This window comes from Lontra canadensis, unplaced genomic scaffold, assembly GCF_010015895.1.
Source record: "Lontra canadensis isolate GAN:19392208 unplaced genomic scaffold, GSC_riverotter_1.0 scaffold78, whole genome shotgun sequence".
Taxonomy (NCBI): domain Eukaryota; kingdom Metazoa; phylum Chordata; class Mammalia; order Carnivora; family Mustelidae; genus Lontra; species Lontra canadensis.
Window position 1 is genome coordinate 5,776,513 of NW_022631072.1, and position 70,342 is coordinate 5,846,854.

A 70,342-nucleotide genomic window follows, 5' to 3' on the forward strand; every position below is an offset into this window, starting at 1 on the left:
TTCCTCCTTTCCTTCCTTTTCTCATTGACCATTAGTGATTGAACTGGATCTCCTCCCCAGTCCCTGTCTTCTCCCTGGAGATCTGGGTCGGACTGAAAGTTCCAAACCTCTAATCTCTTGGTTGTTTCTTCTGACTCCCAGCCTCCATCCTTAGGTGGGATCCCAAAGTCACTTCATTAACATATAAAGACATCTTTATTGCTCTTACCACGTAAGAAATTACAAGGGGTTTAGAAGCCCAGAGCCAGGAACCATGGAAAGATCAAATATATAAGAAATATATTTCTTTTTATAATTATTTGAGAATAATTGACATACAGGGTTACATTAGTTTCAGGTGTACAACATATATATAATAGCTAATACATGATGCTGTGTTCACCATCTATCACCATATGACATTACTGCAATATCATTAACCATATTCCCTATGCTGTGTCTTTCATTCCTGTGACTTATTTATTCAATAACTGGAAGCCTGTAACTCCAACTCCCCTTCACCCATTTTGCCCAACCCCCACCTCCTCCCATGTGGCAACCATCAGTTTGTTCTCTGTGTTTATAGGTCTGATTGTGCTTTCTGTTTGTTTATTCATTTTTTGTTGCTGTTTTAGATTCCACTTGTGCGTGAAATCATATGTATTTGTCTTTGACTTGTTTTACTTAGCATAATAGCTTCTAGGTCTATCCATGTTGTCTCAAATGCATGATCTCATCCCTTTTTTGTGGTTGCATAATATTCTATCGTGTGTATATACCGCATTTTCCTTATCCACTTGTCTATCAATAGACAGTTTGCTTCCATATCTTGGCTATTGTAAATAATGTTGCAAGGAACATAGGGCTGCCTATATCTTTTTGAATTGGTGTTTTTGTTTTCTTTCAATAAATACCCAATAACAGAATAACTGGATCAATGTATTCCTATTTTTAATTTCTTGAGAAACGTCCATACTGTTTTCCACAGTGGCTGTACCAATTTACATTCCCAATGGTGCACAGGACTTCCTTTTTCTCCACATCCTCACCAACACTTGTTATTTTTTTTCTTTTTGAGTCTAGTCATTCTAACAGGCATAATGTGACGTCTCATCGTGGTTTTGGTTTGCATTTCCCTCATGGCTATTGATGCGGAGCATCTATTCATATGTCTGTTGGCCAACTGTAGGTCTTCTTTGAAAAAATGTCTACATGGGTCCTCTGCCTATGTTTTAATTGGATTCTTTATTTATTTAATTTTTTTGGTGTTCAGTTGTAGAAGTTCTTTATATATTTTGGATATTAACCCCTTATCAGATATATCAGATATACATACCATTCAGTAGGTTGTCTTTTTGTTTTTTTGATGCATTACATGTGCTTGTAAATTGTAGGTTTCTTTTTTTTTTTTCTTTACACAGAGAGAGAGAAATCACAAATAGGCAGAGAGGCAGGCAGATATATATATATATATATATATATATATATATATATACATACATACACACACAATATGTATACAATATATATACTATATATATACAATATAACTGTAAAATAAGGAGACAAAAAAGTGACAGGTATACTAGAATCTTAGAGTAACAAGTTTACAATATATCATTTTGTTGGTATAATAACAAGTTAGTATTTATTGAATGTTAATATTAAGTGTGGGTAACTTTTATGAAACTTTCACTGGCACCATCTCAATTAATACTCAGAGCAAGTAGTTGACAAAGAAAGCCCTGTGTGGGCCAAAGCCAGCCCACCATGATTGTATAGAGTTCTACTGAGACACAGCAACAGTCCATTCACTTATGCATCAACTATGGCTACTTTCATGCTGGAGAACAAGCAGTTTCAACAGAGACTATATGGACTGCTGAAGGAATTTATAATCTGGTCCTTCACAGACCAGGTTAGCTGATTCTTGCAAAACAATCCTGTGAAGGAAGTCCTATTATCCCCATTTGTCCCCAAGGTCCCATACTGGTATTGTCATTGTGGCACGTCAAATCCAGGTCTGTCTTAATGTTAAGTCTATAGTCTTTTTAGATATTTCTATAGCAAAGAACACAGGTCCTAGAGCCAGACTGTTTGGGTTCAAATGAGACTCCACCACTTAGAAGCCACTTATTAGACATTTTGTTTAATTGCCCTGTGTCTTAGATTTTTTTCCACAACACTTCAGGTCGTTAATAGATGTCACTGGTCATCATTGACATCAGCACAGCCCTTGAATCCCAGCATGTTTGTCCCAGGACCGATACCTCTGGACCCCTCATGCTCTGGAATGCCTTCCTCAACATTTTCAAAGTTCCCTTTAGGTACCTGGGAATAACTGGGATGACTGTATTATCCAGGCAAGATCTTAGGATCTTTGTGAATTCTGATCCCCATTTCTCCCTTTTGGCATGTTCTTTGATCTTTACTCCCCACACACCATGTGGAATCAACCAGATGCCCCAAAGAGCTCCAGGACTCCTATCTATAAGATCATTCTGGGGCCCCTGGCCTGGCCCTGATTCCAAGAGGGTGGCCTGACAAGCAATTGCTACCAGGATAACCCAGTTTTTCTTCATTGAGATTTCATAAGATTGAGCTACCATACAAGTGCAGACACACTGATTTTGATGACTCTTAGGTAGGAGACACAAGTTCAGGGCTCTGGGATACCTGTGGCACACTGCCAACCCTTGGACAGCCACATGTTGGGTCCATGTGTCAGCTCTCACCCCTCCATGTTCCTATATATGGCAGCCTCTGGTCTATAGCACCCCAGGACAGTAGATGGGAAAGCTTACATCCTTTATCCTGCTTACCTCTCATCACAGGCACAGGATGGTCAAACCCTTCCTTGAGTGGTCCTCCAGAGGTGGCTCTGTCATTCTCTTCTGACAGCTTTCAAGCTATTGCTCTGCAATGGCAGCAGAACCTTCTCTATGAGCCAATCGATGTGTTGACAAGGAAATCCAGTTTAAGCCATTTTGGTGAGACACAGACATTCCTTGCACCAATGGGACCATGGTTCCTTGTCTACTCACAGCCCCTTCCCTCCCCTTCCCCCCAACTGGAGGTGGAAAGCAGAGGTGCTGTCAGCATTGAAAGAAATCACATTCTAGGAATTCAGTGAATACCCAAAAGAGTTCAAGAGAAGATAAGGTAGAAAAATGCATGCTGTTCTATGTTTTTTCCATACAGTTTCAAACAGCGAATTTCACCTGATGACAAAGTAAATTAACATTCCTGTTTCCCTTCATATTCTGGGTGAGACCACCAGGGTATAGTCCTCACCCACGAAGCCAGAAGGAACTGTTGAGAGTTTCTGGAAACTGGGATTCATGGGTGGCAGGATGGATGGGGTGCCCTGAGTGTGGGTTGATCAGCATGAAATAAAGGGGATGAAGGAAATGCAGAAGCACGAAGACCTAGGCTGTTTCAATGCATACATAGTCTGAAGAACCATGGTGTGTACAATGACAATGTCATTACCCTTTCCTCGGGGAGGGGGGAAGGTGAAATGCGCATATTTAATGATAAAGAACACAAATAGACACTTCTGGTATCCACATGGAAAGCGCAGGTGCTCAGGCGCTGTGAGTACTCTCCACACACGCTGATGGGACAAGAAGCAAATATTCATAATAAGCTACCCATTATCCTGAATCTCCAGTGATAAATCCTTATGCCTCACAAAGATCCATCAATTTGTCAATACTTTTTTTTAATTAAAGATTTTTATTTATTTATTTGACAGACAGAGATCACAAGTAGGCAAAAAGGCAGGCAGAGAGAGAGGAAGGGAAGCAAGCTCCCCACTGAGCAGAGCCTGATGCGGGGCTCTATCCCAGGACCCTGGATCATGACCTGAGCCGAAGGCAGAGGCTTTAACCCACTGAGCCACCCAGGCGCCCCCAATTTGTCAGTACTTTAAAAATCAAATTGTTGGCATAGACAAGAGCCCCCCCCCCCCACACAAAAAAAATTGCCGGGGGCACACAGTCTAGGGACAGTCCTGCTTGGTGTCACCTTATTTTCTTTCCAATGAAGTCACTTTTGATTTTCATTTGTAGTTTCTCCTACATCTTTTGTGTTCCCCTGTATGTTTTCTGCTCATTTCGGTTGCTCTTTCTTGTCTCCCTTGCAAAAATCAACTTGGGCTTTGTAATATTACATATCCTTTGACTTCTTTGCAAGCAGTTTGCCATCCTTTCTCAGTGTCTCTTTGATCATCTGCCTTAGCCTGTCAGCCATTCTCTCTCTCTCTCTCTGTCACACATGCACACACTCACACACACTCTACCCGTACACACCACGTCATGTGGGCACACATAATGAATGAACATAGGGCTTTGATGTGTAGGCAACATGTTTCTGTGGGATTTGTTCTTGCTTTCAGAACTATCAGACTCATTAAATAAAGGGCTTCTATTTGATACAGGGAAGAGAGTCCAGGGCTATGATCCCTCATTCTCGGGTCTAGCATTAGGACAGTGAGGTCATATGTAGCATGCCAAGAATGCCAAGATGTCAGGATGGCACAAGTGGGAATTATTTCTGATACCCTGTTGTGTGCTCCAGTCTGTGGTAAGAGCTCAGCTCTGTAAATCTTTACTTGCCTGTGGATCAAGTGTCCTGTGACTTGTGACAGCTGCAGCGTTGGGGGAGATAAGGGGTGTTATGTGTAATTCATAGCTGTGTGTCTACCTTTTCATGATAGAAAGCTATTGAACTAAAATCACATTTCATGGCACTTAAAAATACTTGGATAGCCCAAGATCCAATTTTTGCTTTCTACCAGGAGACAATACGATAAATTTTAACATGTTGTTTCTCTTTGTTGCTATAATTTTTTTGTCTTTATTATACATTAATATAATATATTTTATTTATTATATGTTACTATATTAATATTATTTATATTTATTATATGTTACTATAATTTATATGTCTTTATTCCTGGCACTATCTGATTGTCCTAGAAACAGCCGATGCCACCAATTAGGAAATAAAATCAGTTGCTGCTGTCTCCCTGTCCTGTTATGTGTTCATGCATCAGCAGGGAAGGGCACTTGAAATGCATTTGCTTTAGCAGATTTCGATAATGTATGGTAAAGGTGACAGCTTTTTTTTTTCTTTTTTGTCAACTTGCACATTAGTGTCTCTTAAGTGGCAGATTAAAAATTTCATAAAGCACTAACGCTGATTAAAAAGGTTTGTTTAGGCTTGTTCAGGACTGTAAGTGCCCACAGGCTCCAAATCACATTCTTACCCTTTTTTAAACCAACACCATTTTAAAAGCTTGCTGTAATGGTTCTGTCTTCTTGTAGCAAACAATAATAAATTTCTGTAGGGCTATATTCTTTTATAAGGTAGATAACAAAAACGTGTAAATATGGAAAAACAATCCAGTTCCGTGGAAACACTTACATTATATATATTCTTTTAAAAGTCTCAGTCCTGTTAGTCGGTATCTCCTTTTAATACATTAGAGACACACATCATACCTTGTTCTCTTTTTATCAAAAACTATTTTTCAGAATTTATGGCATGGCTCTCATCTAGCTAAGGCTCCTGAAAAGTCTGAACTTAATGTGGATTTTACATCTTGTGGACTAATAAAAAAAATTCTTTGGCAAGCATGAATTTTTGTTGTCTACTTATCTATTTACTCCTTCTTTCATCTTTTCCTTCATGGAACCACAACTCCCGCGCCTGACTGGGGGTCGGGTGTGAGGACGGTGTCATCCATTTACGAAGAAGGACTCAGCTGTAAAACAATGGAAAACTTGCAGAAAGAGTCTACGCAAAGTGTGATGGGCCTCAGGGAGAGAGCAGTCTCCTGGACACGACCTGGTTCCTGCTTGACTTTCTAAGAGAGGGAAGGAAGATGAGGCTTCTCTATAATCATAAGGAGACCCCAGACCCATTTATCCCAACAAAAGCTAGGAAGGAAAGAGAAGTGATCTAAATTTTAAGAAAGTTGAACTCTGGGGCGCCTGGGTGGCTCAGTGGGTTAAAGCCTCTGCCTTCGGCTCAGGTCATAATCCCAGAGTCCTGGGATCGAGCCACACATCGGGCTCTCTGCTCAGCAGGGAGCCTGCTTCCTCCTCTCTCTCTCTGCCTGCCTCTCTGCCTACTTGTAATCTCTGTCTGTCAAATAAAATAAATAAAATCTTAAAAAAAAAAAAGAAAGTTGAACTCTATAAATTTATTTATTTATTTATTTATTTGAGAGAGAAAGAGCGTGCACACATGAGCAGAGGGAGGGGCAGGGAAAGAAGTGCCAGCAGACCCCACCCTGAGCACAGAGCCTGACAAGGGGTTCGATCTTGTGACTCTGAGAGCATGACCTGAGCTGAAACCAAAAGTTAGATGCTTAACTGACTGAATCATCCAGGTGTCCCGAGAAAATTGAACTTTAAAGGAAGAAGTCCTGACTGAGGAAGCCACCCGGAAGCAAGGATGTTTATGTTCTAAACCTAACCCTTAGCAGCATAGATCCAATTTTTACCCCCTTGGATATTTGGATTAAGGTGTTGTGAAGGGGGGGGTGGTGGTAAGCATTAGACTTTGATTTGCATAATTTGTTCACAAATCTATGCTTTTTTATGTTCAGGTTCTGCCACTAATATAGTGAGTTCATGGAGGGCCTTATATGCCTGCTTAGGAGTTTGGGTTCTGTGTGGTAAGAAGGAGTCTCTGAGGGTTGTTAACTTAGAACTTCAGGGTTTAGATATTCATTTGGAGAAGTCTAAAAGATTTGTTTAATATTAAAAAATATTTTGAAAACTCATCACCAGCAAAATAACACAAAACCATTAGCAGGGAAATAGTTAGGAGCTGTTGCTCTAACAGAAGCAAGGGATGACGAGGAACTGAACAAAGTTAGTGGCCGGAAGAATGGCAAAAAGAGGTTGGACATGAGAAATAGGAAGGAGTCAACACCCACATTCTTGTCTTGAGCAGCTGGATAGCTGGTTGTCTCATTTCCTAGGGTGGGAGAAGGCGCCATATTGTTGGTGATGGTGAGCTCGGTTTGGAAGACAGTAAATTCAGGGCTCCTGTAGGACAAACAAGTGGAGGTGTGCAGTGTTCAGTTGGGTATTCAGGTATGAAGCCCAAGAGGTGAGTCTGGGCAGGAGATGCAGATCTGGGAGTCATCAGGAAGTAGCTGGGAGCTGAAGCTATGCCCCAAACAGAGGGATAAAGGGAAGCATAAGGACGGCCCCAGGGCGAACAGTGTTATTGATCTATCACAGCCACTAAATCAGGGATGGAATGGTGAGCCCTGGGTGGCCCTGGTAGGGATGCCTACTCCTCCTGGGGAATCCTAAGGGGGCTGGACAAAGCAGAAGCACAGCTCCTGGCTGGACCCACCAATGCTGTTGCCAAACAACTCAGATAAACTTGTTGCAAGAGAAGCCAATAATGCAAGAGATGAAGGTCTGGAGCAGAGAAAGGGAGAGATTTATTTCAGGTGCCAGCAACCATGGGAGGTGGTAGGTGCAACATCTAACCACTGACCTCTCCCCCCACAAGATGGACGCTAGAGTTTTACAGGAGAGGTTCAGGGGGGTAATGGCAATAGAGCAGGTTGAGACCACTCGGCGGGGGAGGTGGGGGTGTCAAGAGATGTTCAACTAATGATCTCGAGCAGACAAAGGGACATGTGGAGTGTGGGTTTCTAGGCATTCTGTCACTATTGGGGCTTTTCTATCGGGTCAGAATGTTCCAGTCATTGTGTCAATGTCTCAACACAGTGCAATAACAAACAAGCACCCTGGATTTTAGAGCATAAGCAGTCTTGTCTATTTCTGGTTTTGACCGTTGAGATCTGTAGTGGAGCAAGAGGGCTGGCTCTGACAACAGAGCAGGTTGAGGAAGAGGGACCAGAAAGGATCCAGAAAGGAGTGGAGGGAGAAGGGGAGAGAACAAGCAGGGGAGCAGTTGAGTCAAATGCTGTAGAGAAGGAAGGAAGGTGGGATAGGAAACAGCCATGACTTTAGGAACAGAGATCACTGGTGACGATGTTGAGGCAGCTTGGGTGGAGCGTGGTGGTAGAAACCAAAGGACAGTGGCTTCACTGAACTTGAGGTGAGGAATGGGGTCAAGGGTGCAAACTACCCTCTTGAGGCTGTGGGAAGAGATCACAGTTTCAAGGCAGTGTTGTTTGGTTTTCAGAGTGAGAACTGGGCACGCTCTCCATCTCGTGTTCTCCAGTGGTCAATGACATGGATGAGCTATTTCAGCCATGGGAGGTCATAGGCAGACCCAGGACCACTTCTCCCATCATCAGATGGAAGGCTTTTTGCTGTTTAGATCTTTTCAACTCACTGGGCTCAACTCCTAAGTTCCCTGTCCTGGCTTGGCTCCCCATTCCCTGTTACAGGTGAAGGGTTTGAAGGGTGTGTCACCACATGGCAGTCAGGGCTCACCTGGCACCATGTTTGATATCCCTCAAGGGTCACCTTTCTCTTTCATCTGCTTGTGCCACACACAGGTCCCAGGTCTTGGAGTCAAATGAAGAGCTCAGGGGGTGGTCCCATAGTCAGAGGAGCCAGGGAGATGATAAGTTCTCTGGGTTGGGACTTCCCACAGTGCCACTGTTGGGTCTCCAGGCATTAACAGGGTGCTGAGGCATTGAACCCGCAGCACCTGTGGTAGTAGGTGGGGCCTGCCTCAGTTGTAATAGTCTTTTCATTCCCCAGGGTGTCCTTCCAATGGTTTCGTTTCCTTTGTGCACCATGTTGTGGGAAGCACTGGAAGCACAAGGGGCTCCACCTCCAGCACTCAGTCTGGCTCTTTGGCAGTCAGCTTCCTGGGGGGTATCTACAATGTCCTCACAGCACCCCTGGGTTTCCGTGAGCTCTCTGGCCTCTTCCTAGATTTGCCCTCTGCAGACGGGGAAGGCCTATTTGCATTTGCTTGCATTTGTGTGGGACAGAACATGTCTTAGGCAAAGAGCTACTGAAGGATATGTCCCTAACAACAACGAGGGCCCCTCCAAGGTCTTCTTTGCTTCCCTTCTGTTGTTATCAGGATGACAGGGATAATCTGGCCCCTGTCCACATCAAACACTGTCTGGTGCTGGAAACAAGCCTCAAAATGTGTTTTAAATCCTTTATTTCTCTCCATCTCCCCCAAATCTGCCCACCAAGCACACACTTGACATCCATCTCACAGCAACACTCAATTGGGAGTGACAGTGACCCTCCTGAAGGTAGCCACCGTGGCCCCCATGGGCCGAGGCATCACACCTGGGCCTGATTAGACACTGTGTTACCCGTCTACACATGTGGCACTTGAAAGCAGCTTTCTCTCGTGCACTTATAGGGGGACGCTTTCTGGAAATCGTAACACAGGACTAAAATTTTGCTCCTGCTGATTCTCCTGCCTGGAATGTTCTCCCTTTGTTCAACACCAGCCAGAGCACCACTGAATCAGGGTAAAATCCTCATCTCACAGTGGAAACTGAGGTCCAGGGAGATGGGATCATGCTTGGCCTTACCCTTTCAAAGAAGCCCTTTTGAAGGGAGTTTAAAATCTTTGTTAACTCTCCATTGGGCTACTTGGACCACCACAACAAATGCCACACACAGGTGGCTTACACAGCAGGGATTCATTTTCTTACTGTTCTGGAGACTGAAAGTCCAAGATCAGGGTGCCTATTTTCTCTGAATGCCTCTCTCCTTGCCTTGCAGATGACTCCCTCTTGAATCTTCACATGATTTTTGCCCTATGTATGTGGGTGGAGAAACGTGTGGGGGGTGGGGGGTGGAGATCTTTCTCTCCTCCTCTCCTTGTAAATCCACCAATCCTAACAGGCTGGGGCCCACCCTATGGCCTCATTTAACCTTAAATATCTCTGAAAGGCCCTATTTCTAAAATGCAGCCACGTGGGGATTAAGCCTTCAGCATATGCATTTAGGGGGAAACCCAGTTCCATCCACGGCATGCTCTGTGCTTTAATATACCCCATTGTCCTGTCTTCTGCCCAGTGCATGGGTTATTACATTCACTGCCTATGCTGCTCTAACAAATTACTATCACCTTGGTGGCTTACACAACGGAGACTTATTCTCTCACAGTTCTAAAGACTGGAGGTCTGAAACCAGTATCCCTGGGCTGAAGTCAAGCTGTTGACAGGATCACCCTCGCTCTGGAAGCTCAAGGCTCTAAGGCAGCATCTGTTCCTTGCTTCTTCCAGCTCTGCCCACCAGTATTCCTTGACCCGTGGCCACATCACCCCAGTCTCTCCCTCTGTAGTCACATTGTTTCCTCCTCTTCTGTGTGTTACATTTTCATCCCCTCTTGTAAGGACAATTGTGATTGGATTTAGGGACCACCTGGATGATCCAGGATAGCTCCCCCTCTTAAGGCCCTTAATTTCATCATATGGGTAAAGATCCCTTTTCCAGATAAGGTAACATTTTCAGGTTCTAGGGATGAGGACCCGATATCTTCGTGGGCCATTATTCAGCCTACCTCATGTATACTGTTCATATACTATCATTTGTTGTTTTCAGAGGAGAGTCAGTCTATGAGAGGAACCCTTGCTGGAAAAGCAAGAAACCCACACATGTCTTTCTTGGGCATGTCTAGGTGAAATCACTCCCTGCAAAGCATCCTCCAGACCATTGGCTCTGCTCTCCCATGGCCTTCTCATGATCTAAAAGGAGGGCTGGGCACTAAGGGCTGGGCGGGGGGTCTCCCTGGAGAGGAAACCCTCAGATGATCAGGGGTAGGAAGGAAAGAAGGAAAGCGTCATCTTTGCAACCCCATTTCACCGCTGCTTAGAACAGGGGGCTATTTCACTTGTATTCTTTTACTTCTGGTTCAAGCAATCTCTGAGACTGGGGTCTCCACGAGGAAGATCCTGATTCCCCTCCTCTCTGTTCTATCAGGACACAATTTCCCCTCTCCGTTACCGAAAACACCTGATCAATTTTCAATGTGCTTATGAAGTCTGGAGAGCCAACTGTGTTGAAAATTGGCCATTTTAATAACAGTGAAGCCACCACTTTTTTTTCTTTTAAATGGGGTTACTGTGGAGCGAATCTTCACAAACAGTGTTTTATTTGGTCACAGGACCCACGGTCTGCTACCAGGGCGGGAGAACTTTATTGGTTGCAATCTAATATCTAAGCTTGTGTTTGTCTGCTCTCCCTACTGGCCATTTATGGTAAAAAAAAAAAAAATCGGAGGCCAGAACACTGTAAATGTTTTCCTTCTTGTGTCTAGTCCCATCCCAATTTCATCTTCATACAGTGAGAGTAGGGGTTAGAAGATAGTTAGCAATTTTCTTGTCCTGCTTTCAACAACGCCTCTGCTTACTTTACAAAGAGATGTTTGGACGTTACTGCTTACTCTGATAAATGCAGAGTATCATTTTAAATATTGTTTCAGGCTTTGCAAAGTTTCGTGTGTTTTGGAGAATTGCGAATGGTTTACCTCAGAATGCAGGAAAAGTATTGTAAAGGAGACTCTAGGAGAAAACCATAATCTCCTTAAAGAAGCCCTATCACTAAGATGTCATTGTTTAGGGTCAAGAGGGGGAAAGGTAGAGAGAAGATCCGACAGTGATTCAGAAATATCAACGGTTGGCATGAAGGCATGAATACCCTGTATCCTGTAGGGTCAGGGGAACCACGCCCATCGCTGAGAGCTTCCCTTTAGTCTCTTCCTGTGTTATCTGACTGGTGTTGATTCAAAATTAGATTTAACTGCAGTGGTTGCACAAGGGAGACCAGCCAACTATAACCCTTATTATCTCTTCTGGTGAAGGCTACCCTTGGTGACAGGTAAATATCGTGGAAAAGCCTGTCTCCCCACCCCCCTTTTATTGGGTTCCAGGCAAAGTTCTGCATTAAGTGAACTCACTCTTCACGCTTTTCCTGGTGTCTCTTAACTCTGTGTGTCCCTTGCCCCAGTCCATTTGCTAGACAGCTTGTGTTCCTAGAGTAGATGTCTGATAAACAAGTTCACATCCCATTGCTAAAGGCTTTAAGATGTTGATACTCCGGGAGTATTCTAAGGGGACTCCTTGCCTAGCATGCCTCACCCAAAAGAACCATCTCCAATGGTGGGTTTTCTGGCCCTGGGAATAGCTACATAAAGGAGAAATTGTTTTGAGTGGGATTGTCTTTTTGGGGTCACTCAAGTTCTGCCTATTTCACTTACAAACAACTCTGGTCATGGGTGAGGGGACAACACATCCTTTGGGGGTTTGAATCCACATTTCTTGTGACTCAAAGCTGGAATTTTTTCCATGGAAACAGTACCTCAAGGGCGCCTTTGTTCAAGACCCCAATGTAATGGAAAGATCTTCCCATTTCTTTTTTTATTTTTTTTATTTTTTAGATCTTCCCATTTCTCACTGGTGTTTATTTGTGTTGTAAATGTGGGGGACTTTGTGCTGTACTGAGATTGTGGTTTCCTGATGTACCTTGTAGGGGAAGGGCTAATCCAGTGGGTGAATGTGGTCTTCCTTGAGGGGTGGGCAGCCCAGAACTCACTGCTGAGAAGAGGCAAGTACTGACAGGCATCCTGAGTCTGGACATCCAGGACTTCTGCCTCTTTCCGGGACTTCGTTCTGTGACTGTGAACTTCAAGGCATTGGCGAGAATGCCAGGGGCTGTTTGTTTCTACTCCATTGGGCTGGTTTTCCTCTCAGCTGAGACTTTTCAACAACATTAAAATTTTTTTATTTCTTGAAGAGTTTTATTCCTTAATCTTGCAGGAATTGCAACCCAACTGGGAAAAGATGGTTGAGAGGGAGCTTGAAGAAGCAACCTGGAGTTTCTGTTGGCGGGACAATGGCCCAACTAGGTTCAGTTCAGGGACTGCAATAATAACTTTCATCTTGTGCTGTTTCAGGAGATACTTTGTCCCTCTTGCTTCTTCCATCATCATGAAGGACTTTCCCTGAACGCTCACTGGCCTCACAGTTGAGGTGTCCTCAGGTTGGCCTTTGGGTCATAGTGTAGGCACTGTTAACTAGACATGCTCTTGTCTAGTTTAGTTTCATGTAATGTGCTTATTGCACATAAATTTCTAACCTTGGGAGCTACCTGTCCAGCAATATCAGATTCCAGAGTCTTCTTACTCCACCGGGAGACCCTTCGCAGGCATGGGCCCAACTCTTCCAGGCTTGAACCTGAGCATTTTCTACTTTGATCCCTGTTCTTGGACTGTCTGGAGTATAAAGCCTTCTAGGATGCAGTGTATCCTTTTGTTTGCTCATAAGCTTCTTCCTCCTGAATATTCTCCCTCTCCTGAAAAACAAATCTCACTATTTGGGTCCTCCTCTCCCATGAAGCCATCCAGGACTTTCCCTCCCCAGAACTCAAAGGTCTTTTTTCCCCCTAATGATCTTTTGGCAACAAATCACACATGTCTTATGACTCACTCCAATAATTGTTTTATGGCAAGCATAACACCCACTTTACAAGTTCAGCCTCCCTAATTCTGATGTATGGCAGGCATCTCTGCACAAGGAGATTCTGGGACATTAACTATATTTGGCAAAGTGACCCTGAATTGGGCAGATGTTGTTACCTATCTATACCCAGTGCTGATGATCTGTTGGAAATTTGCCTGAACTTCAAAGAGTAAGGATTACTGACCTCCCTTGGAAGCCAATGGAAGTGAATTCACTATAGATTTTTTCTTTTTAAGTACAAATGGAGGACAATTAAATGGTATATTACAGTTGGTCCCCCCCCTTATCCACAGGGGATATGTTTCAAGACCCCCAGAGGACACCTAAAACCACAGATAGTACCAAATCCTATGTATACAATGTTCTCCTATACATCCATAAAGTTTACTTTCTAAATTAAGCCCAGTAAGATTAACAATAACTAATAATAAAACAATTATAACAATCTATTGTAATAAAAGTTATGTGAATGTGGTCAGTCTCTCTCAAAATATCTGATTGTAGTCACCTTTCTTGTGATGTTTGATGATCAAATGCTGGCAGAATGAGATGACATAAGGCGAGCAGGCATCATGACATAGCGTTAGGCTACTGCTGACCTTTTGGCCATTGGTCAGGGGGATCATCTACTTCTAGGAGTTGATGGCCACGAATAACATTACTCAAGTAAGAAATGTTTAGGCCGACTTCTTAATCACGTGCCCTAAGAATAAGAAGAATTCAATATTCTCAGATGGAAGACAGGCTGGATGAAATCTTGTGCTATCTATCCCAACCAAGCATGCACCTCTCCAGGTTACCATCAGATGAAACAAACATGGCCATCAAGCAACCAACCAGGGACAGCATCTTCTTTAGAAAATAACTGTATTGCTTAGTCACACATTAAGTTAATGTGGGAATATCATTTTGGGTATTGTGACATTCTCAAGCCTTATACAGCCAAATAAACCAGAAGGCGACCTACCTGTCTGGGTCAATGCCAGCTTATCATTTAGCATCTGGAAACTTCTCTTATGTTGCTGGATCTGGTCGGAAAGTATGGGTAGTGACACAGGGGGGCAGCCAGTAACCTAATTCTGTATGTGGCTTATTGTCTTGTCAAAAAAAAAAAAAAAATAGGGTGCCTGGGTGGCTCAGTGAGTTTAAGCCTCTGCCTTCGGCTCAGGTCATGATCTCAGGGTCCTGTGATCCAGGCCTGCATCGGGCTCTCTGCTCAGTTGGGGGCCTGCTTCCCCCGCTCTCTCTCTGCCTGCCTCTCTGCCTACTTGTGATCTCTGTCAAATAAATAAATAAAATCTTAAAAAAAATAAGTCGATCATTCATTTTAGTTTGGTAGACTCATTCTAAAGTCTGAGGACGTTATTAGAACTGCTAAATTAGGGAATAGGTTGGTAAGTTTCCAAAAAAGAAACTCTTATTGGAGAGAAACCATCACGCCAACTTGCTTTATTGTATGTTTCACAACAAAATGATTCAGTCTCACCAGGCTTCATATTAGGAAGAGCAAAGCCACCAGGGAATGTATACTTTTCTTTTGTCTGTTTAAAAACATTTATCAAGTTAATGGATTCATGACTTCCTCCATTCCATGACTTCAAGCATTTTTGTGCAGAGACTTAAAAAACTCTAAGTATGAATAACATAAAGGAGACCATGACTCTGGAGACCTGGGTTTCTGTTCAACCAGTTTAGTCTTCTGCATTTGTTGCCAGGGGCCTGACTCAATGAAATGTGTTAAGTTATGGCTTTATATATGGGAAGAGCTAAGTACCCTGATGTTTTGATTTTTTTTTTTAAAGCAAATAATTTGAGGCAGAAATAATAGAGCATATCCTCTGTTAGTTCTCATTGCCCAAGGGAAAGATCACCTCCAAGAACCTTGCCTACAACACAGAGTCTCTATTTCACACAAATTGCATGGTGTCTTTTCTGGTTGTTGGGTTACAGGTGGCTCATCATTCTGAGTTTGCAAATAACGTGCATCTTGATACATTAGGTTTAAAGTGGGAGGATGTTCACAGATGGAGAACATCAATTCAGCTCTCAGCAGGTGCCAAGTTCAAAGTGCCTTTTTGCAGAAAGCTACCACCAGCTCTGCACCTGCTCCTTGGAGAAAGAACCAGGTATTAGAAGGGCTGCCACGGAGAAATGACTTAACAAAATCATAAGCAGGATGTGGCTCTGTTTCCTCTGTGACAGGGGCATGTTTGTGCCCTCTCAATTATACCGAACTTAATGGGAGCCTGTCTGTGAGAGGGGCCAGAGAAAGTCTAATAGCTAAATACCAGCGAGGATGCATTATTACTTAGATTCTATCAAACAAACCCAAGCAGAGGAAATACGCAAACATTACTGTTTCACCTAGTAGTTTATCTTTTCCTTGAGGTCATGCTGCAGATGAAGAGTAAAATGAGAATAAATGTGACTGTGAATGGAGATGGGGAGTGTTCAAAGGCTCTGGTTGAACAGAAAAAGAATGCTAGAAAATCGTGGGATAGAGATGCAGCTGGGAAGTTAAGGCAGGTACTCTGTGCTCCAGGGAAACTGGTTTCCTGTTCTAGTTGGTGAGTTGTCTTGTGTGTTCCTGCTAAGTTCAGAGGTTGTTTCAGGCCATCAGATGTTAGAACTGCAACAACTCCAAACCAGGTGGGACAATCATTGACGTATTTGAGAGAGGAAGTCATGTCAGGGATATAGTTCTAGGAGAAATGAAAGTTATTATGTGCAAGTGTTGGACTTTGAAGGGAGGAGAAGGGTGGTTGACAGCAGGGCAGGAACTGTGTACATTTCCTCTTCCTGTTTCCTTAACTGACGTCCTCAGGCATCTCTCCTTATGGGGGGAGGATGTTCTCTACTGCCTTCTTTTTAGCCTCCTTAATCTTGTTTATATGGCACCTGCAGCAAGGAAACATCTGTCCAACAGGGATGGGACTGGGGTTATAAGAGTTTGCTACAAAGTGTGTTAATGTAAGGTTAGGAGATTCACAGAAATGAGTCCTGAAAGGCTGGCATAAGTGTTGACTTAAAAATTCTGATCTCACATGTTCATTTTTCCTAAAACTGAAGGGCCCTTGTTTCTGGAATCTCAAACCTTTGGGCAAAAAATCAAAACTGCAGAGTGGATGAAAATCGCCTCTTATTTTAAAGGCTCACATACACTTTAGAGAAGCCATTTTTCTAGCCTTGTTATTACTATAAACAAGCAATTTCATTTTAACATTTACTCTTTATTGTGTCGCATGAAGTACCTACGTAATGCAAGTATGTACTGTACTAAAATACCTATATTTCCAAATAACATTATATGGTGTAGCCCACAGTCTTGGCAGAAGCATCATGAGTAACCTATGCCTTTAAACTTAACAATCCATTGTTGGATGCTGTGAAAAGTATGCTAACAGATGAAGAGAAAGAAATAAAGCTAAGTATGAATACACTTTTCCAAACATATACATACGCAGCTTACAATGGAACCCCAATGGACATAAGTCAAATGACAACATCTGATGTAGGAGCTATAAAATGTAGACTCTGCAATAAAAAGCCAAAGGCACATAAAAATATATTTTAACTTTAAAAATAACTTAGTTACAGTAATACTTCGCTTGTGTCTTACCAACATGTAGCTGACGGTCAAAATTGCGCGATATAGATATAATATATCGGGATATATAAGAGCTACGAGAAAATCCCCCAAACCCATAGATTTCAAATGTGAAAACAGAGTACAGTTTTAACACTGAAGAATTCGCTATGGTGAGCCCAAATAAGGTAATATAGAAAAGAGTCTAGAAAAAAAGGCTTAGGTATTAAATTTTGACTTCTTCTTGTTCAGAAAATGCTGGAGTATTGTCAAGTTCTTTAACGTGACTTGTGCAGCCCTTCGTAGCTAGTGCCAATCCTGGCCAAGCCAGAGTTCTTACGTTTCTGGAAACAAAAAAATGTAAGCTGAACATTAGCAATGCCCGCTGAAAATGGGTTCTGACTGACTCACTTCCTTTCTGCCAGGATGGGTTTTTTGTTTGTTTGGTTGTTTTTTTTGTTTGTTTTGTTTTTTTTCTAATTGTTTTTGCAAACAGGGCATCACAGGTACAAAAAATATTTCGTAGGAACATGATTTTAGAAAACCCATCACGCACAACTGCACACATAGCCAGTGAAGCTCTTCTCTTTGACTGTGGTTAGTTTCGTTTTTATTTTCTGATACCTTTTCCCCCAAAGGACAGGAGTCCACGGTGTCCATTACTTATTTTTATCCATGACATTCAGCACCTCATCCAAAAAGGAAGGCCCCAGATCGAGCTGCAGGGAGAGGAGGGAACCCGTGAGGTCAGAGAGGGACTCCTCTGATTTCGTCTTCTCCTTGATGAGCTGGCACGGGGCGGAATGATCAAACATGTCCTCGGCCGGCCAGTCAGAGTACTGTTCGGAGAGGCTGGAAGAGTGGCTGTCCCTGCCCCGGCTTGACTGTGACGCGGAGCCGCTGGAGCCCCATGAGACATCTCCCTGGTGGCCTGTCCCGTTCTCCAGCAGACCGCTCTTCTCGGGGGCCTTCTCCTCCACCACCGGCTCACAGCTGAGCCGGGGCAGCTTGGCCGGCCCAAAGGACTCCTGTTTGGAACTAAATGTCACCGGCGACAGCAAGGGCAACATGAGTGCCTGGGACCCTCCGATGGTCGGGAGGGAGATGGCATTTTTGAGCACCGGGGAGGGCGTGTCTATGAACACGGAGTCGGAGGTGCTGTTGGCCCGCAGGAACTCGTTGTGCCCGGGGAAGGGGCCCAGGCGCGCTTTCTCCTGGTTCCCTGGGAGCAGCTCATAGTTCCCTTGCAGGAAGGAGATGTCGCCAAAGACATCGTGCTGGCCCTCTTTGCCAATATGAATGGTGTGGCGGAAGTCTCCGAGGGGAGGGCTGATCATATCGGGGGACAAGATGTCCCTCAGTTTAAATTTCTTGCCTTTCTTGTTATTGGCAGCTTTTAGGTAAATCGGTGTCTTGGCTGGCATTTTGGGATCTGAGAATGTCTACTTTGCAAAAGGGAAATGGGCCACTTTCTTCTGCGGATGTTGGGTTTCTGAAAATCCTTCCTGAGAGGGTCTGTCACATCATTTTTTTTTTTTCCTCAAGTAGCTTCCAGAAGTGACTGTGAGATGAGCCGGGGTTTAAGAAGCCTTCCTGAGATTACAGCCAAGTGGGGCGTCCCAGAGAGCGAGGTACATCATCCAACCCCTTCCACAGTGGGGAGAAACCTGGAAAAAGGAAACCAAAGCAGGTTATAGTTAGCACCTTGCCCTTTGGGGTTCACCAGGGCCCGCCTTTTTCACCAGAGCATGTGCATAATGGCAGGAGCAGTTCTGTCAAGAGCCACACTTGATTTTGTCTTCTCTCTCTATCTTCAGGTTTTCTACTAAGGGTCCACTAACCACAGTCTTCTTTCGGGGGGAGAAAAGGGAAAAAAAAGAAAGAGATCGAAAAACCTCACACCTATGACATCAGCACTTTCTAAACATGGCTATGGACACAATTTTCTACATGTGTCTAAGATTTTAGATTTTTCCTCTGTTCTAAGTACTGCTGTCAGCACATGACCAGAGTGATTTCAGCTTCCTAGATACAAGTGGATGTGCTTTCAAATGTGTTTTCTCTTTTGTTCGGTGTTCACGCTAGCAAGACTGATAGTATTTTGTCGTTGAGCTCCATATCTAAATAAAATTAATGCAATACAGCAAACAGTCCTATAAGCAAAGGGACTGGAAATATTTACTAAGTGACAGTGGTTATTAGAGGGAGCAAACTGCATTCTTACACATGAGAAAACAGGGATTCGGGAGTCAAAAAAAAAAAAAAAAAATCACCGTTTCTCAATCACCTACAGCCAGCTACAGCTGGGATCAGGTCTCGGTGCAGAGAACTGGGCTGCCAAGGGTTTCAGGACCTGGGGCATTCTGATATGGAAGGAAAAGATTCAAACTGCTTCTTTTCACAGAAAAAACCAGTGTGATCATCTATAATAGGCTGGGTCTTCACTTGGGAATACTTTTGGAACATTTACTGATACAGCATGTATCCTCTCCCTGGGGTGGGCAGAACCCCGAGGAAACCTCCATGATGTGACTCCTAGCATTAATGCCTTTGTGGGCACAACCCGGGACTTGCTTCTAACCTACAGAATATGGCAAAGGGGATTGGATGCTTCCCACTTGGTTAGGTTATATTCATCTTAGCAGACTGAGAAAGTCTCCCTTCACTAGCCTTGAAAGGATAAGCTGCCATGGAGAGGGAGGGCCGACAGAGATGAATTTTGCCAACAGCCTGAGGAAACCTGAAGTGGATTCTTTCCCCAGCTGAGCATCTGATGAGACTGCAGCCCTGACAACTGGCTCACCCCCTGATAAGACCCCGGAGCAAAGCCCTGCCTGGACTCCCAACCCACAGAAACTGTGGGACAATCACTAGAGAGTGATGTAAGCCACACATTACATTGTGGTCACGCATTACCAGTGTGGAAGGCTCACACCCCCTCCTTGCACACGCCACTCAGCACAATCAGAAATGCTAAGCTAGGCAGTGTGGGGCTCCAGGTTCTCATCTTACAGAGGAGAAACTGTTCATCTCTTAAAAATAATCCTCTAACTCTTCAGTCACGTCAGCTGACATGGGGAAGCTAAAACCTTTCCCACTGTGGGAATTCCTGAAATGGCTCAGCTGACACCTCTCCCATCGGGCTCCTCTCCCACGGGCAGTGGAGCAAATAAATAAATAAATACTTGGAGGGCTGAGTCAGGTGGTGGCTTGAAGAGAGCCAGACACATTTGCTTTGTAGCAGCCAGTATCCGCTTTGTAGCCAGACACATTTGCTTTGTAGCCTCTGTATCCGCTGCATACTTCTTTCCTTTCGGCGAGAGCTTCACATTCATTTCCCTGTGGCAGGTGGAAAGAACTGTGCCCTGGTACCCACGGGCAAGGGACCAACTAGCTCTGTTTGGGAACTGGCTTGCACCCAAGCTCAACAAGGCAGAGAACGATGAGCGGGAGAGGCCTACCATGCCCTGCTTTCATGTGCGGGGAGGTGGCCCCGGCAGCGCAAGGGGGTCTGAACCCGGAGTTCGCCAACCCAGCTGTCACCTGGGACCACACACTTGCCATCTCTCGTTCTCTTTAGTCCTGACGAAGGCCCTGGCTCCAACAAGCTCCCCGAGGTGCCAATTCCCACTTGAGGTTAGGGTCCCAAGGAAACACTGTGTCACTAACAGAGATGACTGCTACCGAAGAATGGGACATGCGTGTGTAAGAAGCCAGGCCGGTGGGTCCAGATGTTCTCTGTTTTCCCTCGAATTTGAGTCTAGTGGCTGTCACAAATGTTACAAATCCAAAGCCTTGGATCCCAACGTCAGAACTTCCTGGTTAAGTGTCTAACAGCCTGGGGCCCTGCCATCCCAGGTAGCTGGTTTTGCCTCCTGGCGCCTCTGGGCACCACACGGTGGATGACAGCTCTCAGGGGCTGCTGGGACACCGAGCCCACAGAAGGTGGGAGGCCATCCCGAGGGACAGCTGCCCACTGGAGTGGTGTCCTCAGCACACACAGCCAAGAGGACAGCTAACATGGAAAGATACAGTGTGTCCACCACAACGCAAGAGCAAGTGAGGGCCGTCCGTGGAGTCAAGGTTATGTGAGGCCAGAAACCGAAGGAGAGTACTTCAAACTATGCAGAAAAGTACCATGGGGATGCAGCCAGTGAACGGTTCTCTGACCTGCTGACGGGATCCCGCGCCACTGCCCTGCAGTGCAGAACTGGGGAGAAGGGGAGAGGAAACACTTGACCCGGAAGGTGCTTAGAGCAGGAACGCACAGCTCTCCCTCCCCGCCTGGCCACGGCCATGACCACGGCCACCGCCATGGGCACTGCAAGCCCTTCATCAGAGGCTGGCTCAGCCTGGTCGAAGCCGGGTTTTGGGTCAGTGGCATGGACACAAAGGTGGGAAGGAAGCGACAAAAAGAAAGGAAAGGGTTGGTGAGTGAAGGCCACATACTCAGCAGGCACTGAGACTGGAGGGGCAGAAGAGAGAAGATACTGTAAAAAGCATTTTTCTTTCTATAAATATTTTCATAGTGTTTATTGCCTGACAGGGATGTGCCTTCTAGGACTTGGCAAACAATAATTTGTATTGAATTTCTACTATGCGCTGGTGCTATGAGCTCCCAAATACACGGGCGTTTTTGTTTTGTTTTGTTTTTTAAGGAATTTTGGACAAAAATGTCAGTTTTACAACTTTAGATGAGTAGCTATTCGCGAGTAAAGCTGGGGAAATGGAGCTCGCCCCCCACCCCCCGCCCGCCCATCTTACCTGTCCTTCTCCTCCACTCAGGGGCAACCATGCTCCATCCCACAGATCATAATCTAATAGTGAGCACGTCTTACACTGGCTGCTTCCTCCTCTCCTTTCTGGATATTCTGGGCTCACGGGCTTCTCAGCCAATGTACATCACTGCCCCCTTTCCCTTCCTGGCCTGACTGTTTTTTTCCACATCTTCTCTGCCATTGCCAGTACAGGAAACTAACGGGCAGTTTCTTCAGTGGCAACGAAGTGGCTGGTCCTGGGCGGGGGCGGGGGGCGCGGTATGTGCACACTCACTCCTGGGAACCACCCACCCTGAGTACCACTGCAAGCCGCCCTGCGTTCTGGGCACTGTTCCAACACACTGGCTCCTGCATAAGAAACCATGAGGCTGCCGTTACCAGCCCCATTTTACAAACGAGGCACTGAAGGGCAGACGATGAGTCTTGAGTCCCTTTGCCAAGGCTACCTGACTACAAGGCTCGAGTTGAAGGTCCCGACGCTGAACAAGGACAGTCGCGGGGAGTTCAGTCAGCTACCCCGTGAGGAAGGGGGCGCACTGCCAAGCCTGTTCAAGATACAGATGTGTGATGACACACTGGACTGAGGCGGGGGGTCAGGCCTTGCATACACCGATGGTGGGAGCCCCAACAGATGCCCCCCGGGTAGCAGCGGGTTTGACAGCCTCTGTCACAACTGCAAATCCCATGCCTTGGACACCAGGATTCCACTTACAGAGATGTGCCGACTTACATATATGGGAAATAATCCGTGTACAAGATTATCAACCCAGGAACTTACAACAGTCTGGAACTGGAAACAGCCTAACTGTCCACTGATGGAAGACTGGTTAAATTGAATTAAGGTGGCTCTAATACAAATGTGTACCACACAGGCCTTAAAAAGGATGAAGCGGGTCTTTGTATGCTGATACAGAAAGAGCTCAGAGATATCGGTCTTTGAAGTATGCAGATCTACTTGTGCCAAAGTACACAGCCCTCCTTGTCCTAGCTTGTAGGTCTATGAAGTCTCGCTGGAAACACACACAGGAAACTCATAACGGCGCTGCCCACAGGGAGGAGTGGATGAAATAGGACGGACGCGGGCGGGCGAGAAACTTCTCACTGTGTATCCTTTTAGGGTTTGGGGGTTTTTGAAACATGTGACTGAATGAGCAATTAGCTATTTAAAAAACAAATAAATAGGGACGCCTGGGTGACTCAGTCAGTTAGGCTGCGCCTTCGGCTCAGGTCATGATCCCAGGGTCCTGGGATCGAGTCCCGCATTGGGCTCCTTGCTCGGTGGGGAGCCTGCTTCTCTCTCCGCCTCTGCTTGCTTGTACATGCTCTCTCTCTCTCTCTCTGACAAACAAACAAACAAAAACTCAAAAAACCAAAATAGGCGGCTTAGGGCTCAGGCTGCAGCTTGGAGTGAATTTTATATAAAGGTCCCAGAAAAGCCTACTGAATTTGACTCACAGGATCGTAACGCAAACATTTTGGGGGCAACTGTGTTCAAAAGCCAAAACCTAGGGTGGCAGTGAGTGGGTGAGACCGCCCCCCAGCCCCCCCCAAGAAAGGTGAGCTTGTCTCACCGGAGCGTGGCCAAGGGACAAATCGCCTCTTCCTGCGGGGACCAGGCAGTCACGTTTAAGAGGCAGCAGTCGACCTGGCAGAATGAAGATCTCCCAAGAGAAGGGTTTGTGGTCAGCAAGTAACGAGAAAAGGCAAGAGGCAAGAGACATAAGGATGCAGCAAGTGTCCAGGTGGAAGGAAGCGTGGGCAGGAAGAGGCGCCAGGCTGGGGCAGACTGCTCCTGTCCAGACCGTGCTAGTGACCCAGACGACACTCTGCGATGGGATGGTCCTAAATGTCCAGCACAAAATCCTGTCCCTGCTCACCATTTTCATAAAAGGAGACCTGGGCTCCAGAGGCTGCTGGCAGCTGACCGATGTGGCAGTGGGCAGAGCAAGGATGAATCCAATCCCAGTGGGGGAGCCTGAGTCAGGCTGTCACCTCTGCCCAGAAAGAAGGGGCCTTGCTTGCTGTAGGATGGGGTGGGAGAGAGGAAGGAGGGGCTCACAGGCCAGGTGTGAACTACTCTCCCCCAACTGGTGAGCAGGCCCTCCGGCTGTTCCGCAGACCAGATGAAGAGAACTGCTGGCCTTTTTCTACAGGGCAGGAGTACTGCAACCACTTGGTACAGAAACGCCCGCAGGATACTGCCCGCCTACACTGGGGGGGGGGGCTCCCCCAGCTCTCCAGCTTTCTTGTGTTGCCATCATTCCTCTACTCCCACTGTTTTCCTCAGATCCAAAGACAGAAAGGCAGAGAGAAGGAAGGCAGGAAGTCAAGAAAGAAACAGGAAAACAGGAAGAAATCTTCCCATGCGTAGCCTTTCCTCAAAAACCCGCCTCTTGACCCTGAAATCGGAATTCTCCATGATTGCTAATCCCTTTCTCTGTGTTCCTGGATCACTCTTTGTTCCTCTTTCCCCCCTTCGATGATACTTGAGATAATACTCATCTGGGAAGTTAGATCCCTTAGAAAACAAAGGTCCCAGTCCCTGGGCACTGGAAGAGGACAGATTTGCCAACAAAAGGGGTCAACTCCCTGGACAGTGGTTTGTCACCCTTCATCAAGGTGAGAGAGAACGTCCGGCAGATGTGGGGACCCAGAGTCCAGCTGCAAATGCACAGGCCCCGCTTACAGGAATTTATGAGACATCCAAGGGTTCCAGGATACAAAAGGACCCAAGGGGAAGTCACAGTTTTGATAAGAAGGGCAGCGTGTTGAGCCGTCCTTCCGGCACGACGCTAACCCACTCCATTTTCTGGTGACAGAATGAAGCCCAAGTGACAGTGTTTGTTAGTGAGAGAAATCATCACAGCAGGAATAATTCAATGGGAAAAAAAAAACCCAAAAAACAAAAACCCCGAAGCAGCCCTTTGATTCACTTCCTTACCATCCTTTTGGCAAATAGAATGATGCCAGAAAGACCAAAGCAGCATAGTGGCCAGGAGCTGGAGAGAAACGGGATTCGTTAAGAAGTGACACACGAAAAAATCAGTTCCTGAATCACTTAAGAGTTGACTGGACTGGCAACTCATCTGAAAAGAACAAAGAGGTTTAGATTTTAAAAACCCCATTTAAGATAGGAATGTTTGGTTGGTCCACTAATTATTTTTAGAGTAACTCTCGGTGGACAGAGAGGATAAAAAAAGTTCTAACATCTTATGAAACAGGTTGCAATGTTAATTTGAAACAGACATGCATAAAAACAGGGGCAGGTGGGGGGTGGAGAAACCATCCCGAGGGACCTTTGGGCTTTTTCCTTTCTTCTACTTTCGGGAAGTGAGTGTGTGCAGACTTCCCCTTGCTTGCTTCGTTGTCACATCCTTCAAGGACATCCTAGCTTCTGATCACTTTTCACATCGCCTCCCCTCTTTAGCACCCAGACCCAGCACTGCCGCACCACTTGGGCCCCAATCAGAAAAATGAAACGGGTCCTCCTTCAAGTCTGAACCATTAGCCCAGGGATGGATGATGAACCTCTCTACTCCCAACCATCTTTGGGGTAGTTCTCTCTGCCGCCAACAGGAAAATAACACTACTGTGATAAGACCCAGAAAACTGAATTTGGCCCTAGACTTCACAATTTATTGGTTTTTAAAAATATTTATTTGAGAAAGAGAGAGACAGAGCTGGGGAAGGCCAGAGGAAGAGAGGGTCCCAGGCAGACTCTGAGTTAAGCATGGTGCCCAGCACAGACCTGGAGCTCATGACTAAGATCATGACCTGAGCTGAAATCAAGAGTTGGAAGCTCAGCCGACTGAACCACCCAGGCGCCCCTGGACTCCACACTTCAGAAGGGATAAAGGTTACCTGAAATATGTTCCTACATGTTCTGTGGAGTCCAACAGGGAGACAAAGAACGTGGTCATGACATGTGAGAAGCTGAAGGAGGGGAGCAGCTGAACAAAAACTCAGACTGAGGGAAAACTAATCTTTAGGAATCTGAAGGATTCATTAAACTGTAATAGAAAAGGAATTAACTTGTCCTCTGAGGCCCTAGGATTACTGGGCAGAAGGTCCAAGCACCTAGACTTTGGCTTCTCTCAAAGATGGAGTGGGTGGCTGCCAGGTGTGTGACCGAGGTCTGAGGGACATTACAGGGAGCAGTCCTGATCCCAGGCCTCCTCTGTGGTGCATGGCGGGTCCCTGCTCATTCTGTCTCCCACCCAGGGACACTATCATTCATGGCCCCCTGTCACATTTGCCTGTGAAAACGCTCACAGACTTTACCTAGAAGACTTTCTACTTGAAGATGGCCATGTTTTTACTAACATAGGGATGACCAGCGGCTAGCTCAGAAACGCTAAGACGTGACCACAGCATGGGCTCTCACACCAGTCCTTCCGCGAACCTCTTAGGAGGGCTTCTCTGCATCAAAGAATTTGAAATTCATGGGAAAAAAAATCATGGTGTTAGATGTTTCACACTGAACTTCAATCAAAATCCAAGACAGAAAAAAAAAAAGGAACCAGAAGAATGCCTAACAAACATCATGCTGAAGGGATGCTTTTCATATTTTTAGTCTATTTTACTCCACCCATGAGAAGATAAGAAGATGCCATTTCTATTTTGAGATTCTTATCCTCTCCTGTATCATCCAAGCTGAGCATGGCGTCGCTATATGTGCCAAGATGGTGACACTCAGTGAACTCCGCCCCTAGCCGCTTAGCCCTCAAGCCCATGAACTCACAGCCAGACCAAGCGGACTCAATTTTATGGACCCACTCAAACAGTCTGACACAGCTCACCTTCGCTTATTTGTAAATGGACGTCTAGTCTATGATTCAGCAACAGCTTGTATTTATTTTTCTTTTACGACCTGCTTTGTAGAAACCCACAAAATACCATATGGGAGACTCACTGCTAATTCGTGTACACGCCTCACATTTATAGGATCTAATTGTACTAGTTGAAAGGTTTTTTAGAGGCAAAATTGGAAGACGGAACCTCCACCTCGAAAAGTCTGCACTTTTGAAGATGGGCCATTACACACCCTTTCTCCTTATTAAAATCAGTTATTGGGGAGGACTCAATATGGACATTGATCCCCGGGTGTTGGAGCAAGGCAGGAGGAAGACAGGTTCTCTCAAAGTGCCTGACTCATATACCACACCAGCTTTGCATGGGGCACATTGTCAGGGCTAGTCGCAAGGACCAAGGCAGGCACTCTAGCTTGACACCATTACTGTGAACAGCTCGCGGAGCCCACCTGATCTGTGAAGCTGCAATGAAACTATCAATACAGAAAGAGAATTAGACCCCAAAGTTTAGGCCCCTGATTACTCTTCTTCTCTGTTAGGGAGAAAGGACAGATAATGGGCTCTTCCACGTTATTCTCCCAACCTACCCTAGCCCTTGATAATCATTCATTCTCATCAGATGGGCTGAAACATGGCTTCTCCACCTCATACCAGCACTGGTTATCTTTGGAAGCCGGAAGTGGCCATCCCATTCTCCATCTACTTTCAAGGCAGGCTCCCTTGTGTTATTTGTACGGAAATATCTATACACAAATATTTGTTCAATAAATGAATAAACATCTTCTCAGACCAGGCAAACCAGGCTCTTCTATGGAACACAAATTGGATCTTCTCTTTCCCTCCCACTATACAGAGTACACAGTGAACATCAAGTCAAGAAGTTTTTAAACCCGTAACCCCTACCACCCTTCCATCATGAGGGATGAGTTGGTTTGCTCCCCAAGTGCCAACCCCCAGTCCAAGTCTATAGGGGATCTGCAAGGAAGTGGCAAGATTGAAATGCCTGTTTCTCTAAGGAATTTACACTGGTGAACATGAATGACTAACATGTGAATGTCTGCTACGGGCCAGGCGGGTACTGAACGTACCTGTTAGGAAACAATCTTAGATTAAGCCCATATCTCAGGTCAATCAGCCAAAGCTGTGGAGGAGCTAGGAATTCAGCCACCACTGGACTCCACAGTCTGTGCTCTTAATTGCTCCTGGTTGGCTAACATGACAACTGGCATGCAAGTGAGTTTAGGATGGAATGGCCACCGCAGGTTACCTGCCTCCAGGTCTGACAGGACAAAGAAGCAGCGATACACTATGATCTCAATACCAACGGGAGGCAGAGATAGTACCTGCACCTTGTCAGCAACCAAGAATGAATAAAATGGTCCTAGACACCAGCCAAAAGAATTTTGTCAAAAGAAATTTGACCTGATGTAAAAGAAAAGCCAAAAGATTAAAATTTTGCAGTGACAAAAGCCCCCTGAGGCTTGAAGAGAGAAACAAACATCCTGTTCTAGAAAAGGGCGTTCAGCGCTGTTAATTCTTTTCCCAGAGGAAGCACGTGCACCGGGCGCGCACAACCACCACTCAGCTTTCACTGGGGACAATGGCTCCCTTCCCTCACTGGGGACACTTCCCTTCCCTGCAACTTTCTGAAACTAAAAACCCTGTGTTCCTTATGTGGAATGTCCTCCCACCTTCTTACCATCAACCCCTACTCATAACATCCCTCAAGATCCGCTTTAGTCACTTCCTTCCCAGAGAAAATTCTCTAACTCACCTCACGTAATCCAGGCTCGGTACTGTGCTGGCGGGAGGCTTTCTGAGGACTCTTAAGGAGCCTATTATTTGTTATTTTTGTTTTCTGGTTTTGTGATTTTATGTCCGGTATCTTCAGGTAGGTGTTAAGCTCAATAAAAATGAGGAAGGCAAAGGTGCTAGGAGTAAGAGCTACTGTTGATAAAAATCTCCTCCTTACAATGGATTCCCGACAGAACCTCCTCTGGGCAATGATCACCAGAGGCCCTCACATGTTACTGAATAAACCCTTTTAGTTTCCCCTCATCCATCCCTTAGACCCTGCATCTGCCAATATAGTCCGTGGGCCAAATCCAAACCTTGGCTTGTTTGTGTAAATAAAGTTTTATTAGCACACATGTATGCCCATTCATTTATATGTTGTCTGTAGCTCAGTAGTTCTTTGCTGAGGGTGACTTCACACCCCCACCCAGGTGACATTTGGCAATATCCGGAGATATTTTTGATTCTTGTGACTGGGGGTGGTGGTGCTACTGGCATTTCGCGGGTAGGAACAGGGGAGATGCTAAACATTCTTCAATGCATAGGACAGACCCCCCACAACAAGGAATTATCTGGTTCCACTTCTCATTAGTGCTGGGGCTGGGAAACCCCTGGAGAGATGCTTTCACAGGACAAGGTCCGAGTTGAGTAGTCAGTGACAGGCTATGTGGCCCTCTAGGTCTAAACTATGAACTGACCCCTTTACAGAAAAAGTCTGAGCCCCTGCCCCAGATATGGCCTTTCCACAGGGCTGGACAGTTGCTGTCCATCCCCCAATCCTTAACAATCCCTCTGCAGTCACAACCATGCACGTGGCTTCAACAATCCCCTCTAATGGTACCTTCCCAGTCAGTGTCTTTAGTTCACATATAACAAGTCTTTTTAACTACAAAAGGTAGCTCTGTGGACCAAGGCCCATCAATGACAAGATGAGTAAAGAAATCAAGAGAGCTACCAGAAGCTCTTTGACATTGCCATAACCATCAAGGACAGGATCGGTGGCTTTTTCTCCTTGGATAGGTTATTGACAAGTTTGGAGCTGGGTATGGGCCAAGGTACTCGTTGTGCACACTAGTATCAGTAGCTAGAAATTACAAAACAAACACAAAGAAAACACCGCTCCTTCGCAGACAGCACTGGACTTTTCTCCCCTGGTCTTTTTTAGACTTCACTTGGCTTCCCCAACACCCCCACCAGGCCACTTCCTGTTCAACTTATTCCACACGAATGTGCCATCTTTCCTCCTGCCTCCCTAGCACAAGACTCCTACACTTTCCCCTCAGTAAATGGCAGGAAGGCACCCAAATCCAAAAACCAGCTGTCATCCCCAACTTCTTCCCCTGCCTCATTCTCCACTTCAAGGCCCACTGCGGTCTCCCCTCACCAACCCCAGGGCCTCAGCCTTTTCTAGGCCTCAAGACCACTCTCCTGCAAAGGGCATTTGTCACCTCACCTGTCTTCCCGCCTCCAACCTCATCACCTTGAGTGAGCCAGCCTCAATGCCCAAGTGACCTTGTCACTCTCCATCTTCAATGGCCAGCCCACCCTTACAGCCTGGAGAGAAAACAACTCGTGTGAGGCCCGCTTTAGCAGTCAGGGTCCTGCCCAGCCTTGCAGCCGGTGTTTCCTGCCAGCTCCCCCAAGGCCTCTCACACTAAGCCTCTATCGTACCTAGTTGATACCTCAAACCCACCAGCCAGCACACTTTGCTGCTATTACTACTGGGTCTCCCACTAGGCTACCTGCTTTTGGGCAGACACAACTAGATTTAATTCACAGTTGGCACTGAACAAATGTTTGTTGAATGAATGAACAATGAGAAAGTTTGAAAGAGACTGCCTTGACTTCCTCCTTCCCCGCCCATCCTGTTGAAAATGCAAGATGAAATCTTTCTAGGACTCCTAGGGGGGAGAAAAAAATCACTTAACAACGGAGTTGTGGCCTCTTGTGGCAAAGGCTTTCTTCCCTTTATCCATGTGTAAGACATTTTAGCCTTTCTCTATCCACGCAGGGTAAGAATCTTAGAGGCTCTCAATGCAAGCTCCAGTAATTCTATAGGCTCTTACAGATCTTTGGGATTAAGGCAGAGAATATTTGTCATCGTGCTATTTGAAAAGGAAAGGGCTTCTATCCTTGACTACAATGTGCAAATAGCGTCTCAGAGAGACAGGCAAGACTCAAGAATAAATTGACAATACACTCCCCTGAATGCAGATTCACTAGTTATATTTAAGCCAATCTTAAAGAATGAGGCCCTGGAGAAACAAAGAGCTCGCTCTCCTGACCTTTCCTTTCAAAAGGAAACGGGTTAAGGGGAAATTTGGATTATCTGGCCCAAGAGGTACAAAGAAACCTCAAGAGACTATAATGGATGTTCTACAGAAAAGGGTTGCTTTGAAGAGCAATGTGGGACGAGCACAGAGCAGGTACTTAAGAAAAACTCCTATTGAATGAATGAACATATTGGCAAACACAACAGTAGACAGAGCTCTCACTGTGGTTCTAGGCCTTAGGGGAGGAGGCACCTGGGCTAACCCTTGGAGCCAGGCTTGCAGGATCCTTGTAGAACTCCAGACACACGTGGGGGCCAGTTGCCTTCTGTGTAAATGGAGATCATTACCCCAACCCTGCTTTTCTTAAAGGTGTTTATAAGAGCTGAGTGCTGTGCAGACACCCAGTATCATCTTTATACAGAAGGAAAGACCAGAACATCTACTAGATTCAACATGAAGGAAGGGAAGCATTCTATTACCAAAATAATGACTTTCATTTCTTCCCTGAATGTTTTCTGCAGCAGTCATCAATAAAATGGTTTGTGTCCACCCTGTGAACAGTCTCTACAACTGGAAGGAATTCCCACCTCCAGCTGGCTCAGAGGATAATTCCTTCCTCTGACATGGGGCTAGATTATTTTCCCCTATAAATGGAAATAGACAAGCATCCTTTCTTTCCAGGTATAATTCTTCCAGCCTTGAGAGCCAATGGGACTTCTTGGAGTTGGGCAAATTACAATCAACGGTTACTGGTCACAAAAGAAAAACATAAGGGCCTCTAGTTATTTTCTTTAAATATCTGGTAAGCTGTCAGGTGAGAGGGAATCTTTCATGGATGAAAGTTCATGGCGAGGCCAGGTGGGGCTGTGTCTGAAGAAGAAATCTAAAACAACTTGAGTTAATCAGCTTGAAGAAAGGGAGAGGCTTTCCCGCTGAGTCGGAGTTCCCAAGTCCCGGATTCCAGAGGGGAGGGATGGAGGAAGCATTTCTGCCTGGGGAAGTTAGAGTAGACATCCTCTAAGCCACGCTCCTAACTTAAAGGAGCAGTCCCTGGCAAGTGCCTACAAGCTACAGACATGCAGAGATGATATAATCACAGATTTGTGTGTAAGATTTATCTGTCCTTAGTATGGCGAAGTACTTTATGACCGCGTTCTTCACACCATGTTCCCTGGAACGCTTAGAGCTCAAGGAAGGCACCTCTGGGTCACTGGTGACAGGAAGGGAGACTGAGAAAAGTAGGGCCAACTTTCCTACCCATTTCTTCCCCCTCTTGCACTACAAAAAAATTCTAAAATCTGTTAATATACTGGGTTTATATTAAGATTTTCTTTCTTTGCTTTGGCTAGAAAAAAAAGTTTGAAAGAGAACTGGGCCAAGAAAAAGGACTCGTTTTCTGTCACTCAACTCTTAGAGCCTTGGTTTTATCTTGTCAGAAAGAGAGATAAGGGCCGAAGTAAGGACCCTTCCATCTGTGAAATGTCAGGGTCTGTGATTCTACGTCTGCAGAAACACCTAGTTTTCAGGGAATTTGAAGGGAAAAATAGAGTATTTTTTAATGAAGTTAAGAGCATCCTTAGAATCAAAATACTGGTTACCAGCTTCTAAAATGTTCTTCATCTTTTCCCATCTTTCCTGGTACCAAATTAAGGGTACAAAGCAATGCCAGTAATTTTCTCTGGGAGCCTCAGTTTGCTCATCTGCAGAGTGGGGACAGTAGCCATGTCTTCTTAGGCAGAGATGACACATGTCACATGCTTGACGAAGTTCTGTTAGGCAATGAGCTGACAAATCAGTGGAAGAAGCAAGGATTACTAATCATTCCAAGAAACCAGAGCTGTGTAAGAAGAGGCCAGGCCAGAAGTTCACTGTTTGGATTTTTCTCCAACCTTATTTCTTATAGATATCGGGACCTAGCCACGTGCATAAACTGATTGTTTTAAATTGTGTGAAACCCCCCCCCACCCCTGGGGGTGTTCTGGTTCCAAGCGTAATTCCTCATTCTGAGAAAAAATTGGAGTTGGGAAGAAGTCACCAATTCCCTCCCCCCAACTGCCCCCGGGTCAGGTCCACAGCGCTCTCTACCCCATCTGCCCCTTCAGGGCAGCTCGCAGATGGGACAGAACAAAACCCACCCACGAACAGAAACTTATACTAAATTTACAGGAAGCCAAAAAAAAATCAACATTATCATGGAAGACATTTCACTCTGAAGCCATCTGAGGGCAAGAAAACCACTTGGCAGATTGGTGCTGTGATAGGCACACGTTGGGCCATGTGGCTGCAGCCGATAGGCTCACTGAGAGCTCACCTGGCGTCATCCAGCCCCTGGCTAGTCACTCATATCTACCACCTGCTACCCAGCCGAGAAGTAAGGTCTGGGGCTGGCTTGTTTCTTGGAGCACCTTGTGGGACCCTTACCAACAGGACCAAAGGACCGGTGCTGCCTCCCTTCGACCGTGCGTGTGTCACCTGGGAAAGAGTAACGTTATGAGGCCAGGATCTGAGTCAGCTGCTAAGTGAATGTGACTTTGGCCCGACAACACTAGAGAAGACCGAGCCAGAGGCAGAGTCATGTCACAGGCCAGGGCTAGACTGTCTACTTTTCCACTAGGTTTTGTTGTAAAAAAAAAAAAAAAAAAAAGAAGAAGAAGAGAAAGAAAGAAAGAAAGAAAGAAAGAAAGAAAGAAAGAAAGAAAACGGATGTAAACGAGGTTCTGCCCCATCTTTTGAGGAGCCAGGAGTCTAGCTAGGTCACCATGAGGGGCAATAAATGATCATTTAAATGCAGGAAGTGTTACCAAGTAGAAGACACTGTGGAAATGCCTCGAATACAAGGGGGAGAAAGAGTCAGAGAAAGACAGCAGCCTAGAGCCAGAAAAGAGCCTGGAAAGCATCCATCTGCTTCCCCTGCCCCCCCAACCTTCCCCTTCCACAGCTTCACAGAGGCAGGGGCAGAGCCTGCCCAGAGAAGACCTGAGCTTTGCCTTGTGACACAGCTGGCCAGTCGAGCCCCATCTCCTGCTGTGTTAAAATCAATGTTATGTGTCTGAACTGACCCTTGGCCAAAAAAAAAAAAAAAAAAGTCAAGAAAGTTAAAATAATCAAATAAATAAAAAGGGAAAGAAATCAAATACATTCTGAAATGGCAAAGCCACGTTAAACCAAAAATGCCTTGTTTAAAAAATGTGTGCAGCCTAAATGATTAGAATGAATTTGAACAGGTCTTTTTCAACTAAACACACAGTGATTTATCACTGGCGTGATGTGTCCACAAATATGACCTTCAAGTTGTCACCAGAACATGACAGATTCCTGAGTGTGTAAGCTGTCTAAATAGAGGCCTGGCTTTGAAGTTCTCTGCCTTGCACGCTGGCTCGGGGCGCCTCACTGCAGATCTGCCCTGCTCTGTTTTTAACCCAGGGGGTTACATTATTAGCAGGATGAGAGCTATGCTGATTGGCATCATGCTCTGGGCTCACTGGAGTCTACAGCTAGAGGTGCTCTAGCACCAAACAGCTCATGGAAAGAGACAGACCTTGAGGTCTGTTACACTGGATCAGGGCTAAGACCGGACCCTGCTGTCTCACGTCCTGTACCTCCGTGATTGTTTCCATCAGTCTTGGCTTATCTTGATCAAACAGCAGAATGACAGGTGTGCTCCCATCTTCTGGTGTGTCCTTATGGCCGGCACTCACCCTGTGGTTCTCTAAAAAGTCCTTGGGTTTCTTCAGCTCCGCAGGGCAGACTGCCTCTGGCTCAGTGGCTCCCAGAGTGTGTTTCCTGCCAGACTAGCCCTGCCAACTGCTCTGTGGGCTAATGATCTGAGACTCTGGATACCATCTCCCTGTGGAGATTCACTGAACACAGTGACAGATTAAATGCTCTGGAAAGTCCTGCAGAAAGGGACCTTCATCAGGCTACTTCCCCAAAGAATCCTCTCTCAGGGTCCAAGGTAGGTGGTGGTGTCCTAGCTAACTGCAGATGTGTTATCACTGCAACACGGTTTAACAAAGAACCAAAGGCTAGAAGGCAAATAATGACTTTCAAATATGCAAACAAAGCCCAAATCACTGAAAATCAGCTTTTTTAAATTTCAAACTTGAAACTCGAGGATTCTACTATTAATCCATGACTTGGGTGAGCAATAAGGATTCCACAAATACTAATGCAGAAGTCACCAGCTTCCAAATTCATCAGTTTGCTTGGCTCTTCAGAAACAGAGAACTTTTAAAATATCAATATTGCAATTCATATTATTAAACTGTGGTTTCATTTTAAAAATGGCTTTTCCACCAGGGGTACTGTCGAACTCAGCCCATCATCATGAGACACTGGTGAACTTGGCATTGAAGAAATGTATCAAGGCCAAGGAAGGCTTTTTTTTTTTAAAGGAAAGAAATGTACCCAACTATTGCTGTAAAACTACTTGACTACTCATATTATTTATTCTGGTTTGTGGGGTGCTGTTTCTTTTCATAACCTTTAAAAGGGTGGGGCAGGAGAAGAGCAGATTCCAAATGGAGGCGGACAGCTGGAAGGCTACTGCTCCTAGTTTTGAGGCAACCGGAGTTATTTTGAGCCATGCCTTCCAGAACCCCTACTTGGGTCCAAGCAGCCCAGCTCCCCGCCCTGCTAATCACATTCCCACAAGTCCAAGGCAGCTGAGGCCAGGCCGGCCCCCTGTGGGTTATCCAGGCCACCTCTGGTAGGTTCCCCAGGCCCCCTTCCTCTATCTGTCTCAGCAGACGCTTATCTGGCAGGGCCTGTGTAGAACTTGGAACTGTTAATGAGGCCCGACTTCCTCCAAGGACAGAACCTTCCTGCCCGGCTTACTGGTGGCTCCTGCCTCTTGCGTAGCTCCTCCCAAGGCAGCGTCGTTATGAAACATGTATTAAAGGTCCACTGGGTGCCAGGGGATTGAAGGGCCAGGCACTGTGGGTGTGGTCACCGGCCTGAAGGACGAGACCGTCCACCCTGCTCATGGGACACTGGGACCTCGGCCTCTCAGAACTTCAGCGCAACCATGTGGCCCAACCTCAGCCCCACTTCATCCTGGGCTCGCTTCTGGATGTTTCAGGCTTTTCTTTCCCCTTTTTGCTTTTGGGTCCACAAGGCACATCTCTTCATTTATGGCATAAATCAGATGCTCAGGTTCACTCTGGCCCTTTGAGGCTGGATCCACTACAGGAGAAGACTGGTGCCACAGCTGGGACACTAAACTATCTTCAAAAATGAAATCATTCACATGGTTTTCCCCAAGGCTGGCAGGGACTGCCATCTTCCTTTGAATATGGAGTACTAGGAAAGGAGTTCTCCGCCAGAAGCCCCAAACCCTCACAGGAGTCAGATTTCACAGCCTCCCTGCCCCTCCTCCCCAGGGGTGGGGATGTGGTATTTAGTACAAGGTCAACTAGACCTGAATTCAAACCTGATTCTGCTACTTACTAAGCTGTGTGACCTTGGCCAAGTTACTAAACCTTTCTGAGGCTGTGTTCTCATCCGGAAAACAAGAAGAATACTGTCTACCTCAAAGAGTAGTTACAGATATTAAACATGAGAGCCAGCCTTAAAGACCTAAGAAAAAAACTAAAATCAACAATGAAAGCATCAATCTTTTCTTGCGCTTACTCTGGACTGGGCACTGTTCTGAGTGGACTACTTTTTTTTTGACTCATTTCATTCTCAAAGTTAATATTACTATCCCTATTTCATAATCGCTAAGCTAAGGTATGCAGGTTAAGTAATTTGCTCAAAGTCACACAGGTATCAAGTGCCAGAGCCAGGCTATGAGCCCAGGGGAGCCTGACTCAGAGAGGCTTTTTAGCCTTAGGGTTTTCCCCCCATTTCCTTACCCTGAAGAGGTATGACATTCATGCAAGGTTAGCCACTCCTGCAAGCCAAGTAAATTACATAGGCATACTTAGATTTTTTCCTTTTAGTGTAATTTTGGACAATTATAAAACAGTTCTGTCCTCAGCTTCCACATCTGTGAAATGGGGATATTAACAGCTTTCCTTCACAGCATGCCTGCTAGAAATAACTGGGTTAAATGGAGGTAAAGGGCTGAGAAGATTGCTTGGCATTCAGGACAGGCTCCATGTAGGAAGTACCTTTCTCACCCAAAGTCCTGAACAGCGTGATGTATTAGCAGAATTCTGAGACTGCAGTCCTTGGTAAAGAAGATTTTGGATCTGGCTGTATCTACTAGGCTCCAGTGACCATCCTTGTTCTCTGGCAAACATACTGCACTTAAAAATTGACTGAGGTTCTTATTCAATCAATGAATAATAGGGTTCACAGGATACTAGTTAAAAAGAATTAGGCCAGGCCAAAACGAAATCAGACCAAAAATAAGAATTTTAATAATTAAAAAGAAAACATCAGAGCAGTCTTTCTGGAGGGTCTCTTCAGGTTATGAATTATACTTCACCCACTGGATAAATGTGATGGCTGCTGGGCACAGAGCTTGGGAAAAATTTATGGCCTGGTAAAAATTTTTGGGTGATACGGTTTAAAACAACTTTATCCCCACTGCTGTTGAATACCATGAATTCTAGAAGCAAAAAAAGGGCAGCTTTTATGAGTATGTTGGACATAAAACACCACGCTAAAAGGAAAGCTGGACAGCAGAAAGACAAACCAGCACATGCGAGCACTCCTGTGGTAAATTTTAGGGTTTTGTATTTACTCTTCTTGCACATTTACATTTACAGTGGAAAGCAAAAAAAAAAAAAAAAAAAAAAAGAAAAGAAAAGACAAAGTGCAACACTCATTACTTTAGCTGTCTTTACATGTTATGTTAGAAACAGATAGAAAACAGAATTTCCTTGCTCAGATTTGGAGGGAAGGGGGAGCTCATCTGATTTCATGTCTGTAGCTGCTGCCACAGCCACAGCTCCATGTTCCAATCATGGAATCCATAATGTAAATCTCTTGCAGATGATACCACTGGAAAACAGAAACTGCCATGGATCCAGAAACCCTTCCAAATTTCTGTAAAGTTCTTATCTGCGAGCCCAGAGGCTGGTACTCAATGTTGCATTCAGTGAGAGAGGCCCCTTAGGAAATCGACATTCTTTGGGAGACTGAATGAAGAACTTTCCACCATTCCTCTACTATACAAATACAGGCAATCCCTGATTCCACCCGTGACAATGCTGAACATTTCACAACCGCCCCAACTTATCTCCTGAGTGTTTAGATGCATTCTGAAAAGGGTTTGTGTCACACACAGAGGGGTCTAGGTGATTCTTTAACTGCCAATCGGAGCTCATACAAATTACAGGTGGTGTCAACGAGAAGACCTCTAGAACTGTCCAGGAAAATAGAGAAGCTCCTGGTTGTGAGTCGCAAGATCTTTTCTAAGAACTTTTGAGGAGTCTTTTAAACGGCCTTCGAGATACCCCTGGGGCATGATCACAGCTTCAGGGAGCCTTTTGTCTCCCTGCGATGTGAAGGGGAAGTCTCCAAGACTGGCCCTGCTATTCAAATAGGGACATCTGCTGCACTCCTAATTTCTTGTTCTTTCTAAAAGGCAGCACCCCCAAGAAATTCTTGAACATCGTGAGGCCTAAAAGTTGGGGGTGGGGAGAAAAATCTTTGTCTCCCTAACACATTCATCAATTCCCTCCCCCTTCCCAGCACCTCCCTCCCCAGAACCCCCAACACCCTCAGTACATAGAAGCAGCGCCTCCCCCAAATACACCAGAGCTGTTAAGATTCATGCTGCAATACCCTCCTGACATTCCTATTCCCGCCTTCATTTTAATTCACTTTTTTTTTTTTTTTTAAACAAAATGTAATTACTTGACTGTCAGCCTGGGCTGCACTCTGGGGCTTTTACTCTTTTCAACACAGCTGCGCTCCGGGCTTTGATGCTGCTGTCCACGCAGCTTGTCCCAGCCACAGCCTGGCTCTCGGTAATTCAACATTCAAGTGCATATTTATTTTTAAACTGACCTCTCTTAGACTGTACAGTATAAAGGAGGTCCTGCCAAAAAATATGCTACTTTCTATTTTTAAGATGAAACACATGCCTCCCAAAGTCAAGAGGGGGATGGAGTACAATAATTCATAACGAAAAAAATGACTGACTGCCCAGATCCATTCGTCCTCACATGTCTGATACTCTTCTGTGTCAAGGCAGTTTCAAGGGGGAAAAAAAAATCTTGAAAACGCTTCAGCTGTTCAGAAACCACTGTCAAAAAAAAAAAAAAAAATTATAAACTGCCTGACCTGTAGGTTGGAGCTCCAGCCACAATGCCCCCTGTCAAGGCAGGAGAGGGCACCCGGGGGGTAGTGCCACCGCAGATCTGCACGGTGCACCCATGTGTGGCCCCGGTGCCAACCTACGATGGGAGGGGAGCGGTAGCCATGTGCGGTTTGTTCTCAGATGGAAAAATGCAATACGCGCCCAGAATGGCTGTCAATAGCTTGGAGGGTGCAGCGGAGGCGTGCAGCCCCACCCTGAAAAGTGGTGGGCACAAATGGTGGAGCTCTGCGTCCCGGTCGTGCCACCCGAACCCGTCCCGGTTTGCTTTTTGGCCCCCTTTGGTCCTTTGGACACCAGCTGGGAAGGCGATGCTCCCGGTATCCCCGCTCCCTGTGCGTTTCCAAGCCTAGCACCCCGCGCACGCCGGAAGCGGCCACGACCGCGGATCGGACAGACTCAAGGGCAAAGAGGAAGGAGCCCTGGGCAGGCAGCGACTCACCAGCCACCCCGACGATCCCAGTCGCTGCCCCAGGGCGCGACGCCCCGCACGGACGCCTCCCGAGGACACACGCAGTCCCGGCCCGTTACCCGCCGATCCAGCCCACTCGGCCCGCGCGGCACCTCACAGCACTGTCTTCTCCGAGTCGACTTGAAGGAGCCCGAGGCCGCGGGTCTCCAGGCTCTGCCCGCGCTCCAAGCCCGCCCCTGGGCTCCTAGACCGCTCGGACCACCGCGGGGAGGGAAGGTGCGAGCCAACTGAGCGCGCGGCGACGGGACGCGGAGCCTGAACCTGTGAAAGGCGGGGCTGCCGGGGCGGGGCCGGCGGCGCAGGGGGCGGGTCGGGGCGGGCCGGAGGGCGCGCGCGGCCCCCAAGACCCACCCCGCCGCGGTACCTGCTCCTGGGCCCGGCCGAGGCGGGGCGGTCAGCCGCTGCAGGGCCTGCGGGCCCCGGGAGTACAATGGGCACCCATTGTTACCGCCCTGGCGTCACCCTGAGGGATGCGGCTACGCTCCGAGCGGCAGCGTTCAGCTCCCTCGGCACAAAGAGAGGTCGCGGGAGAAGCTCGGTTCAAAGAGGGACCCCGGGGTGCTAGCGCCTGGGTGCCCGAGGACAAAGGGACTCCGCCCGCACCCTGGACACCTGCACTAAACCTCTTGTGCCCACCTCTCCTGGCCCCAACAAACCGATCATGCCCGGCGCGGCTCGGGCGCCGCGCGCGGGTGACTCTCAAGGAAGTGGGGGGCCACCTGACCGCGCCGACCCTGCCCGGCCCCCGGGTGCCCCAGCCACTAGTGGCCCCGGCTCGGGGGAAAGGTCGTGTTTTGTCAGTTTCCAGCTCGCTCCCTTTGGAGCTGCTGCCAAAACCCGGAGAGTGGATTTGGCGCACTGGAGACTCCCGGGTCTGCGGGCTGAGCGAGTGGGCACGCAAACAGCCTACGCTGCAGGTTTTTCCAGTCCAGAGGGAGGTGTTTCCTCCCGCGGGGTCCCTAAAGAGACTTGCCTGAAGCTGGGGCAGGCGGGTGACGGCTGTCCCCGATGCGCGACGAGGCGCAAGTGGCGCAGCTGCGGGCCCGGGAGCCTAAAATTCCGCCCTTGGAGGCACCTGCGCCCGCCGGTCATTCCGGCCACGGCCGCAGCACGCCCCGCCCCTCCGCCCGGAGGCCCAGCTTGGACCCAGTTAATTAATTTTCTTAATACGTCTCGGTCTCTTCCTTCTAGAGTAGTCCGCCTGGGTTAATGAGTAGGCGACAGGAAAGGGCGGCGTTTTCCGGCTGCGAAGTCCCAGCCCGCAGGGTCGGCCTGGGGAGGCGGCTGGAACCCGGCGCGGGAGGGGGGTGGGGTAGGGGGTGCAGTCGGGCTCTCCGGGCCTCACTCGGGCCCAGGGACTCTCGGGTTGGACGGAAATCCTGGCACAAAGCAGATACCCTGCAGAGGACCTTGACTTTGCCGAGCGCCCTGGGCTTCAGGTCCTCACCGCAACGCCCCCGGGTCTGAAACCTTCGAGGATGCACAAGCAGGCGTTGTAAGCCAGGGCAGAGGCAGACGTCAAGGTGAAGTGAAAAGGAAAAAGGAAAAGCACACAACAGCTCTGGAGAGCAGAAGACTTGGGTGGAGTGGTAAAACCCTTAAAGAAAATAATAGTTGGCAGGCAGGTCAAATGCCGTCAGGCTGAAAGTCAAGTACAAAACTCAGCTGAAGAGACCTTAAAAATCTGACCGGCAAAACAGTCCGGGAAGATAAAGAGACCCGGCGTTGTTTCTTTTCTTCAAATGACAACTGCTCCAAAGTTTCCTTTGGCAGATACCTGGATTTTACTCCAGATTCCTCAGAGTTTTACTTGGGGTTCATATTTCAAAATATATGTTCCATTTGGCACGAATGTATATATTTTATGTATGGATTTATTGAAAAATATTAAATGTTACTGGCCTACTTAGATAAAGGGATTTTTATAAATATTTATGCATAGCTTTCATTGCATGTGGTATTTTTATAAGTACAAATAATATCTGTATATATTTATTAAATACCACATGAAAAATTCCTTTTGCTCACACAAAGACATTCTTTACACATATGTCTTACGTGTAAAATTTTTTTTCATTTGCTCTATAGTTAGCCGCTGTTAAAAACACTTTTTTTTTTTTCCACATTAAGTAAATTGCTTCTTTTACAGCTTGTGCAAATATAGAGTGGCAGCTTGTTTGGGGTAGCTATTTTATTCCAAAACCCCATTTTCACTTTTCTACACCATTCCTCATCTTCTAGAAAATTTCCATCTCTGTGCCTTGTAAGACTTCCCTTCTGGGCTCAAGACAGTTTGTCCAGAACCTGTCCCTTCTAGGCCTGGTGGTACCGGTTTGCTGAATCCTGGTCTCTTTGCTACACATTATCGATTCGTACTGGCCATCTTCTTGATACTGATCAACCTCAGTGACCGGGAGCGCCCTCCTAGAGACCGTGCATTATCCTTCCAAATGAGTACATTTTAGGCTTTTAGGCTTGGTGGATTTTTATTTCATTTATGGGGAGAGAAAAGGGTTGCATGAGGAACCGTTAAGGGGTTCTGGGATTTTGCTCTGAATTACAGAGAAGTTTAGCCTTGAACACTTGGGGGTAACTTTAGAAGCCTAAGTGAGACTAAAAAAGTGGACATAGAAAAGATGTTCTAATCAGGCTCAATTAGCGCACTCACATCGGTAGGGCAAGCATCTGGCAGGCTCCACGGTGGGTCTATTAGTCCCAACTGTGGGACAAGAGCCAAGAAGTGTCAGCGGTTCCCTTGCTGTCCAGAAACCTGCAGTCTACTTACATGGCACAGCAACATGCCAGTGTCTGCAAGCAAGTGCTGGCTAGAATTATTCTAGCTTTTTGCCACCCAGTGTGGGCAAGGGGCTGTGGGACCCAGCAGCACCAAGCCTCACGCCAGGGCTACCGAATTTTAGTCTTCATCTTAATGAAACGTCGATGGTTTGTGTGCCCATTTGATGTCGGAGAAGCACTGGAAAGAGCAGTGGTTCTCAATCTTTTTTTTTTTTTTTTAGATTTTTTATTTATGTATTTGAGAATGAGAGAGAGAGAGAGAGCGCAAGAGAGGGGAAAGGTCAGAGGGAGAAGCAGACTCCCCGCTGGGCAGGAAACCTGATGTGGGGACTTGATCCATCCACTCCAGGATCATAACACCAACTAAGCCATGCAGGCGCCCAGTTCTCAATCTTTTTAAATCAGAGATTCATTTTAAAATCTCATGGGACCGAGGAATACCCTCGTCAGAGAAACTCACACAGGGAACTACCCACCAACGTTTCCGCCTTCAGCTTCCGAGGTGCCCTGAACACCAGTCTATGTATGGGCGGTGAGGAAGTCCTCAGTAAAAGCCTCCAGTTGCCAAGCCAGAAAAGCCACTCACGGTCAGCCCCAGCACCCCCAGGGAGGGGAGCATCCTTCAGGAGGCAGAGCTTAAATGATCTTTGGAATAGGGTAGAAATTAAATAGGGAGAGGAGTCAAGAAGGGCTTTTCAGGAGGGAGAAATGCAAAGATAAGGGGGCCCAGGAGATGAGACACCAAACATCCATTTTTACAGGCAATAGGGGAAAGTTAACCTGCATTTTTGGTAGCAGGTTCACCTTGTTATTGATCATCATCGTTTAGAAGCTCCAGAAAATGGAACTGGGTTTGGTGGCCCTTTCACTTCGGGGACACCAGGAACCCTAGGACATACGGTATCCTGTAAGACCTCATTTCCAATTACGAGTCATCCCTGTCTCTCACTCCACATGGCCTCTAGGCTTTTCAAGGAAGTCCAGCGTGCCTGAGGCGCTCATCTGCTGGACACTTCTTCCCCAGATAACCAAATGATCCATTAAGGTCTTTATTCAAATGAGACTTCAGGGGAGAGGCTTTTTCTCTAAAATACCAGCCCCACCCACATTCCCCTCCCCCCCGCCCCCCCGCCCTTGCTGGGCTTAAAGCAAGAAGACTTTCTTCTTTACCTGACATTACATTATATTTACTTACGGTTCATTTATGGCCTGTTTCCTCTGGTGTGTGTGTGGACTTGGTTCTTGTATCTTTCTAAAAGGGGACCTGGCACATAGTAGGCACTCGATGAATATGTGTGGAATAAACGACCTCTTAGCTACAACCAGTAATGGATGTAAAAGCCGTGTTCACAAACCTCATAGCTCCAGAAATAATAATATATTAAACATTCCTGAAATATGCCACACATATGCGGGGACCGAATTTTTGACCACTTCTCTTCAGTGTAGCTGAACAAGAAATACTAAACACATGGAACATTTTAAGCTCTAAAATTCAAACATTGAAAAGGCAGGCTTACAAAAAATGTCTTTATAGTCCATGTATAATGCATAGCTATGTCTCTTCTAGCAAAGCTGAAACATACTCTTGTGTACTCAGCTGGGGTTTTCCTCCAAAATGCCACATTCAGACTGAATTTGTGTGTGTATGTTCTCGATTATCCCCCTAAGTTAGATTTAAGGCAAAACATAAGAGAAGCTAAAAGGTTAGAACACTTTGAATGAGAACGTCCTTGTAGCTGGAGGATTCCCCTCAGTGTTCCCCAGTTAGAAAGTCACCAGTCCCGGAAGTAAAGCTAACCAGTGCTAATGAATCTGGTTGAACCTTGGCAAAAGCTAAGGCATTTGCGAGCCAGGGATTTCCTTGTAAATAAAGTCGGGTCACATCTACTTTGCCTAATCAGATGCAGCAGGAAATGGCATAGGGGAGACTACATCAGCATGCAGAAGGCAGGCCTAGTGTGGAGCTCTGGGCAGGTCAGACCATCATTCACAGACACTGCCAAATCCTGGGACTCTCTTGGCCTTTTGAATTAGTTTTTGAACTCAGCACCGATTTTCTTTTTGGATAAGGCCTTCAAATATAGATGCATGTTTGTTGCCTGGAAGCCAGTCAGTGGCTAAAAAACAGCCTTACCTTCCATCTGTAGAGCTTTCCTTGCTTTACGAAACCATTTACCTTCATCGGGTTTCTTCCTCCTCTTAGGTCGCTTGTCCCCGTTCGGTAGGTAAGGCCCCTGTGGTTGACTGATGCTTTGTCTGGTCCCAGAAGGGACTAAAGGCAATTTTAAAACCTTGTGTGTATAATGAGCCATTCCTATTGTACTCTTTGGGATGTCCTCTTTCTCCAGATACCTGTAGCCTCCCCACTTAGGTTTTTTCAGGCCTTCGCTCAAATGGTAGCACCCAAGAGGCCTTCCAAGACATTCTATATGTCACCCATGGTCACCCATGTTCCTTTTTATCTCTTCACTGCCTTTATTCTTCATGGTGCTTATCACCCAATATACTGGGTATTTATTTGTGGGTTATCTCCTCTACCCCACACCCAACATACTGTATATTTATTTGTTGATTATCTCCCCCTCCCTGCACCCCTCCACTGTCCGCTCCATGAGGGCAGAAAGTTGGCCTATTTTATTCCTTGCTGCACCCCAACAACCTGATGGGTTCCTGGCACATAGTGGACTTACTCAAGATTTGTTGAATGAAGGAATGATTCCTCAGTGCTTCGTGTAGCTACATGGCACAAGTTGAATATTTTTTGAATAAAACAATATTTTCATGAATGAGTTAGAGGAATGCCTGTGATTCATTCAAGGTCATGCAGATAATGATAACTGGATGTATCAAGATTTCAATCCCTATTAATTCTTTCTCTGCAGTATCTTCATTTGTATACCTGCTAGCAAGTCCTAACTATTGGCAGAATTTCTTTTTTTTTTTTAAGATTTTATTTATTGGGGTGCCTTGGTGGCTCAGTGGGTTAAAGCCTCTGCCTTCAGCTCAGGTCATGATCCCAGGGTCCTGGGATGGAGCCCCGCATCGGGCTCTCTGCTCAGCGGGGAGCCTGCTTCCCTTCCTCTCTCTCTGCCTGCCTCTGCCTACTTGTGATCTCTCTCTCTCAAATAAATAAATAAAATCTTTTAAAAAAATAAAGATTTTATTTATTTATTTGACAGAGAGAGAGATCACAAGTAGGCAGAGAGGCAGGCAGAGAGAAGGGGAAGCAGGCTCCCCGCTGAGCAGAGAGCCCGATGCGGGGCTCCATCCCAGGACCCTGGGATCATGACCTGAGCTGAAGGCAGAGGCTTATCCCGCTGATATTGGTAGAGTTTCTTTGTTCGTCCAATTTCTCCCTGCCCAGATGAACATTACAGAGCTATTTCAGTGATTATAAGATGAGCAGGAAACGCAATCAGTCCTTTCAGTCAATGTTCTGGGTTAGTGATAAACAAGATGAAAGCATATGGGGGAAGAGAGAGGTCCACAATGATACCCCCCGTTACTCCTGCTCCCCCAAGGGATTCATACACATACATGGGACCACAGGGACCCATGTATCTCTCCCCAACCCATGACCAAAACACACTTCTGCCTGACAATGTCCTCACTGTCTCTCCCTGTCTTGCATTACCCAGTGTTAGGGGTCCCTGCACACAATGGACAGACCATCTTCTGAGGGGTTTACTACAGGTCCCCGAATTTGGACTCTCACAAAGCAAACCAGGAAATGTGCAGTGGAGGGGGGACACGCCTGGGACTGTCCTTTCATTTTCTTCCCAGACACTGTTCCACAGGGCTGTTCGAAAACCAAATCTGACAATAGTGTCCTAATCTGAGGTCCCTAAGGTCACGTGGGTTCCCGGTGAAGGCCTTGTCCTGAAGCCCACCCTTCTGAGGGGTTTACAGTACTCTCGAGGATAGCTCTTCCTCCTCCTGAGGGGATGCTCTCCCTAGTCTGTGACGTCGACTCTCTGGACACGATAGTTGAGATATTTGGTATTTCCTCAAGAAAGATAAGAGATAAGCAGGCGCGGGCCTTGCGAGTGCTTTGAGTTGCCTGACTCCTGACTGAACAGGTTGGAGCAGGAGTGGGGGGGGCACTTCAACTCATATTTATTAGGGCAGCACTCCGTGCCAAGGAGCCAGGCCTGTCCTGCTGGTGCTCCTCTCTGGCTGACCTATATTTCTCTCATCTTTCCAAACCTGCTTGACTAATGTGGAACCTGTATTCCAAAGGCATTCATCATCATCCTCTGGGGACATCTAGGTGGACCTGTCTGTGGTCAGGTCACTTGTCTGAGCAGAAGGCCACGTTAAGCAAATTAGGCACCCACGTAAGACCTAGCACTTGGTGACGCCAGGCTTTACACCTTAGCCCGGAAACACTGAGATTTATACAAACGGATATCCCGAAGGCCGGGGTCTCCTTCGTGGCACAATATTAACATCTCTGTTCCTAGAGGGGCCTAAGGCTTCCTTTTGGGTTTGTAAAATTCTACGGCAAGTTGCTTCTGACTGTTGTGTGTCTGTCTAAAAAGCAAAGATAAGAATTTAGCACCTTCATTCCATACATCTGCTTGCTAGTGAATCTGATCTGATATTCTTACTGTCATTTGGCTTATATTTGTTGAACACCAGAGCGAAAGGCCCTGGGACAGGTACTCTAAAGGACGCGAAGAAGAATACGCTTCCTACATGTAAGCAGTTTAAAATGTATAGAGATGATGAAACAAGGACACAAGTAACTATAAATCAGACAAGATATGAGAAATGTCATCAACTCCATGTTATTTTCCAAATGCCAAATGAGGACATGCGCTCTGATATGTTATCTGACAACAGCCCAGCGTGTATCTCAACCGAGACCATCTGGGTTATTGGGGACGGATGGCCGAGTAATACTGATATTTCATTGTCCATTTATGGTTTTGAGGTTTTTCCCTTTTTAAATGGAATTGTAAGCAGGACCCCGATGTTCCTGACAGGTGAAAGTTCAGCTGATCTGGAACCCTTCTTCTCTGGACCTTCTACTCTCTCGTTAAGGAGTTTCTCGAAATTCCTTCCTGACTCTCCTGGGCTCCAGGAAACACAGATGAAATCATGGCAGGAGGTTTGGTAAGTGCAGAGCTTGCTTCTGGGTAGGGCAATGAGGATGGCCTGATGGAGGAGGTGGTGTTTGAAATAGGTGTTAGGATAGGGTGGTCATCGGACTTTCCCTTCTGTTGGGGCTGGGACACCTGGTCTGAGTGGCTTGGTACTGCAGAGGTCTTTATGACCCCGGCAATGGCCTCCACAAGGATGTCAGTGAGGCTCCAACACTTGATTTGTGAGGAAGGATCTGAGGTTTGTCTCTGGCCTTCTCTGACCTTTTCTTCCTCATTCCTTATCATCCTTCTTTCTAACCCACTATCAGGGACTTCCTGTGGTCACTTTGTCAGCTTGGAGCCCCAGTTCTCCTCGATATTTGTTCTTCACCAGCAGAGCACTGACTGTGGATTCTAACATTTTTTCCTTTAGCAATGGACCCCAGAAGGACATGCCCAGGTCACTATAAAAATGACCTGCCCTCTTTAGAGACTGCTGTGCTTTCCTGCAAGGAGGACAGGCTTGGGAGGGAGGATTCTCTCAGGAGCCATAGAACCAACGAGCTAGAATCCTAATCCTTTTGCACAGCCTTCTGGCTGATCAAAGTTTTATACCACCTTGGAGTATAGTTAACCTTGCTTGGGAGGTGAGCTGCCTACTCTGAGATTCATGCTGTCCTAAAATACCTAAAAATTAGGATTAACATGGAGAAATGACCGAGTCAGAGGCCCCATTCTCTTCCTTAATTGCTTTATTATTTCTTGTTAGGCAAATGACCCAGTTTGTTGTAAAGGAAAGCAGAGTTTATGGAAAACCCAAAGATGGAATTCAAACTCAGATTTACAAATAGGTGAGGGTTGCATAGAAAATTCAGTTAAATTAAAACATGTATTTGTTGAGTGATTTCCTTTATTTTCTAGAGAAGTCTTAGCGGCACAGCAGAACTGAGCTGAAAGTACAGAGTTTCCATCCACTCTCTGCCTCCACACACACAGCCTGCATCAGAGCGCTACATCTGTTACAATCAAGGAGCCTGCATGACTTATCATTATCGCCCAAAGCTCATAGCTTATAGCAGGGTTCATCCTGGCGTGGCACATTCTCTGGGTGTGGACAAATGCATTGCCTTGCTTCTGTTTCACCCCCGGTGTGAGCACACAGTGGTTTCAACACACCGACTCTACAACCCTGGAAGACACATTTCGACAGAAACGCCAACTAAGAAAATTTTGAGATGTTTCCTGTCACCAGATGAGCAGGAAAGGCTTTCCATCTTCCATTTGTCTCCACGTCCTATCGAACAGTTCTCCCAAAGGGTGCTACAGATGTGTCTCATTGATTAAAGGAACATCAGAGCTCAGTGGGACCTTAGAAAGTCACCAGTCCTGGGGCACCTGGGTGGCTCAGTGGGTTAAAGCCTCTGCCTTCAGCTCAGGTCATGATCCCAGAGTCCTAGGATCAAGCCCCGCATCGGGCTCTCTGCTCAGCGGGGAGCCTGCTTCCCTTCCTCTCTCTCTGCCTGCCTCTCTGCCTACTTGTGATCTCTGTCAGCCAAAAAAGTAAATAAAAATCTTTAAAAACAAACAAACAAACAAACAAACAAACCAGAAAGTCACCAGTCCTGCCCTCTCATTTTATAGCAGAGGAAACGGAAGCTGAGAAAAAGTTGGTGATTTTCTCAAGGTCATCTAATTAGTTAGTGGCAGAGACTCCTAGTCTAGAACGGATTTTGCTTCTTTGTTTGCTTGCTGGCTTGTCTCTAAATAATTTTGCTTCTTTTGAAAAAAAAAAAAAAAGACACACATCTTTGATGAGTTAGAATGGGAAAGTGCTCTGGGGAGGGCCATGGCATGAAGGTGAAAAAAGCATGTGCTCTGGAGTCAGACATCTGGGTGCAGACCCCAGCTGTCCCTTGGCTAGCCGTGGGACCTTGGGGCCAAGGCTGATGCTCTCTAAGCCTTTGTTCTTTATCTGTAAGAATGGTGGGTGGGTGGGGAGGTTATCCTAGAACATATCTTAAGAATACATATGAGATTAAGTGGAAGAATTTTTATGAATGTGACTGGCACGTTCTCAAATCTCAAAAAATATATTCAGTTCTGTTCTTCCTACTGGATAGGAGGATTGTCTCTGTGTCCCTAGGACCTGGCACAATTCTTGTCACAGAGTCTGTGTGCACCGAGTGTGTGTTGAGTGAAGGAAGCATCAGGAATGGTCCAGGAGATACAATAGCACAAAAAACTGGGAAAAGAAGAAGGAACACAGAATAGATGAGTAAGGGAGATCTGTAAATATTTAGATTCTCAGGCAAGTGGAAAGATTTGAGAAATGTTAAATGGCAATGAAAGGGAGCAAGGAATCGCTCCCCACCTCCCGTGTCCCACGAAACCCCACAACAGGTGCACTTGACATGGCTTGCAGAGCATGAAGTAGAAAACAGGTGTGCACGGGTCATCAATGCCAGAAGCAACCTCATCTTACTAGGATCTGAAGAGGGAAAGGTTGCCCCAAGCATCCGGAGAGGCTTACACTGTTCAGCTCTCGGGAACAAGGGAGGTCAAGGGGGAGGGAGTCTCAAGCAGTGCCAGTGAAAATAGATCCAACAATAAAGACTCTGCAAGATGGGGGGTATTAAGCATGCCTTTTTACTCTTGTCAACACTTTTCAGCACACAGAGTGCACCTTAATTATGCAAATTTAAAAATCATCTAGGAGGTTCTAGGACTCCAGGATGGAATGCAAAATATGACAAAAGAATGTAACTATGTTATAAATGCCTGAGCTGTCACCAAAGAAAGGGTGCAGAAAGTGCTGACATAAGTCACTTTGGAAATGAATGGAGTTTGTATAAAAAAGGCAAAAGGAATTGTACATAAGCACTCTAGCTTATAAAATTATGTTCTGCTGAAGTTGTGGGCTAAGAATGATGTAAATACACTACACTGGGACCAAGCGATTAGGTCACGGATAGCTGATAGTAGGAGCTGGGGTTCTCATTGTAAGGGAGAGGTTGTAGATGAGCAAGGGAAGAAGTCTAGAATGATCCATGTAGTAATGGGTTACAGTTGGAGACATCACTATGACCCATATTTAGGTTAATAGAGATACAGAGAAATATTCATAGGTAATTTTGTATATATGTGTGTTACACACACACATATATTCTTTCTGTCAGCCAGGAGGGCCTAGAAACAATGACACCCCAGTAGTACCTAGCCCTCCCAGATCATGATCTCCAACACCATTCTCCAGTAAAAGAATCAGGGCTCCTTGGAGACATGCCTGATTCTAGGAACAGGAAATATACAAGATAAGCCTGCAGTGTCTAGTAGTTCCACAAAGTAAGGAAGTAGGCCAAAGATCACAGAGACACAAAAGCCAATTGAAAGAGCTCTCAATGGCCAAAGCTGGAAGACTTTAAGCTACAAAATAAAGTAGTATTAGGTTTTAACCAAAGGGGGAAAAAAATCCATGAATCCATATTGGTATAAATAAATGATTGAATAAATAAATAAATGGGGTACAAAGGACAGATCTCCTCTGCAGAATTCCAAATAACTTATATAAATATTTATATATTTCTGTCAATGAGGTAGAGGCTTACAGGATAACTCCCCACTCCTTAATTGTGGCTTGCACATAGTGACTTCCTTTCCAAGAATACAGTATACGAGGGTTGGGGAAAAGTAACTTTACAATGGCGAAAACCTGATAAACACTACCTCAGCCAGGAGATCAAGGTCAATGTCTACAGTCATAGAATCATGTTGATAGTACGTAGCCTTGAGATGAGATGAGAACGGTACTTCACCTCTGTGGTCTTCCTCCCCCAAACTCATAGTCAGAGTCAAATAATGAGAAAAACATCAGGTAATTCCTAACTGAGGGATATTTTACAAAATACCTGACCAGTATTTCTCAAAAATGTCAAGGTCAAAACCAAGAAAAACTTAGAAACTGTAGAAAGAGCCTGAGGAGATGTTACAACTAAATGCACTGTGTTGTGCTGAGTGGCATCCTAGAACAGAAAAGGGATATTTGGTATTTTATTCAGACTTGAGTTAAAAATAATGTATTGATACTGGTTCATTAACTGTCACAAATGTCCCATATTCATGTAAGACATTGACAGGGAAATGGTATACGGGAGATCTGTATGATCTTTGCAAATTTCTATGTAAGTCTAGAACTACTTTAAAATTAAAAGGTTTATTTTTTTAAAAGTTCTAGGAAGAGGATCTGGGCTTAATCATTTTGCTCAAAGTTGGTTTCCACCTTTAACTCCATGTTTTTTAAAGCTTAGAAATTTAACTTTTGAAATAATAAAATGAATAAATGTTAACTCCTTATAAGGAGCTGAACATCTTCCAGAAAATTAGAAGTAAAGAAGTAAACCAGCAAAAAACAGGAATTTATGGGTGTAGAAAAGTATAAAAATGTATTTTTTCTGTATTGTTGAGAAGTTGATCATTGCGCTATTGATCTGCATTACTGAAATGAAAATATAAAAGTAGACTTTATTCAGCTATACTCTATACTTCAGTACACAAGATACTGCTGGCTTTGGAACACAGCTTAGAAATGGATATCTTGAGAGAATCCTGGTGAACATGAATCCTTCGGTATCAATAAATAGGTGAGTGAATATCTTGAAACTTGGACAAGAAACTCCTGCTCACTTTTGGCCTTGCACTGCCAAATGTATATCTGCCAGTCTTTGGAATCTTCTAGAAATTATACCGACTCCAGTGCCCATCCCATCTAAGAAGATGGGCAGCAGAGACCCTCTGAAGTCTTTGAAGGTCTCTGGTGGCCCTTACTGTCTGAAAGAAGGGCAGAATGGCAGGGAAATTAACCTCTCTCCGCAGCAAGTAGTTGAAGGATTTTCTCCTGTTTGAGTACTAACCCTGACACTATCTCTCTCCCCTGCCGTCCCAGACACAAATTCTGGGTTTTCTGTGCATTCGGCACACATGTAGGGAATAGTTAGCCTGTGTGAGGCCAGTGCCAGAAAGTGTGAATAGCACAAAGTTGAATCAGACATGAATCTCTCTGATCTTCCCTCAAGGAACAGATAATCCAATAGAGGAGATAATATTTGCATAAATAATGAAACAAGGTAGACAGTGAGCATTGGGAAATATTATTACTGAATAGACAGAATTATTCCAATTTTTTCCTCCTTCCATAAGAAAACCTGTGGGATCACCTAAGACTATTTATTTCTGTTATACTTCTGGGTGAAGCCTTCATCATGTCTCACTGAGAGCTTTCATCAGTACCCTCTCTCCAGATCCAATTAGTCACCAGGTCAAATAGATTGGATCACCTGACATAAGGACCACATAGACATAAGGATAAAATACAAAACACTTAGATGGCAAGAAAAAAAGAAAGAAAGAAAGAAAGAAAGAAAGAAAGAAAGAAAGAAAGAAAGCAAGCAAGCAAACAACCTTCTGTCATGCCTTGGTTCTTGCCTTCTTCTCCAACCTCACCTTCTAAACCATCTCCAGGTTCCAAACATACTGACTGACTTGTATTCAAAACTGCTGTGTCCTTCCCCTCGCTGGGCAGGGCTGTTGCTTCTTTCTGGAATGCCCTTCCCTCTGCCCTCCATCTGACTACTACCTCCATAGCCTTCAAGGCTCACGTCATCTGTCAAATGCTCTCAAGTCCTGTTGTCTGGACTGTTGTCCCTCCTCTGTGTTACTCTGGCTCCTTGCCCAAGGCTCTGTCTCATTTCTTACCTCCTGAAATATTCCTCCCCTGCCCATATACTCATACTCATTCTCCAAAACTCCTCTTTGGGAGATAGCCCTCCTCCCTTTAGTAATAATTAATCTCCCCCTGCTCCAGTGACTCATTCAGGTTTGATTCCTCTATTATAGAACTGACGTGCATTACAATGGGCGTCCCCTTATCAGTGGGGTGTACGTTCCAAGACCCCCAGTGGATGCCTGAAACCATGCATAGGACTAAACCCTACATATACTGTTTTTTCCTGTCCACACATACCTATGATAAAGTTTAATTTACAAATTAGGCACAGTAAGAGAAGAACAACAATAATTAATAATAGAACAGTTACAACAATGTACTATAATGGAAGTTGTGTGAATGTGGTCTCTCTCAGAATATCTTATTATACTGTACTCACCCTTCTTCTTGTGATGATGTGAGATGATCAAATGCCCACATGATGAGATGAGGGGAGGGAATGGCTTAGCATCAGGCTACTGCTGACCTTCTGACCATACGTCAGAAGGAAGCTCATTGGCTTCTAAAGCGTGGTTAACCAAGAGTATCTAAAAGGAGAAAGTGAAACCACAGAGAAGGGGAACTACTGTAGTTACTGGCATGTTCGTTTTGGTCTGGCTTCTCCCCCTGACTGCTGTAACCGTTTCAGACTAGGCAGCTTATCCTCATCTTTTATTTTAGCACAATGCCTGGCACAACACCTGTGGGTTAAGTTAATTACCCTGTCTGCGGTTTCTAGGGCCTCTAGGCAAGCAAGCATCTCGGGGCTGATGCCGAGGCGCCCTACTTGGCCCCATTTCTGGCCATTCTGAAAGGCAGGCTCTGCCAGTCTTTAGAGGACTTAATGAGGCTCCAGCAACGTGGAGATGGAATTTACACCCTGTTTTTGTGTCTTCTCTAGATACCTATTCTGCAATCGTGACCGAACAGGAATAAATCCAAACCAGAATCCGAAATGTAAAAAGTCTACTTGTCAACGATCGCATTGTTTTCTGCTGGAGCTCGCCTCGACTGCACATTCCTGGGACATGAATAATATCAGTTGTGATTACACTTCAGTATCTCATCCATCACCAGCCTAGGAACGCTGAATATAACCTAATTAGGAAATGTGCAGGTCCCTTTGCTGGGGATGAGCGCTGGGGAAACACAGGTCCACATGCCTCTCCTTTTAACCTGATCTTTGCCTGCATCTTGTCTGCACATTGCTTAATCCCCTTGGTTGCCATGTCCTACCAGCTTGTTTGAATTTCTGTAGTCACCCTCGTCCCCACCTGTCCCAGCACCCCTTTTCCTGCTGCCATGCTTTCTGAGGAGTCATGAAATTTGAGAAGCAGGATATTGTTGTTGTTACTACTCTTGCTTTACTGTTAGGGAAACTGAGGCTTCCATGGATTAAGTGACTTGGCCAACTAGATGTCTAATACATAGTAAAGCCAGACCTTAACCTAGGTGCCTATCTCTAAATAATTTGCTCTTTGCCCAAATCCATGCTATTTGCTCTGAAAATCTTAAGGTGTGATCAAAAGGTGAAAATACACAGAAATAAATATTTTATTGTTATTCTCATCAGCAAGTGGGCTTCCTCCAATTGCAGCAATGCATTTTAGGGGTGGGGTGGGTCTATCTAGGTCTTTAAGACAGAAAATATGCTGCTTCCCAGATGAGATAATCCAGTGCAAGTGGAAGGGAAATTACAACAATGTTTTCAGAGGCCAGGTGTGAATCAATCACGTTCCAAAAATTCATTTGTCATTACCTAGAAGGGAGGCATCATTTTCCCAAACAGATAATATTATAAATGGTGGTTAGATCCTTGGGTTATCCCACAAAGGCTGTTTCATTAGTAATGCAGCTGGGGTACATTTCTAGTCCATAAAGTAGCTGAAGTAATGCCTATATTATATCATTGCAACATGACTGACAAAGCCCTGATTAACCCAGTCGTGTTTATCTGGATCCCTGTAGAACTGTCTACTGACAGCAGTGGTGATTCTGTCACCGTTGGCTCTGGAGGGGTTGGGAAATTTCCCGAATTTTAATAGCTGAGAGAGCTGGTGTGTCAGGTGAGATGTGAGAAGGTATTCTAGAGAGGTCAGGGGGACTGAAAAAATGTGCAGCTGTGGAAGAGAAAAAGGGCAGGAACAGAGGAATTCTAGGAACAAAAAGAGACGGGAGCAGAGTAGTTGGAAGAAATCAGAGTTATGTGGGGATGGGAAGTAAAATCTGACACAGAAATGGGAACTAATAAAAGGACTCTGAATGTGGATAGGAGGAGAGAAACAAAAGATGCTTGGGCAGACAATGGTTCTGAATGGCTTCGGATAACACCAGTTCAGTTTAGTGACCAAGCTCGTGTAACTCGACTCTAACAAAGCGACACTAGTGGGCTGCCAGATTAGCCATAGATTGTCAGTGACGGGGACAGGGTACAGCCCAGGAAGGACATGAGATCAGAGGACTGATGGGAAAGAGCCTTGCAGAGAAGCTAAATGTTACTCCATACCAATAAAATAAGAAAAAGCAATCCTCCAGACAGAAAGCAGATGGCTTTGGTGGAATATGTGTCTCTATGTTAGTCTTTCTCCTATTTCCAATACTAGCATGGAGGGGATCTTGACTAGAATAAGATTTGGTCCAAGATAAAGAAGAGTTATGGAGTAGCTATGAAGATGATGGCTCTATTATTCTCAAAGATGCTGTAATGGGATCCTTGGTTGGTTGGTTGGTTGGTTGGTTGGTTGGTTGGTTGGTTGGTTTACAAAGGGAAAAGCCTGGGAAAGGTCTGGAAGCAGGAGAACAGGAACAGGGGATTGATATCTCTTTGTCAATATTGTAAAAATGCCATCTCCTTTGTGACCCAGTGCAAACTGTTCAGATCATATTGCCTTCAGGGAAATGTTTCTCTCTTTTAAAATAAATGAGTTTTGGCAACATTTGTCTTACTAGAGATGAGTGTGTACATTGTTTGGCTGGAGGTTCAAAGTGTTGTTTCACATTGAGCAACTTGACCTTTGGGGCAAATACTGCTGAGACTACGATGTCTCATTGATTGCCCTTATTGGAGCAGAGGAGACCAAACTTCTAAAGTAGAGGGATAAATTTTGTAGAGGAAAGTAGAGGTTTGTGCCATTGTGGATTTAAGAATATTCTTTCTCTGTTTCTGGGGAATGAAAAAGGACCAAGGCTAGGAAACCCGAGAAGAGTGTAAAGCATTTAACTTGATTTTTAATTTTTTTTCCATAGACCCTGGGAACAATAATGTTTACAGTCATTTTTAATATAAAAAATAATTGGGACACCTGGGTGCCTCAGTGGGTTAAGCCTCTGCTTTCGGCTCAGGTCATGATCTCAGGGTCCTGGGATCGAGCCCCACGTTGGGCTCTCCGCTCAGTGGGGAGCCTGCTTCCCCCTCTCTCTCTCTGCCTGCCTCTCTGCCTACTTGTGATCTCTCACTCTCTCTCTGTCAAATGAATAAATAAATTTAAAAAAATAAAAAATTATTATTTCCATCTCCAAACCCTTGATCAAGTCCAACAGCCTTGTGTTGTTAATTGGAATGGCATGAATTAAGGAATGTGATTATAGAGGGAAATGTAACTTTCTGCTGGGGTCAGTGTGGTGGCATCAGAGTTCTGGGGGGTGGGGGGGTGACATTGCCCCAGAGATCTAAGTGGTGAACTACCAGTGAGTATCCAGAGGCTCGGGGTGCGGCTGGCAGAGGCAGCCATGATGCTGGACCATTTCAAGAGCAGGTTAAGAATTGCAGTGACCTTTAATGGGGGCAGTGTCCCCTGGAATTACATAGATTAAAGAATGGAGGCTTTTCCATCTTCCCTTCCATTAAGATGTTGGTAGAGCAGATTCCTCAGGATCTCAGATAGGAGAGTGCATATGCAGCTGAGGATTTCCCAGAAATACTATACATGTATTCTAGAAGGGTTGAAGATGATTGGAGAAACTGAGATCCAGGAGAGACCCATCAGAGGAACCCTAATGGAGGCCAGTGGGGAAGCTAAGTCAGGAAATCGTTCCACCTCATTGGTCACTGTAGTGAGGTGGAAAAACACATGAAGATGTAGGATTTTGGTAGGACTAGGAATTGCCATTCCTACTTGCTATTTATGGACACTATTTATTGTGTCGCTTCCTAATTAAACTTGTATTAAAATAATCTTGTGGTGACAATGTTGGAAAGAGAAACACCGGCTCTTTATTTCATTACTAGGCAAATTGGGGCCGTTGGCCAAATAGTCCAGCAAAAGCAGTATTCTATGAAACTATCTGGAGAACTTGTGGGAGAATTTCTGTGGTGGGTGTCATACTTAGAAGAGAAATTTTTCAGGAGCTTGGAGGTCCCAAAAGATTTCTTTTGAGATAGGATAGCTAAGGAAATAAGAGTTAACAGTTTGGGGTGTGGGAAGAGGAAACAGAGGTGGCATTGTCCCTGCAAAATTAGAACGAGGTTTTGGCAGTGCTTCCAACCATATCATAGCATCAGGAAGGAGACTTGAGGAGGGGAAATACTGGGTATTTTGCCTCAATTGTATCATATTTGAAATGTTGATTTCAATTTCTTTTTGGATTTTGTTCCATTTATTCCACCAGCCTTTGAAAATGCAGTAATTTATCTGTATCCAGGAGCTCAGCCCCATTAAAATCTCCCCTTCTTGTTGGGTAGGGGGACTGGACCCTACACCAGTCCCAGACGCCATAGCTGAGATGCTAATTAATTGTTTTGGGGGGAAAGGGGGAGGCTTTTCCTCACCTCTAAGACCCATGGATGCCACTGTTTAAATGGCTCTTAATTCATGCCACTTCTAGAACCCCCACATCTCCATTTGTCTGCAGAAAAATAGCATTTAAAGTCTTTACACAATATATTTAATTGATTAAATAAACTCATATAGTTTTCTTCTAATATTCATCTCTCATAGTTTGCCTTTATTACAGTCAAGAGAACCACTTGGTTTTACATGGTTCCCTAACCAAAATCTTGGGAGATTTTTGACGTCCAACACCCAATCCCTTATCAATTTTGCTAATTCCTTTTTACATAAAGTCCTACAGATGAACCCCCTTTTAATTAGACTTTAACAAAGACCTAGATACTTTGTATGTTTCCTGTCTTAGCCTCATGTATTACATTTTACAAGCAGCAGCTAGCTGAACCTTGAAACTCGGATGTTCCAATTCCCAGTTTCCAGATACCTCTGGCTTCAGTTCATTCATCAGTTCCGTTTTCTCCCCCGCAATACTGTTGACCTACTCATGCCAGCCTGGTCCCTGGGAAATAAAGAAATATGATCTCTTGTAACAACATGTGTCTGTAATGCAGATCACCTTATATAGGACTGATACATAGAAGAATAAGATCAGAATAACGCAGAAGTCCTATTGGTTTATGTGTTTTCCATAGAGTAACATTTGGCCATTCGTTCATTGTGTTTATGTGAAAGAGAAACCTTATCTTCTGTAGCCAGCTCTCATTCAATTCATCCAGTTCTGACTTTTTTTCCTTCTCTCTCTAAATTCTCTAGACATGTAGGTATCCAGTTCACGTCTTATGAATTTACATTTGCTGAAAGATTTTTTTTCTACAAACTATGTATTGCCAGATATTGTAGATGTGTCTTGTCAGATCAGACGGTAAACTCATGAGAATCTGGGCTGTCTTAGTCTTGCCTCTTCCCAGATCACCTAGACCAGTTATTTTGCATAAGCCGGGGTGCTCACACGAAAGAGTGATTCTACACGAAAGTGAATTTGAGGCATTTCAAGAAGTCGTAGCATATCTAAACAGCAGAGGTCAAGAATGCTAGATAAATAGGATATAAATATTTAGTAGGTATTTTATTGCTGAATGAGTAAGTGAATGCCTACATGCATGAAGGCCACTGGGACTTGGCAAATCCTTGTCCAGTGGAAATTACTTCAGTGCATCAAATATTTATTAAGCACCTAATATGTTCCTGTCACTTTGCTAGACCCACAGATGGAAATGTAAAAATAAAATGTATTTAAAAATGTAAAAAATGCAGGGGTTTTGACCTCCAGAAAAATAAATACAGGGAAAAGAAGCGTGCACATTCACATGGCTAAAGCAAACCGGGTAAAGGATGCTGAGAGAGAATGGGGAGGGTTCCCGAGCCTGGCATGACCTCTCCGGAAATGGCTCATGGGCAAGATGAAACCAGTCAAAGCTTAGTGTGTAAGAAACAAGGAGGCCAGGTATGGGGTAGAGTGAGGAAGGGTATTTGAAGCAAGGGGAAGCACAATGCAGGATTATTCTAACATGATGAGCACAACAAAGCACTGGTCACTTAGAGCACAGAGCAGGGGGCAGCAATTTGAGGGAGATGAGAATGAAGTGGTGGGTAGAGACAGAACAAGGAGGACCTGTTTTCCCTCAGAGGGAGCTCAGCTGGGTTTGGGAAAGTCACTGGACCAGTACAGGGAAAGGAATAACACGGTCAGCTCTGTGTCAGAGATCCCTCCAACAGCTGCGTGGAGGAAGATCTGGGGTGACATGAAAGCAGGAAAGGAGTATGACCATATAGGTAGGAGATGAGGTCTTGAACTAGAATTTGCTAATAAAAACACAAGAGAAGGAATGGGTTAGAGAACTAGTTAGCAGGAAAAGTGGTCAGGGCTTGGTGAGTGACAGAATGTGGAAGATAAAAGAGAAAGGTGAGTCTGGGTGGATTCCCAGATGCCCGGCTGGGGCGACTGGGTAACCTCTGGGTCATTGTGTCATGGAGGCGTGGGGAAGAGAATGGATAATATAGGGAAGATGACAGGTTCCATTTTGTCCTTGTTGGGTTTGAGGCACTTCTTGGGATAGTCAAGAGGATATAGGGGCTCTTCAACTGGAGAAAGCTACTTGGGAGAGCCATGTCCTCAAGCGAGAGCCCATTTTCCTTAAGCTCAGGAAGTGGAGAAGCATCTGTGAAGAGTACGAAGACATAGGATGGCTGGGTTAGGAAATGGAATTCCAGAGAGCATGGTTGAAAGCCATGGGGCAGGAGGCAGAAAGGAGTGGTTGGACAGACACAGGAGGCTTAGAATCCCATAGAGATGAGCGTGTGACAGGGTCAAGGGAACATCCATGGCATTTTGTTTGGTGACCAAGGATGACATAATGTTTAGGCTTGGTAGAATCAGCTGGCCTTGAGAATCCTCCAGGGAATTTGGGATTGAAGGCAGGGCAGTGTTGGGTTTGGCCTTGGGCAGCCCCAGTCAGGGGTAATTAATAGTGGTGGTGACTTTAGCTTCATGGGACAGTGATGTCAATGGAGTCCGTGATGGTGGCCTCCAGGGTACAGCCTTCACAAACTTTACAAGCCCTGTGGTGAGAGGAAGCCAGACTGACAAATAATGGCTCCAATGTATCTATCTATGCAATTTTATCTCAAAGTACACATTAACCGGGAATTTAACCAGAAGATACTCATTTAATCATCAGAATATTTCAAATCTTCTTCTACATCAGTAATGCAGACAAAGTGGGGAAAAATAAAGAGGCTTAAAAAAACACATAAATGGGAAGAACCACATGAGTTACACTGTCTCAAATCCTGCTTTGTTACTCAGAAATGTTTTCAGTCATTTGCAAGAGCAGAATGAGTTTCTAGAAAAGATGCCTTTTCCTCATACATTCCAACCTCTAATGACCTCTTAGACCTTCTGATTTTTGCCCGTGTGCTTCCAGTATGGATAGTACAGATGGGTATTTGGCCAATTAAAAGGTACAGCGACAGATGAATGCTCCAGAGTAGAAAGGCATTTGAGCCCAGGAGTACTGTGTTAGGGGGATCCACAGCATCGGGGAATTTACAAGGTGAATCTTCTGGAATGTTTAATGGCTTGTCCCACGCGAAACCTCACACAATGACCTCCCAAAGTCTTAGCCTTCCTTCCAGTCTTTCAGAGCCTGCAATAATGTGGCTTTAATCTTGTCCACCGAGTGGGAATAATAACAGCTACCCTATATATCCCACAGGTTTCTGGTCCAAACAAAGAAAACTATGTGTGAAAGTGAGTTGAAGATGTAAAAGCTGTATGTGTTCCTTTATGACCATGTTTTTGCTTTATCCTCCTTTCTTTAGTACCAGGATTTTCTGTCCCTAAACCACAGGCTTCCTAATACCTGGGGCAAGATTTCTCTCACGCCCGACCCGTGCTCAACCTCTGCTGAAGACCAGCACCACCTCCATTTGAACATCCACCTTCTATCTCAGCCTTTGAAACAATAGTTCTTCCCGACCAGTCTAGCCTGACCCCCAGGGACCAGCTTGTCTATTTCAGACTCATCACCAACTTCCCCCTCCCCATGTTTCTGGACCTACAGTAACAAATCTGCAGCTTCCTAAAACAAAATAACACACCCCCCCCAAAAAATAACCCCAAAACCCAAAACCAACCAAACCAAAAAAGCGATGATTTCCTTTGGCTTCTCCTGTCCCGGCCTATTCTACCTCCACCCACGTTGTGTATCTGAATTATTTTGCCTTGTGAAACAGCCTTGCGAGTGTGAATACCGAGTCTAACAGAGAAACCTTCTCCCCCAGAGGTGCTGGGATACTGCCATCGAGTCTTGTACAAGAGTAAAAGTGTAGGAAGAGGCAGGGACCAGAGAAAGGCATCCAGGTCAATCTGCAGAAGGAAGAGAAACAACATCTCTTGAGAGCTGGACTGTGGAGACTGGATTCAGAAGGCCTGGAAGGCCAGGGTGAGGGACAGAGGGTGGGCCACCAGCTGGGACATGCATGGCTGGCCGAATGGCTTTGACAGGATTGTCCGCATGGTGCTTGGGGATGATGCTCCTGGCTGCGTGGAGAAGGCCAGGGCTGGGGCCCACATCCTGGCCTGACCATCACTCTCCCCTATTCAAAAACAGCTTTATTCATTTCCACTGTCTGTGGAAAAGTCCAGACTCCTTAACCTATGTGCCCGTTGTATTCAGGTCTCACTAGCTTGGGGACCGAAACTTCCCATTTCCTTTTTCTTTTTCTTTTTTTTTAAGATTTTGTTTTTATTTATTTGACAGAGATCACAAGTAGGCAGAGAGGCAGGCAGAGAGAGAGGGGGAAGCAAGTTCCCGACTAAGCAGAAAGCCCAATGTGGGGCTCAATCCCAGGACCCTGAGATCATGACCTGAGCCGAAGGCAGAAGCCTAGCCCACTGAGCCACCCAGACACCCCTCCCATTTTCTTTAATGACTGATTATGACACGGTGCCCGATGGCGGGCAGTGGTGCTGGCCCCCAGGTCCTCCGCCCCTCAGAGCCCAGTGCTTCCTTCTCAACCTTGGCTCTACTCTTCAAATCCTCCTTTTCTGTCTTTCATCTTCTCAGAGGGAATCATGGGGGAATGGCCTCAAAAGATACAGTCGTGCCTTCCCCTGGATTCAGTTTCATTCCAGGGATGCTTGACATTACAATTCAGCCTCGATTTGGCTGTGGAGCTTAACACTTTATGGCCATAGTTTCTGCCTCGCTCATAGCAGTTTCTTTAAACCCACTTATAATCATAGACTCTCGGACTGGAAAGCACCTTACAGATCATTGAGTCAGACTTCCTGGTATTTTTACCTCTTGGGTTAGGTTTATTCCTAGGTAGGTTACAGTTTTGGATACAATTATAAATGGGATCGACTCCTTAATTTCTTTTTCTTCTGTCTTGTTGTTGGTGTATAGAAATGCAACTGATTTCTATGCATTGATTTTGTATCCTGACACTTTACTGAATTCCTGTACAAGTTCTAGCAGATTTGGAGTGGAGTCTTTTGGGTTTTCCACATAAAGTATCATATCTTCTGCAAAGGAGGATAGATTGATCAGACTTAGAGAAAAGTTAAGCAACTTTCCTAAATGACATTTACTTGGGAATAGTTAACATTTGTGTTCGTTTCCTGATTTCCAGCTCAAAATGCCTTCCCTATGCCACCCAGTGTCTTATGAATTAGGCAACAGGTAATTCAAAAGATTTTGTTGGTAAATGCAAGATCCAGTTTTATGAAGTGAATAATTGTCCCTTCATGTGTCTGCCTTGTAAGATTTAGTTTTCATGTATTAGGTTCCTAATGACAAGACACCCTCCTATCTGATAGAGATAAAATGTATCACTTTTGAATGATCTCAGATGCTCTCTACTGCCTGTGTGAGTCCCAGAGACTCAGGGAGAAAAAGTGGACTTCAGAATTACCCCATAGTAGAATCGTGGGGGTCACAGGCTGGGAGGCTACAGTTACCAGTGAAAAAGTTGATTTCTTTCCTGTGCCTCCTCCACTGATCTAAGGGTCACATGAAGCAGGGGCTCTGTCCTGGTCTTCCTAACGTTGCCCAAGGCTCACACAATGCCCAGCTCAGCACAAGTTGAGAGTGCATGCTAGACAAAGAACAATGATTAAACAAATGTTCCTTTTTCCTCCACAAATGATGTTTCAGAAAATGAGCATAAGTGATGCTCAGGGATAACCAAGTTACTGAACAGGGAGACGGGGAATGAAGAAAAGAGATATTTCATGTTTTCATTCTCTATTACTGGGTAACAAACTACCTCAAGACTCAGTAGCTTCAAACAACAATAAGGTATTATTTCTCATTATGCCGTGGGTTGACTGGGCTCAGCTGGGTGGTCCTTCTGCTCCATATGACATCAGCTGGGGTCACTCCCAAGGCCGCACTCAGCGGGGAGTTCCTCCCAAGATGGTATCTCAGCCTCCAGGGCCTCTCTTGTCAGGGCCTCATAGCATTCAGGACTCCTGCATGAATTTCTTAAATAGAATCAGGAGGCTGGAATCAGGAGGGCCAGGGAACAATGGTCAGCTTTTGAGGCCCAAGTCAGAAACAATAAAGTGTCACTTCCATGACGTCTTATGGTTCAAAGCAGGTCACAAGGTACACCCAGCTGAATAGGAGGGAAAATAGAATTCACTTCTTAACAGAAGCAATGGCATACATCTAACGGGAATGGAATTGTTGCAGCAAACTTCACGAGGAAGGGAGCAAAGGCTGTCTCTACTCAGTGCCTTGGCAGACTAAGGTGCAAGGAGACGTGGATAACGTAGACACTCAGGCAGGCGTCTATGTTGAAAGCAAACATCACTGTCCAAGGCTATACGATTAAGGAGGCAAATAAGGGGGTACCTGGGTGGCTCAGTGGGTTAAGCCTCTGCCTTCGGCTCAGGTCATGATCTCAGGGTCCTGGGATCGAGTCCCGCATCAGGCTTTCTGCTCGGCAGGGAGCCTGCTTCCTCCTCTCTCTCTCTGCCTGCCTTTCTGCCTACTTGTGATCTCTCTCTGCCAAATAAATAAATAAAATCTTAAAATAAAAAAAGGAGGCAAATAAGTTGAAATATGATTTGCTCAGATTACCAATCACACTGCTGTGTCTCTTTTATCACCTAAAGTCTCTGATTCAAGAAATGCCCTACCCTGAACATTATTGTCTGTGCCCAGTGGGGTTTTTTTTCAAATCAGGAGCTCAGAGGACAAGCATCTAATAGAGATATTCAGCTACTGCAACTTTTCTTCAGAGTGTGCTAGGGCTTTAAATGAAAGCAGTAAATTTTCTTCTTCGGCAATAATGAGAAAGCCTCAAACCATTTATGTAACATAATTCAGAAGTTATAGGACAGTTTACAGTGAAGCCTTTTTACGAGCAATCAAACACAACAGTCAAGAGATTTTTTCCTTATTCCGGCTTTAAAACACTAAGACTTCAGCCACACTGCGAAAAGGATGAAAGGAAACGGAACACATGCACATGGGGAGGAAATCGGGAAGCTTGGATTCCTTTGCAGACTCTGTAGCGGCCTGGGCTGCTTAACGTGGGGTTTGCCTTCCCTGGTCCGGCCTGCATGCACCACAGCCATGCAAGCACAGATGGGAACAGTCTGAAAACTGCCAAGTGCTCTGAATGTGTTTATCTGGTCTCAGGGAAGGACTGGGTACATAATATAGTATCTGCCAATAGCTAAGGTGAATAGTGATTTTTTTTCCTTTTTTTTGTAGAGGCTTTATGACTATTATTATCTTTAAATGATAAAAGTCATACCTGAATATGGGCTAATTGCAAGAAGTTCAGACACATACGAGGCAAAACAAAACGAAACAAAACCGCCAAACACCTTTTTTTACATCCCAGCTCTCACCCACCCCTCTGTCTCCTCAGAACTAACCACAGTCACACTTGATGTGTATCTTCTAGATCATTTTCATACTTTAAAAAAAATCCATAAACAGACACAGGCAGTTTTTACATAAACGGTATCAACTATTACAGACTTCCATACCGTTTACAGACAGCTTCTTCAAAAGTCAATGGAATATTTTCCATATTTCCAAATCAAAGTACAGGCTAAAAGCGTCACGTGTTCCGTTCCTGCAAGCCTCTTTGTAAATCTCATGCATATCTATTGTTTGTCTCACTTTCACCACTTCCTGGAATGCATTTTATTTTACTGAATCCAATGCATTTTTGTAAGCGTTCTGGAAAACCTTGGGGAACAAGATTTGATACACAGCAGGAGCTTATCAAATGTTGCTTCCTTCTGCTACTTCTTCCCTTTCTCTGATCGCTTTGCTTTTTCTAAGCAAACCTCAAGCTGATGCCAGTAAGACTCTTCCTCTCCCGCCACCTCCAGTGTTTCCCTGGGTCATTCCAAGTTCAGGGAGTGCCTTTGACCTCAGATGACCCCTTCCTCACACACAGATCCACATCGACCTTTGCATTCCTCCAGCATTCTTTCAGATTTACCTCAGGAAAGTCTCCACTCTCCGCCCCTCTCCGATTCCATCCCTGGGCCGAAAAACACAGCCTGCCTTCGGCTTGTGCTGGTGATCCCTCTACAGGGATGAAAACATGTGTTTGCTAACTTACTTGTGCTGAAATATTTCTCCTGTGCTTACACTATGCCAGGTACCACGGACAACCCGGTTGTGTGAACATGTGTCCGGGGAGCCTGACCCAGTTTAGGGGATCACAGGTGGCTTCTTTGGGGAAGCATTGGTCTGAACTGGGGTCTGAAAGAAGAGGAGGAGGAGGTAGCTAGGTGAAGGATATGGGGGGCGGGTACATTTGCATTTTGAAACAATGCCTCTGACTAAAGAATGGAAAACAAGTTGGAGACAGGCAAATGCCTTGCATGGAGAACAATTTCAAAAGATTCAAGTAAAAATAGATGTTGTTTTATGAGGATTAACAGGTTCTGGTAATCTTGAAACGACACAGATGTTCCCATTAAAATCTTTAAAAAATGTTCATTTATCACCTAATCCTCTGACGATTAAATCAATTTCAAGCACGTAATTGTTATTTAAGATTTTTAAAAAATCAGAGGAATCTACTTCTCAATTATGATGATTCATGTGACACCCAGAAGGTTTCTACTGTTTGGTGTATAAATGCCAGAGGGTCCTGCCGCGGTCCTTGCTGTGGAAGGTGCAGGGAAAGAAGGTCCAGGTGAGGCCAGGCAAGGAGGGGGTCCCAGGGGACCTCCAGTAAGCACTCAGCAAGGCTCACCTCAGTGTACTTACCTGGGCCAGGATTTAGTCTAGACCTTCGAGGTCCCAGACTTCATTCATTACCTTCCTGCCCCTACTGCTCTAGTTTCTCCCAATTTTGTTTGAAATAACTTATTCATGATCCAGATGTTAATACGGTCATATTTATCAATAAATTCCCAAGAACCATTTGTTGAGGAGACAGTAATAAAAGTGTATCAATGCAGCATGAGCCAGACTTCATAAAGTCCATGCTTTGGCAATGTCAGAGGCATGTAAAAATCAGGAACATATTTCATTCTTGTCCTCAACAAAAGGCTCGACAGAGCAGTATTAACTGTCACGGAGACAAACAGACGCTCTCAAGCATAGATCAGCTCTTGCCATTTAAGGATCGTCTCTGAGGATGGGAGTCTGCCTACTAAAAATTTCATTATTCTGATTTAATCCACACATTAAAATATTTAGAAATAACCCCCCTCTAAGAATAGCCCATCTGAGAATGGGTGCCGTCCAGGTAATATCGTTAAAGTAAATCTTCACTCATCTTTGTTTCACAGGATACCAATTTCTATTTTATTCTAGCTTTAAACCTTGGCTTCCCATATTTCTACACTTTTTTTTTTTTTACCTTTACTGCACTATTTCTGGGCTTCCCTTTCCAGGATGCTTGAATAATTTGTGATGGATTACTTGAAAAGAAAGATTTCAAGAAAGAAGGGAGGACTTTAAGTGGGTGAATGGTTCTGCTTTGAAATGTGTTCTTGGTTGAGGTTGGAAAGGATAAGAGAGAGGAAAAACAGTGAGGAGGGTAAAGCAAAAAGGAAACAAGACACTGTGGATAAGCAACGGTTTTATTTACAGCAAGAAATGGATAATTTATGTGCTTTCTGTTGATGCAGCCAACTGGAAACTCACCCATTTCTAGTCTTTCCAAACACTGATGTGGCTAGTCCAAACTGGAGACAAAAATTAGGTTGAAGCTTTGATCCACAAGAAATCATAGTCTGAGTTTCTCATTGAAATATGAAACAGAAATGAGAGACAGTGGGGTGAAAAGCACTGGCTTTGGAGATTTAAATTGATAGAATATATTTATATTATATAGATATAGATATAGATATATATACACACACACACATACACATACACACACCTAGGTGAGAGAGAGAGAGTGTGTGTGTGTGTGTGTGTGTGTGTGTATACACACAATCATCTATCAATCTTAATGGATACACTATATGTATGTCAAATTATTTCTATCTCCACATCTAGACTTACATCACATAGTAAACATTCAATGGCTGGATGCTTTTGTTATTATTGTCATTCTTGAGGTGAGACTGTCTTGGAGTTGTTGAGTAATGTTGAACAATGTTGAATAATGATCCCCCAAAGATGCCCATGTCCTCCTAATCCTTGGAACCTGTGCATGTTATATTTTATGGCAAAAGAGCTTTTGCAGATGTGATCATACTAAGGATGCTGGGATAGGGAGAGGATCCTGAATTACCAAGGGGTTTAATGTAAACACAAGAGTCTTGATAAGATGGTTGCAGGAGGAGTCAATGTCAGAGAGAAGGTGACAAGGTGACGGGAGCCAAGGGACAAAGAGAGATTGAAGATACTAGCTTCGAAGATGGAGAACGGGGGCCATGAGACAAAAGATGTAGGCTGCCTTTGGAAACTGGAACCAAATTCTCTCCTGAGTTCTTAGAAGGAATGTAGCCCTGTGCACCCATTTTAGACTTGCGAACTCCAGAGCTGTAAGATAATACGTGTTGTTTTAAGCCACTAAGTTTGTGATAATTTGTTATGTCAGCAGTAGAAAATGAATGCAGCTGCGGTTGGAAAGGACCTATTGGAGCTTGCCCCACAGTCACCTCCCTCTGGGCGGCCCGTCTGTGGTGAGTCACTGCCCCAATCCTATAGGAGCTGGAGCTTTGAGGGGACACCTGAAGGCAGTCAGAGGCAGGCTCCCCAATGCTGTCCGCAGAGACTTTCAAACAGGTGCCTTGTCCTCTAGATCACCTACAAGCAAGCTGTACTGGCCCCGAACCCCCTTTTCAGCAGACCTGGACTTTGGGGGAGCCCAAGAAGAGAGGGAGAAGCAGGAGCCTGCCCACACACATTGCAAGTGGTGAATTGCTGGCTGTGGTTTTCCTGGAAGGCTCTTAAATGGCTTTCAGAGCATTCTTTGTTGGGCCCCTACATTCTTTGGCAAGGCTGTCATGATCCACGGGGTGTGGCCAGCAAACCACATCCTCGTGGGTGTTTTGCGGGCTGCTTTGCCGCGTGGCATAGGGACCCTGGCCTGACAGACCTGCTTCCCCCTAAACCTATTACTCAGGAAATACTCGGCCCTTTTCTGTTTATCCTTGAGATGCACAAGTATCTCCAATTTTCCGCGGTAAGAGTTTGTCCTTAAGTTTTAGGAATTATTTTGAGTCCTTACACCTGCTGAATATCACAACAGGTCCCAAAGGCCAAAAGTAAAAGGCAACATCACTTTCTCTCCTCAAGCAATGAGGAGACCCCCACCGGGGTCAGACAAGAGGCCATTACCCTATTCTGTAATGTCTTGCTCTCTCCTATCCACACCTTCAGTCAGTTGCTGTATTAAAGGACTTGTTCCAACATTCTGGGATCATTGGACTCCCCTCTTCCAAATCCACGTGTTCTTCAGTGCTGGGATCATGTCTAATAGTACTTGGTATTTCTAGAGACTGGAATGTTGCTTGGCACATAGTAAGTTATTGATAATGTTTGTTGGGTGAATGAACTTTACCTGAGTTATTCATTTACTTGATAGCCACCAGATGCAGTTTTTCTTTTAAATTGAGGCACAGTCTTTATATATAATCCAGCAAAAAGTATTAAATCTTCTATGCAATGATTTTGACAACTGAATACATCATGACAATTGAATTCACCAAACAAAAGCTAATGACTGTTTATGTATTTTTTTTCCACCATGGATGAATTTTGCTTATTTTGGACTTCATATAAATGGAATCATATGGCATATGCATTTTTGGTTAGTTTCTTTTCCTTAGCATAACTGGAAGTTTTTAGATTCGTCAATGTATTGTATCATCAGTGGGGTTTTTTTTTGTTAATTTCTGATTACAATTCCAATTCATGAAAATATCACATTATGTCTATCCATTTTCCTATTGATGAATATTCGGTCTATTTCTAGTTTAGGGCTATTGTGAATAAACTGTCCCTGAGTATCCTTGTACATATCTTTTTGTGGATATATGTTTTCATTTCTCTTGAGAAATAATGACTATGGAATTTGAGTCATAGTATAGCTGTAGAAGGTAATTTTTTTTATTTCTTTATCTAAATTATCAAAGTTAATTTTATAGGAACCTGACAAACTCTTTTCCTAAGATGTACCATTCTCCATTTCTACTAGCAATGTCTGAGGGTTCCAGGGTCTCCATGTGCCCATCAACTTTTGGTATTGTCCTACTTTATATTTTACCCATTTTAATGAGTGTAAAATGATAGCTTATTGTGGTTTCAGTTTACATATCAATGATTAATGATGTTGAAAATATTTCATGTACTTATTGGTCATACTTATATCTTCTTTTGTGAAATGGCTGCTCAAATCCTTTGCCCATATTAAATAACTACAAATATCTTGTTATTGAGTTAGAGGAGTTCTTTATATATACTGAATATAAACCTTTTGTCAGGTATATGGACTGGCCTTCCTATTTATTTTCTTTTTTTTTTTTTTTTTTTTTTTTTTTTTTAATTTTTTTTTT

At 45.0% G+C, this 70,342-nt stretch overlaps 1 protein-coding gene across 3 annotated transcripts; it reads right to left on the bottom strand.

Moving 5' to 3' along the window:
• Window positions 1-17,485: 17,485 nt before the first annotated feature.
• CDC42EP3 (CDC42 effector protein 3) lies at window positions 17,486-39,578 on the bottom strand. Of its 3 annotated transcripts, none has more exons than XM_032881921.1 (2): window positions 39,380-39,578; window positions 17,486-18,676 (listed from the first exon to the last, which is right to left on the bottom strand). In XM_032881921.1, the coding sequence occupies exon 2, from the start codon at window positions 18,431-18,433 to the stop codon at window positions 17,669-17,671; it is 765 nt and encodes a 254-aa protein (XP_032737812.1). In that variant the 5' UTR covers window positions 18,434-18,676; window positions 39,380-39,578; the 3' UTR covers window positions 17,486-17,668. The 3 variants fall into 3 exon arrangements, with proteins under 3 accessions (XP_032737812.1, XP_032737814.1, XP_032737813.1); XM_032881923.1 differs by lacking the exon at window positions 39,380-39,578 and adding an exon at window positions 32,264-32,541; XM_032881922.1 differs by lacking the exon at window positions 39,380-39,578 and adding an exon at window positions 20,195-20,249.
• Window positions 39,579-70,342: the final 30,764 nt, after the last annotated feature.

Bases quoted from the DNA above. Each gene is read 5' to 3' on its own strand.
- CDC42EP3 (XM_032881921.1), bottom strand. From the start codon at position 18,433: ATGCCAGCCAAGACACCGATTTACCTAAAAGCTGCCAATAACAAGAAA.